The sequence below is a fragment of the Dermacentor albipictus genome, chromosome 8 (assembly GCF_038994185.2).
Source record: "Dermacentor albipictus isolate Rhodes 1998 colony chromosome 8, USDA_Dalb.pri_finalv2, whole genome shotgun sequence".
Classification (NCBI taxonomy): domain Eukaryota; kingdom Metazoa; phylum Arthropoda; class Arachnida; order Ixodida; family Ixodidae; genus Dermacentor; species Dermacentor albipictus.
The window spans coordinates 118,410,802-118,482,890 of NC_091828.1; the positions used below are offsets into that span (position 1 = coordinate 118,410,802).

The 72,089-nt window shown below is 43.9% G+C and overlaps 2 long non-coding RNA genes across 3 annotated transcripts; both read right to left on the reverse strand.

The window, feature by feature from the left end:
* Positions 1-15,539: 15,539 nt before the first annotated feature.
* LOC135910327 (uncharacterized) lies at positions 15,540-38,343 on the reverse strand. Of its 2 annotated transcripts, XR_010567013.2 has the most exons (3): positions 38,045-38,314; positions 16,343-16,561; positions 15,540-15,686 (listed from the first exon to the last, which is right to left on the reverse strand). It is a non-coding gene; the product is annotated as an uncharacterized lncRNA (long non-coding RNA). The 2 variants fall into 2 exon arrangements; XR_010567012.2 differs by lacking the exon at positions 15,540-15,686 and having other exon boundaries at positions 16,271-16,561; positions 38,045-38,343.
* LOC135910328 (uncharacterized) lies at positions 27,956-36,039 on the reverse strand. Its single transcript, XR_010567014.2, has 4 exons — positions 35,672-36,039; positions 33,641-33,709; positions 32,503-32,583; positions 27,956-30,176 (listed from the first exon to the last, which is right to left on the reverse strand). It is a non-coding gene; the product is annotated as an uncharacterized lncRNA (long non-coding RNA).
* Positions 38,344-72,089: the final 33,746 nt, after the last annotated feature.

The window sequence follows — 72,089 nt, forward strand, 5'->3', positions numbered from 1 at the left end:
CGCTGTTACACTTAGAGGCCTGTTTGCTCATTGACTAACCTGATTTCAGCTATTCTGGTGTTTGTTTTTATCTAGCTCAAGACTTTTTCTTTTCTTCTGCATTTATGAAGTGTCCTGATACGCTTATTGCTTGTTCATTCTTTTGTGTTGACTGTGTTTGATTGATCTGGCTCAGGATTTTTTATTTTATTTATTTGCTTTGATCAAGTGTCTTGATTTGTTTATCGCTTGTTTGTGATCTGGTGCTGTCTAGACGCTGCCTTATATATGGGTCTGCGGACTCGTCAAGCCGCCAAGTGGCAGCTTTTTTTCCGTAGCCCCTCCATCTGTAGCACCTGATGGAAAATAAAGATTTGATTTGATTTGATTTGAGTATCTTGAAGTCGTACCAATCCGGCGCCAAAAGTGTTAAAATCACAGTAACTCACCACAGCACAACTAACGTTGCAAGATGCCACTGGAAAGCATGACTGCCATCACATACCACAGTGAATAAGAACGCGGCACGGCGGCAGAATTCTACCGAGTTTGAGGCTACGGTCCTCTTCACCGAGAAATCAAATCTATCTGAGCATCCATCTGTTCACTAATGATTTATTGCAGCAGTGAAAAAACGAAACTCTAGACAAGCGCGATGCGTGATGGTGAATGCAGTTCGAACTTTGCCTTTTTTTATTGTTTCGCATGATGCCTGGGAAGACGCTTACAAGACAATTCCTGGAGTCCTGTATTTCGCCCAACTCATTGTCTCCAGTACAATGTTTATGACAAGTCGCTAACTTTCAGTTAATCAGTAATTACCGCAGGAGTACCAGAACGTGCAATAACTCCTCAATGAGTGATGGGGCTGTTGGAATTCGCCTTGTTTTTTCAAGAAACATATCACGATAGGCTATTTCGCCCTTCGAAAAGAACACACTTGGCAGCTTCATCGATTTATTGGCTCGGCATGATGGGGGGTACTACGCAGATGCATAGATCAGCTACGTACCCACTTATCCCAACTACTCTGCTCGACCGGCACCTCTCCGACAACCCCATATTGGTACGCATCTGTTTCTGTCATCTCTGAACAAGCCCCAGCGACAAAAGCATCGGCTTGCGCAGTCAGAAGTACACGCTCTTGGACCTCGTTGAAACAGATGGTAGCATTTCCACTCGCCGCAGGAGCTGCTTTCGCATTCCTTGCAAACTTGGCCTGCAGGGCACCCTGCGTAGGCAATACACACGTATACAATGAGAATCGTATCGAAGGGTCTACATTAAAATTTATTTGGCCGTGCAATAAACTCTGTGGATAAATTGTGGCATGTTGCTCATACACCCGTATTATGTTCTAACGGCCCATAGGCACAAAAACACACATTGTGAGGCAACACAACAGGGTTCGCAATTGTTATCATTAGCTTCTCTAAAGACTCTCACAGCAGAATAGTAGACTGGATAAATTTTATTAAAGGTCCTGCAGGACGTGTCGGTAAGATTCATCTGTAACACATATAATTGGCACGCGTCCCGAACGCAGCTCGTACTTTACGCACAGTTGGAGAGCTTGGCCTGAAGGCGTTACCAGGACCGTATGAATTTTTTTACTCGGTTTTTATGACCAGCTTGGTATTAATAACGCGCATTACGTTGGCACTGCTCACCCACGCAAAATACGTTTTTTACAACCCTAAAATGGTTGAGGAATATTCTTGTAAGACTAACATTTTTAAGAGTCGTTCTCCCCAAGAACCGCTCGACAGTGGAACGCCTTATCTACTCATACCGTACAATGCACAAATGTTTCGTTGTTCTCTCGCACGCTGTCTTGAAAGTTTCTTTCGGCATTGTTACTTGCTTTTTTTTTTAGTGTTTCCTTTTTTAGTGGAGTTTAGACCATGACATCAAGTTGCATTGTCTTTATTCTCTTGTCTTGTAATGTTTGTTTTCCCTTTTTTATCTATTCAGTTTTTTTCTTGCAAAACTTGGTAGTATGTGCTGGTTTGGCCTCATGATGATTTGATTATAGGGATATGTTTGTTGCGATCCTTTGTCGGAAATGCTGTGATGTCACGTTTGCTTTTTACGCCTACCGCTGCCTAAAGCCTGGCACTCAGGCTCGCAGTATTATTCTAAATAATAAGAGGAAACTTTATTAAAAAGAATGTCTTGCAGTTTTTTTTTTGTGGAGGCTTCAAGTTGCGGTTTGAAGTGCTTGGACTCGCGTGGCACCTTTGGTTTGCCGCATGGCCCAGAGCTGGTCTTCCAATTCCGAACTTTTGAGAGCCCCCTCCCAGTGGTGGTGACGCCGATGGAGAAGGTCCCCGGTGGCCGCCCTAGCTGGGGCTTCGAGTGGAAGATGCGAGCTCGAGGCTTCCTGTACACTGGTAATGGTCGTGGTTCTTGACGCGTCGCGAACGGAGGTGGTTTCCGTACCGCTGTTTCCGGCACATTTGCTGAGCATGTGTCGCAGCGTTGTTCTAATTCATTTGTCCGCGTGAAGAAACTTACACGACATGTATTTCCTGGTAACGTGCAGTATTCGGTCAGGATTATTAAATTTCCGATTGTGTCCGCAGGGGTCTACATATCCAGTGGTCGTCAAGTTTGGGTGTTTCGGCTTCCATTACCTCGAAGTTGAATTCGCTACTTTCATGACGCGAATCAAGTAACTCACCGAAGTAATGTCATTTATGAATGACAACACGAGACTGTTCCAGCGCCCATAATGCACTCAAGAGTGAAAAAGAATCTCTTGCGGCCTGCTTCTTAAGCTGTCGTTTTCCTTACGGCAGCGGCCGCCACCCATTGGCTGGCTCTTTGTCATCCAGAAGCGAACGTGGTCCCGCAAATTCTGATGCGGTACGCATTTTTTTACATGTCCCGCTGAACTTTGCTTGCTTCACCTCAAATTACTTTTGTTTGGCGCATTTGACGCTATAAAAGAGCCTCGCAAATTACGTCGTTTACGTGATGTACGATTCGCATGAAAGGTGGCATGGTACTTTTATGTCGCGTTCGTGTAAACACCGCTTCTGTAGTCTCGGATAAAGACCTCTCTCAGCGATCTCAAGTCTCCCTTGTTCTGTGTCAATGACAAATTCTGCGCCTATAAGATCCTTCAAATCAGCACATTTTAATAGTCATCAGCGGCCATTGAATTTGTTCTTCTTTTTGAAACCAGTGCTTGGAAGTCTAGAACAATTTCTCGATATTTATGGATGTTGGGCCTTGTTTAGGCTTAAATAGATATAATGTCCAAACTATAAAATTTCACTCTAGGATATTCAAAAATAAAAATAAATTGAAGACGTATATAAGAAACGCGAGAACTGTGGACGTGTCACCCATTTTTATTTGGATAACCGCAAATTATCTTCGAATGAGCATGACAAGTAGCGCTTTTCATCGTAGTGCCCCGTATTGAAAGTAAATGGCCAAGTAAAGAACAGTGTATGGATGCCCGGGGCTTTCAGTGAAATAGTCCTACTCCAATTTCACCGATCACCATTATATCTGTGATGTTGATAAGTGCAATCTCACTAGCATATTTATGTGCAACCTGTAAGACAAACCCATGCTGCACCACCAACAAAGCAGCACGCAGAAATCTGAGCACGAGTGCTGAGTACAACGATCCGAGTTGTGAGGCTAAAGCGCTGTCTATGCACCACTTATGCCAAAATTTACCGGGAACCACACATAGGCAGGGTAGCGCTCGACAAAGCCCAGTGCTCATCTGTTTGGGCAAGTTCGACTTTAGAAGAAAGTCAGCAGTTGACCCCGTGTCAGCATGTTTCTCAGCAAATGCGCTAGCACATGGCTTTGTTCGATCTACGTCTGTAGACAGCATACGAAAAACTAACTCATATCTTTTGCACTGGTGTCTTTAAATGAAATTCTGTTTTGACACCATTGCATTCACTCACTCCTCGTGAATTGACATGCCATTTTGACGCCATTACATTATATATAAGAGCCATGCAGCACCCGTCTTCCTTGCAGTTCGCATTAAGTTTCATGTAACCTTGGCACTTGCTTTATTTGGAAAACAAGTTTGTACAGCAACGAATTTTAAACGTGCTGAAGTTCTCTTTTAAGAATACGATGTCAAGCACAACACTGTGCTGTTTGTATAAGGACTTGTACTGCAACACAATTTCAGGCTGAGATGGGTAACTTCATTACATTAAAAACCGCGTAGAAGCAAATTTAAGCTATGAATTTTGCAGCGTTATTTGCATAACCGAAACAAAATATTATCTTTGCACAAAATAAATTGACAAGCTGAAGTACTACATTTGTACAAATTAAGGGCTATCTAGGATCTTTTTTCTTAGGACAAAACTGGCTACGGAGGTGGTCAGCACTTTCTCGAAGCCGTCGTACTGCTAAATCGTTGACGCGTTATTATTTTAAATTTTTTTGTGCATCATTTCGCTTCCTTATTCCTCTTTTTCTGCATACCTTACGTAGAGAAATTCAGCAACCCAGTGCTTTTATTCTTAAAATCATCAAACCCATTAAGCTGGCTCACATGTTTGAAAAACAGTGGGGTAAAAGCACAGAATCAACCTCGCAGGCATTAAAACTTTTCTCACAATGGGCGTCATAAAATTTCCAATGGTAACAAGTCGATCCCTACATAACTGAGTGGTTCAGTTTGGTTTTCAATACCTTTAGGGGCATAATGATATCCTGAAAATGATGCTGTTGGGCAATTTAGGCATCTCTATTGGACAAAAAAAAGCAGACCACTTGGCTCCACAGCAACAGCAACTTGTTTTTAGCTCAACCTATGGCGAGCGAATACAGTAGCGGCATATTCAATTTCAGCGCAGTGCCGGAAAGAGCGAATAGTGAGATCAAAGAACGGGAATGGTTAGATAACATATTGTATTGTCCTCTTTCATATACTCGTCTGACTATTCCCTCTTTCCGGCACTGCGCTGAAATTCAGTATGCCGCCACTGTATGCCGCTCGTCACTTACGACGATCTCACCCAGCATTATATGTTACTCAAGAGAACCATGCCGCTACCGCACAAAGCACTCAATAAAGCACAAGAAGTCACGCACAGGCGGCTTTAGACGGGCACCTACCCATGCCCGGCCTTCCTGCACAAAATCTTTCCGGACGCGCACCTCACAATGTGCGTCACTACTGTCAGGATAGCTAGCCTTGCTCACATGCTCTGGGGTTGCCCAATGGCGCCGGGGGCCAGAACGACTCGGGAAGAGTGGGACCGAGCTCTACGCAGCTCGGACCTTGAATCACATCTCTGGGCTGTCCATCGGGCCCGTGACGCGGTGGATGGGCATGGCCTCTCTGTCCCGACGTGGGAGCGGCCCACTGCGCACTAATCGTGTGCACCAACGGACCTCAAGAAAGTTCTTCATCCATCCATCCATCCCTCCATCCATTCATCCATCCATCCATCCATCCATCCATCCATCCATCCATCCATCCATCCATCCATCCATCCATCCATCCATCCATCCATCCATCCATCCATCCATCCATCCATATACTCGTATAAGGCACAGTGACGCAAACAAGTATTCTTTCTCCTACTTAAAAAAATATCGCCGCCCAAGCACTCCGTACATATGGTTAACCAGCAAAGCCGAAAGGTACGGGCCCAATGTTCATCACTGGGCTAATATCGATGTTTCAGTAATCGACGACCTGGCAGGCTGTCGTATCCTACGTACGCGGTTGCTGCTTGTGCTCGGCTGCACGAGGTTGCTCATGCACCTGAGCAGCAGCATCGGCACGCGCTCGTAGACGAACTCGTTCCCGGTTCTGCTCACGGTGTTGCTGGCCGAAAGCGGGGTACTGCGCATTTCAAAGCTAATAACTTTGGTGATTATGATCGCAATTCATTGGCACAATGGCCAAATGTGGCCAAAAAGCGCCAAGGCCACGGCAATAGGCTGCCATTGGCATACGAACTGCGAAAAGTCAGGTGTGGACGAAACACGGCTGTATAGAGGTCTGTAAAAAACAGTCGTTGATAAGTGTGCAAATATGTACACATCAAAGCCAGGCAATGGTACCCGACATGTCCTATAAGGGTGCAATGTATTATGAAGAGGTGATATCCAAAAATACATCACTGCGAGTAGCCCTGCTCCCTCACCGGGTCCCTTGAGAATAAGCTTAGTTACAAGTTGAGTCACTGAAGTGTCTTGAATAATCATAAATAATTAGAAATCATTGATTACGCCACACCAAAGCACAGTATCGTAGACTTCAGAGAGCCGCCACATGAGCGTAAGTTTGTCGAAGTCCCTGGAAACTCGGAACTGGAAAGCGGAAACCATGACCTCACTAATGACATAGATAGATTTATTTCTCTCAAAACAAAGTACAGAATGAGGGAGGATGGAATGGAGAAAGCGGCCAAATGCAGCTTGAGGACTCCCTACGCCCCACGGAGCAGCATACAAGAAAGTGGTAGGATGCCTGGCCGGCTAATTAATGGAAACCAGTCGCCTGGAATAATCTGGATATCAGCTTAGGAAAGTGGATGTGACGTCACTCCCTCCTCTCTCACTTCTCTCCCCGCGCTCACCTGCTCGCTCGCTTACTTGCAACAGCTGCACGCGCTCGTTACATGCTCTGACGTCAGCCCCGGCAAGGGCGCGTGAGGCGCTCTTGGTACGTCGCTCGCTTGAGGACTACGTCGCTAGAGGACTACGTCGCAAAGCCGCACTGCTTGTTAGAGCCGCAAGAGAGAAAACATTAGAAAAAACCTGCCTATGCAGATTACATTTATCGATTGTAGAACCTAAAAACAATAATTTTGTCCACAGTTTATAGCTTGCAATCCGCATATTCGCTTATCTTATTCGTGTTTTTGCATTACTAACAACAACTATAATTGGCCAGGCAATTATGGACAGTCGGGGTTTTGCGGTGCACACTGTTTATTATGGCGCTGCTATGGTACTGTCGCCGTTTCTGCCATTCTTTTCTCACGTTTGTGTTTTGCGATACGAGAGACATCATGCGAGCGTTTGAGAGTATAGCTAGAGTAAATCGTCACTGTTCGGCAAATCGCATAACCGGTGAAAACTAAAAGATTTTCGCAAGGTAAAAAATGTTTATAGGGCAGTGTAGTAATGTGACGGATTTCATTCTATTGACGAGTTGTGGACGCTGTATGCGATAGTATCCCTTTCTGCTCGAAAACTACACCACCGGCGATCTGCTTTCAAGCAAAGGAACATTGCCGTAAGAGATATACTCTTCCATAACGTGTCTCTGCGCTTGGACGCCTTGCAGGTAGAGGTCCCCTTATCTAAAGGATTTATAGTGCCCGTTTGTGAGAAGTGTAAAATTGGCAAGCACTCACCTTTCGCGCTAGGAAATGGCGCCGTTGCCAGAGCGCATATGTACCCTCAAAGCGAAGTGGTCGAAAACCATGGACACTAGTAGCGGTGACAACGCAATCTTCGCAAGTATGCTTCAGGTACATGTAGACGAAGGTGCGGCTATCCATTCTAGGTTTACGCAGCAGAGTAAGCGCGCGCAATGTGGAGCGAAATGTTCTTTCGCATCGTGTGCTTCCCTTATTAATTTGGAGGTTCAACAAGTTTCGTTTTTTTTTTTGGGCACCGTTTCATAATTCTTGTCGCACTGAATTTGGAAACACAAAGAAAAGACTCTTTTGATTCCGAATGACTCACAACGTAACGTCGCGCGGATCATTAAAACGGTCTTTAGATTCAAAACTGCTTCATTTGATTTTAGTTCAAACGGTAGCTCTACTTGGATGAAAAAAAGTTTACAAACGCCCTTTTCTGTAATGGCAGCACTCACTCCACCTAGGGTACTAGAAGTTACCGTATTTTCGAATGGGTGCGTGGAGCACTCCAATAGAAAATACGAGGGAGTTATGGTGTCTTTCATTGCTCACTGTTGTTATCTGTGTTGTTATCTGTGTATTGCGTTATCTGAGAGGTACGCCCAATGTGGGAAAACTCTGAGCGCCCGGACTAACTGCATTTGCCGCGAAAACGCTGGCTGCATGATCTAGACTCAAATTTCTCCTAGGGATATCATTTCGTATGGCGTAGTTTATTGCCACGTTTCACTGTACTGTCATGTACAATTTAAAGGGCTAGGTGCCATACCTCGCCCCATTTGTTGGGCACCACGTTACTGGAGTTTTCTGGCGCAAAGGGTCCAAATAAAAAAATCTGTATAAATGCGCACAGTTGCCACAAATCCAAATTACCTTTATTCAGCGAAATTTGCAGTTATATTATTTCGGATGCAGCATTCTGTATTGCAGAACATGACGTTGGCCATTTGCGTTTTGTTTTTCTCTTTTGCCCCGTTTGCTCGTCCCCTGAACTTACCGCCTGCTTTTTGTTTCCCGAGATCAATGGCTTTGGACGACAGATAGGTCATCGTATGGCACCTTCAGGTTTACTCTGCCAGCTCATTTCGGTAGGTGGTGAATTCTCCGAAGCATTTCCACCCCAGTACGCACTTGTTTCTCCTGTTTCTGAAGTAACCTTCCCGACAGAAACACCCGCTCGTGTAGGCCCACGTGCATCCAACAGGCCAGCCTTTGTACAGGTATTTCAAAAGCACTATTCGAAATTCCTCAAAGAGCGGCATTTGATAATATTTGTTATCTAGACCACCGCCTATGAAAATAACTCGTACACAGTATAATGCTAAATAGCATATGTGGTGCATACACTCCCGTTGGAAACCCGCCCCAGACCACCAAGAAGCTCTAGGAGCAGCTACCGCTGATGTGGCTTCTGCTCTTTCTTGTCCTATCGCAGGTAGAATTGAAGCACATACCATCATTGCAATCAGAAAGCTAAGGATGGACATGGTTCTCCTTTTAAATTTGCTGGTACGCCCAGCAAAGCCAGGTTTTTTATATCTAACCAAGACAACGCTAGAAAGCGGCAAGTTGTTTTAGAATATCTTCTTCATAGAAGTAATGGTAGGTCAGAATGATAGCAAGGGTTTTTCGTAATAATTTGCAAATACTTTCTATAGCAGCAATCTCCGCTGAGGCGCCAGCGGGAACCGTTTCGTGCAATATTTAATTTCAGGTGTTCTCTTCAATAGTATTGAAATTCGCGCAGTGTCGACATCAGTGCAGCGCCAAAATGCGGCAGCCAAAGATCACGTCATGAATCATAAGGCCTGTATTGTAGTTTGTATTTTGCTCTTTCTCATATGACGCATAGTGACGCCAACCAATACGAATGGTATTCTTTGTCATACAAAAAATAAAAGACTTTGAAATGAAAAAGAATAATACACAACGACCATTTGGCTGCATAGTAACACGAACTTGTTTTTAGCTCAACCTACTGCTCCAGAACACAGTAGCCTCACAATCGTATAAAACTTCTGATTCTTATTGTTTAACACCAAAGGACATTTTATCTGAGGCACTTTTATATCAGTTCTGTAGTTGTAGAAGAGCTACGAAATCACAATTGTGTCCCACAAGGCTAAACTTTAAGCTTGCTTGCAGTGGCAGGAACGACCCTTTTTGTGTTATGGTTAAAGCTTTCCACAATTTCAATGATTTAGGCATGCGGAAAGTTAAATCCAGTTTCGCCCGTAATGCAACGCAGCGTTATTCTGGCGCGATATCATACGCACAAATTTGCCTAGCACTACAGAACAACCTCGCCTAGAGAACAAAGCTCATACCGTTACGGGGGTAGCTTTCACCGTCGATTGTGAGAAGAAACACGGCCATTTCTTCGTATACTTTTGTATTCACGTTTTCACATTTTGCCTCGTGTTTCTTTGTTCGTCTTTTATCTTGGTGGTGGTTTAGAGGTAAGCTCCAGAATTATAGCGGCTAGTGGCGTGACCACGCTTTCCAGTCTTTATATTTTTCAGTGTTGCTAGTCGTGGGTTGGAACAAAGGCGCAAAAGCTTTTGTTGCGGGGTGCTTTCATTGCGGAATTTCAACTGTCACAACTATTTGAGGTGAACGTGCGCTCCATCTATACCATAACCACTAGACGCTTTACATATCAAACTGCCACGAGACGGCTCCGTTTGCTGAGGAAATGCCCAATAAAACAGCAAATGCTCCGTAAATATCCACACTGTAATGTATGTCACCAAGCGCATCATTTATTTAATGAAGCCAAGAGCTTTCTTGAATCATTTGTCTATCCCCTCAGATTGACAAACTTTGTCGACGACTTCTCTACAACCTTTTTCTTTCATTATCTATAAACTAAATAATTTTGAATTTCAGCGACCGGTGTTGGTGGACAACCGTTCTAACGAAAGTCTTAAAGAGGAAAAGGAAAGTACGACTAACAGGGAGCGTCAAGTGACAAATTTAAAGCCTAGTTAATTCTAATATAAAGAAACGGTTCATTGAGGAAATAGGCCGTCACGAGATGATGGACAAGCGGTATTTTGTGTAGTTGCTGAGAGTGCCAGTGGTATCAAGTACTTTAGGGCGAAGATTGGCTTGGGAGGTCCAGTCGTGAAGAGAGCGTCACTGAGAGAAGGAAAACAATGCATTGAAATGTGCGACCTCAACTTACAGCAGCAGCAGCACCAGCAGCAGCAGCAGCAGCCTCGCTATGCCCACTGCAGGGCAGAGGTCTCTCCCATATTTCTCCAACTACCCCGGTCATATTCTAATTGTGGCTTGTTCTCCCTGCAAATTTCTTAATCTGATCCCTTCAGCTAGCTTTCTGCCGCACCCTGCTACGCTTCCCCTCTTTTGGAATGCAGTCCATAACCCTTAATGACCACCGGTTATCTTCCCTTCTCATTTCATTCCCTTCCCATGCCCATTTCTTTTTCTTGATTCTGCATTCCATCACTCCGTCTATAGAGGTAATACTCCAGCTTCACATATTATCTGAAAGTAAACTCGAACCCTGAACCTCCTTGTTACACAACCATAAACGATGTGTCCTGCGCCGTACTTTTTAATAATCGGCCTACAACAAGGGAGCCCTTCTAGCTCCTAGTAAGGAATCTTAGTGAAGAAATGTGTGTCCCACTTGTAGAACACCATGTAATGCGCAGTAAAGTGATTTCGGTGGTGTGGTACCATCCACTTAGGTAAAGTACACTTAAGGTATTGCTAAACATGGTGGTGTGTGCCACCAGCGCCAGTAATGCAAATATACGATCAATACCATGTGCTGCATGCAATCATGTAACTTCTTATAAGAATCATTTTCTTACTGCTGAGTGATTGCTACGCCATCCTGACCGTGTTTCGTGGTATCCCAAAACTGCGAAAGGATCAATACATCGGAAAAAGGAATCGCTAAAGTGTTACATACGGATCTCGAAGCTACCACATAATTTGTATAAAACGACAACAAATGTTATTTTTGTGACGTATTTCAACGTGTGTGGCAATTAAGCTGATTGAAATAATTGCCACCAACGAAGTGCATGATGCCCCCATGATCCGCACGTGCAGTCACTGAATTTATGACTATTTATGACTTATTTACACTGAATATGACTCCACTACAACCGCGAAATAAACATGTCAAAAGGATATCGGCGCTTTACGTGAAGATGTAAATGTGTAGCTTGTGGCCGTCAATGCAACGCACTATTTCCCTTTTGCGTCGTTCAGCCAGTGTTCACTAGATGTCGACTCTGCTCGAGCTCGGGGCGAATCCACTAATGAACCATTTCTTGCAAGGGCGCTAACAAACCCATGACGCCGTCTATCAGGCGGGGCAAAACTGCGGGGCAGGCGTGTGCCGCTCGCTGTAGGGGTGCTTGCCAAAAGAACCATTCGCCCCCTGCAGAGTTGCTTGTTTTGGAAGAACTTTAAGAATAGCTTTCTGTGAGTATCGGTATATGCGGTGGTCGTTTGTCGAAACCAATATGTGTGCTCTGTCTGGCTCTGTGTCACATTTTCTGACAAGATCTATATCGGAAATCTGTCGTCTTCCTAAATATGATGCAACCACCCGCCAAGGACGATTCTTCAGCTAGCCCCCCGCCCGAGGCCTGGGGGTGTGCGATCAAGGCGGATGACCCAGAATGCTAACTCATGTTAGCAGAAGGCGCTAACCCTGTCGCGGCCACATGGCCGCCGCGTCATCTCCTCTGACATGGTATCGACTACTAACTTATGCCTCCAATATAGTTTAATCTCTCTCTTGTATGAACCTGCGATAAATGTCGCCGCAAATAATTGCCGCATGGTTGGTTGGCGCTATACGAAACATCCGGTTTGGGGCTTCATCACATTTACCGCAGTAGACATGTTCCATATGAATGTAATAGTACAACATGAGGATTATCTGGGTAATTGCTTTTTACCCTCGGTAAAGAACAAGGACATCCTGGCGCAATAATGACACAGTGGTTTGTGAGGTTTTCTTCTGTGCGCACGTCTACCCCAGCGATGTATAAGCTATTTGTTGCCAACAAGCCCAGATGACTCGGGTACTTCAAAAAATTGAATGCAGTGAAAGTGTTTACTCGAGTTGAACTCGAAAGTGCACGTCGGCTGAAGTGGATCGTGTTTAGATGATCACTCTGCCATTTGAAAGAGCCTAGAATGTCGCCATGGCTGAAGAGTGAGATGCATATAAAATAGTTCGGTTGCTGGTATTTTAGGCTTACGAAAGGTAATTTTGCAGTGCATAAGTAGGTTTCACCCTTGAGTTTCTTTAGAAGAATTCTTCACTAAATTTTCTTTTAGCTTTTCTGTTATTATGTTCAGTGAAACATGGAGCACGAACGAGAGTGACGTTTTCAGAATGAAAGGCTACAATACGTACTACATCAACCGCCCTTGTGGTCGCGGAGGTGGCACTGCAATTCTCACTTTGGAACAAATGGACTGTGAACTGCTTGATTCATTTAGCATAGTGACTCCAGACTATGAAGTGTTAACTTTAATTGCAGATAAGGAAATATATTCGGTCTGTTATCGGCCGCCAAATGGGCATATTTCAACATTTCTTGATTTTTATGAAGGCTTTCTTTCATTTGTTGTAGAAAACAAGTATAAGCTGATCGCCGCAGGTGATTATAATATTGATATGGGTGTTAACACACTTACTAGTACAAATTTTACCAACCTTCTCTTGTCATATGGATTTGACAACGTTATTAAAGAGCCAACAAGAATAACAACTGAATGTGAGTCAGTACTAGACATCTTCATAACAAACCTTTCATCGCAAGATATAATAGCTGGTGTCCTATCATGTTCCATTAGTGATCATCTTCCCGTGTTCCTTTGTTTACAAGTTGCCCGCACTGTAAACTGTTCTTCTGCTGACAGTTTTTACCAGCCAGTAACCGATACGGCTCTTGACGCGTTTAGGAACGAGCTGCTTCAAACAGACTGGCGTGAAGTACTGAATAGTCATGATGCTAACAATGCCTACAATGTTTTTTTAGATACCTTCAAAAGATTGTACAATGCGCATTTTCCTGTTAAAAAACGTAAAAAGAGCAGAAAAATTCGAAAGCCATGGGTGACACATGAACTGTATCAACAAATGAGAGCAAAAGATAAGCTCTACAGACAGTTCTTAAACACCCGTAATCCTGATGATTTGGCCGTCTTTAAACGGTATCGGAACCAACTAACGAAACAACTGCGTACTGCACGTAAAGAGTACTTCTCACGTTTTTTGGACGACAAAAATGTGCCCAGTGAGTTGCTATGGGACAAATTAAACACGCTCTTGCGTCGCGATAACCAACGTACCTGCATTTCTAAACTAACAATTGATGGCCAAGTTTTGCACGACGCGGAACTGGCTGATGCTTTCAATATTTTTTTTACAAATATTAGTACGCCAGGAAGCTCCTCAAATGCATGTCAGTATATCAGCACGCGGAATGAAAAATCAATATTTCTACAGCCAGTGAATGTACAGGAAGTAATTTCAACAATAAAAAATTTAAAGAACAGCAGCAGTAGAGATATCGACGAAATTCAAGTCAAACCAGTAAAGTATGTCGCAGATGTCATTGCACCAGTTCTAACGCATATTTTTAACAAATGTTTGACGACATCGACATTCCCAGTGCTAATGCAAACCGCAAAAGTAGTAGTGCTTTTTAAAAAGGGAAGCCGAAATGAATTGGGCAATTACCGTCCGGTGTCTATCTTACCTATATTTTCTAAGCCCCTTGAAAAAATAATACACTGTAGGCTTGCAAACTTTGTTCATCACTGCGAAATAATAACGAAACACCAGTTTGGGTTTAGGAAGAATATGTCTACAGAATTAGCTCTGCTTCACCAGAAAGAATATATTTTAACTCAGTTTGAACGCAAGGCAATAGTACTCAGCCTATTTGTCGATTTTTCCAAGGCATTCGACCTGGTGAATCATGATGTTCTGCTGCAGAAGCTGGACTTTTACGGCATACGAGGGTGTGGATTGCAGTTATTGCAATCATATTTATCTCATCGATGTCAAGTAGTCCAAATAAACAACACACGATCACGAGTGCTGCCACTGCCTTGTGGTGTTCCACAAGGAAGCATATTGGGCCCCTTGCTATTTAACCTGTATATAAATGACATTGTTAACATTAATCAGAACGCCAAATTTATTATATATGCAGATGATACCAGCATACTTTTTTCTGGTAATAACATCGATAAACTTATCTCTGATTGCAATGATACCATAGTCAAACTGCAGCAACGGTCCTTATCCAATTACATGAAGATTAACGAAAATAAAACAAAAGCAGTTGTCTTCCGGCCGAAAAATAAACATGTTCCTCCTCATGCCGATATTGTTTTAAACTCTCACCCAGTTGACATTGTTGACCAGTTTAAATGTCTAGGTGTGATATTCACTGCCAATCTGTCCTGGGAACCGCATGTGAATTTTGTATTAGCCAAACTTCCTCGAATAACCGGTGTAGTTGGTCGTCTCCGGTACGTGCTTTCTACTAAAACAAAAATATTGGTCTATAATTCTCTTTTCTATCCACACGTCAACTATTGCCACCTTGTCTGGGGCACAACTACGTTCTCTAACACACAAAAAATATTCCATATGCAAAAACGGTATCTACGCCACGTATACAATGCTCGTCATACTGCGACCACTGCAGAATTCTTTCACAGGGCACATGTTATTACAGCTCACAAGCTATACCGCTACCGTTTGAGTGCTCGGTTTAAATATGAAGTGAAAAAAAAATATTCATAGCCTCGATGCCTCGGCACATTTAGAAAGAAATGATAAATGTTAAAAGACTAGACGTGGAGAAAACTGGAAGGTTGCTGTACCACGCTTGAATTCTGGTATGGAACGTTTGTGTTTCTCTCTGCCATCTCTTTTAAACTATTATCAGTCACTGAATTTTGATTTATTTAGTTGCTCCGCTGTTACACTTAGAGGCCTGTTTGCTCATTGACTAACCTGATTTCAGCTATTCTGGTGTTTGTTTTTATCTAGCTCAAGACTTTTTCTTTTCTTCTGCATTTATGAAGTGTCCTGATACGCTTATTGCTTGTTCATTCTTTTGTGTTGACTGTGTTTGATTGATCTGGCTCAGGATTTTTTATTTTATTTATTTGCTTTGATCAAGTGTCTTGATTTGTTTATCGCTTGTTTGTGATCTGGTGCTGTCTAGACGCTGCCTTATATATGGGTCTGCGGACTCGTCAAGCCGCCAAGTGGCAGCTTTTTTTCCGTAGCCCCTCCATCTGTAGCACCTGATGGAAAATAAAGATTTGATTTGATTTGATTTGAGTATCTTGAAGTCGTACCAATCCGGCGCCAAAAGTGTTAAAATCACAGTAACTCACCACAGCACAACTAACGTTGCAAGATGCCACTGGAAAGCATGACTGCCATCACATACCACAGTGAATAAGAACGCGGCACGGCGGCAGAATTCTACCGAGTTTGAGGCTACGGTCCTCTTCACCGAGAAATCAAATCTATCTGAGCATCCATCTGTTCACTAATGATTTATTGCAGCAGTGAAAAAACGAAACTCTAGACAAGCGCGATGCGTGATGGTGAATGCAGTTCGAACTTTGCCTTTTTTTATTGTTTCGCATGATGCCTGGGAAGACGCTTACAAGACAATTCCTGGAGTCCTGTATTTCGCCCAACTCATTGTCTCCAGTACAATGTTTATGACAAGTCGCTAACTTTCAGTTAATCAGTAATTACCGCAGGAGTACCAGAACGTGCAATAACTCATCAATGAGTTATGGGGCTGTTGGAATTCGCCTTGTTTTTTCAAGAAACATATCACGATAGGCTATTTCGCCCTTCGAAAAGAACACACTTGGCAGCTTCATCGATTTATTGGCTCGGCATGATGGGGGGTACTACGCAGATGCATAGATCAGCTACGTACCCACTTATCCCAACTACTCTGCTCGACCGGCACCTCTCCGACAACCCCATATTGGTACGCATCTGTTGCTGTCATCTCTGAAAAGGCCCCAGCGACAAAAGCATCGGCTTGCGCAGTCAGAAGTACACGCTCTTGGACCTCGTTGAAACAGATGGTAGCATTTCCACTCGCCGCAGGAGCTGCTTTGGCATTCCTTGTAAACTTGGCCTGCAGGGCACCCTGCGTAGGCAATACACACATATACAATGAGAATCGTATCGAAGGGTCTACATTAAAATTTATTTGGCCGTGCAATAAACTCTGTGGATAAATTGTGGCATGTTGCTCATACACCCGTATTATGTTCTAACGGCCCATAGGCACAAAAACACACATTGTGAGGCAACACAACAGGGTTCGCAATTGTTATCATTAGCTTCTCTAAAGACTCTCACAGCAGAATAGTAGACTGGATAAATTTTATTAAAGGTCCTGCAGGACGTGTCGGTAAGATTCATCTGTAACACATATAATTGGCACGCGTCCCGAACGCAGCTCCTACTTTACGCACAGTTGGAGAGCTTGGCCTGAAGGCGTTACCAGGACCGTATGAATTTTTTTACTCGGTTTTTATGACCAGCTTGGTATTAATAACGCGCATTACGTTGGCACTGCTCACCCACGCAAAATACGTTTTTTACAACCCTAAAATGGTTGAGGAATATTCTTGTAAGACTAACATTTTTAAGAGTCGTTCTCCCCAAGAACCGCTCGACAGTGGAACGCCTTATCTACTCATACCGTACAATGCACAAATGTTTCGTTGTTCTCTCGCACGCTGTCTTGAAAGTTTCTTTCGGCATTGTTACTTGCTTTTTTTTAGTGTTTCCTTTTTTAGTGGAGTTTAGACCATGACATCAAGTTGCATTGTCTTTATTCTCTTGTCTTGTAATGTTTGTTTTCCCTTTTTTATCTATTCAGTTTTTTTCTTGCAAAACTTGGTAGTATGTGCTGGTTTGGCCTCATGATGATTTGATTATAGGGATATGTTTGTTGCGATCCTTTGTCGGAAATGCTGTGATGTCACGTTTGCTTTTTACGCCTACCGCTGCCTAAAGCCTGGCACTCAGGCTCGCAGTATTATTCTAAATAATAAGAGGAAACTTTATTAAAAAGAATGGTCTTGCAGTTTTTTTTTTGTGGAGGCTTCAAGTTGCGGCTCGAAGTGCTTGGACTCGCGTGGCACCTTTGGTTTGCCGCATGGCCCAGAGCTGGTCTTCCAATTCCGAACTTTTGAGAGCCCCCTCCCAGTGGTGGTGACGCCGATGGAGAAGGTCCCCGGTGGCCGCCCTAGCTGGGGCTTCGAGTGGAAGATGCGAGCTCGAGGCTTCCTGTACACTGGTAATGGTCGTGGTTCTTGACGCGTCGCGAACGGAGGTGGTTTCCGTACCGCTGTTTCCGGCACATTTGCTGAGCATGTGTCGCAGCGTTGTTCTAATTCATTTGTCCGCGTGAGGAAACTTACACGACATGTATTTCCTGGTAACGTGCAGTATTCGGTCAGGATTATTAAATTTCCGATTGTGTCCGCAGGGGTCTACATATCCAGTGGTCGTCAAGTTTGGGTGTTTCGGCTTCCATTACCTCGAAGTTGAATTCGCTACTTTCATGACGCGAATCAAGTAACTCACCGAAGTATTGTCATTTATGAATGACAACACGAGACTGTTCCAGCGCCCATAATGCACTCAAGAGTGAAAAAGAATCTCTTGCGGCCTGCTTCTTAAGCTGTCGTTTTCCTTACGGCAGCGGCCGCCACCCATTGGCTGGCTCTTTGTCATCCAGAAGCGAACGTGGTCCCGCAAATTCTGATGCGGTACGCATTTTTTTACATGTCCCGCTGAACTTTGCTTGCTTCACCTCAAATTACTTTTGTTTGGCGCATTTGACGCTATAAAAGAGCCTCGCAAATTACGTCGTTTACGTGATGTACGATTCGCATGAAAGCTGGCATGGTACGTTTATGTCGCGTTCGTGTAAACACCGCTTCTGTAGTCTCGGATAAAGACCTCTCTCAGCGATCTCAAGTCTCCCTTGTTTTGTGTCAATGACAAATTCTGCGCCTATAAGATCCTTCAAATCAGCACATTTTAATAGTCATCAGCGGCCATTGAATTTGTTCTTCTTTTTGAAACCAGTGCTTGGAAGTCTAGAACAATTTCTCGATATTTATGGATGTTGGGCCTTGTTTAGGCTTAAATAGATATAATGTCCAAACTATAAAATTTCACTCTAGGATATTCAAAAATAAAAATAAATTGAAGACGTATATAAGAAACGCGAGAACTGTGGACGTGTCACCCATTTTTATTTGGATAACCGCAAATTATCTTCGAATGAGCATGACAAGTAGCGCTTTTCATCGTAGTGCCCCGTATTGAAAGTAAATGGCCAAGTAAAGAACAGTGTATGGATGCCCGGGGCTTTCAGTGAAATAGTCCTACTCCAATTTCACCGATCACCATTATATCTGTGATGTTGATAAGTGCAATCTCACTAGCATATTTATGTGCAACCTGTAAGACAAACCCATGCTGCACCACCAACAAAGCAGCACGCAGAAATCTGAGCACGAGTGCTGAGTACAACGATCCGAGTTGTGAGGCTAAAGCGCTGTCTATGCACCACTTATGCCAAAATTTACCGGGAACCACACATAGGCAGGGTAGCGTTCGACAAAGCCCAGTGCTCATCTGTTTGGGCAAGTTCGACTTTAGAAGAAAGTCAGCAGTTGACCCCGTGTCAGCATGTTTCTCAGCAAATGCGCTAGCACATGGCTTTGTTCGATCTACGTCTGTAGACAGCATACGAAAAACTAACTCATATCTTTTGCACTGGTGTCTTTAAATGAAATTCTGTTTTGACACCATTGCATTCACTCACTCCTCGTGAAATGACATGCCATTTTGACGCCATTACATTATATATAAGAGCCATGCAGCACCCGTCTTCCTTGCAGTTCGCATTAAGTTTCATGTAACCTTGGCACTTGCTTTATTTGGAAAACAAGTTTGTACAGCAACGAATTTTAAACGTGCTGAAGTTCTCTTTTAAGAATACGATGTCAAGCACAACACTGTGCTGTTTGTATAAGGACTTGTACTGCAACACAATTTCAGGTTGAGATGGGTAACTTCATTACATTAAAAACCGCGTAGAAGCAAATTTAAGCTATGAATTTTGCAGCGTTATTTGCATAACCGAAACAAAATATTATCTTTGCACAAAATAAATTGACAAGCTGAAGTACTACATTTGTACAAATTAAGGGCTATCTAGGATCTTTTTTCTTAGGACAAAACTGGCTACGGAGGTGGTCAGCACTTTCTCGAAGCCGTCGTACTGCTAAATCGTTGACGCGTTATTATTTTAAATTTTTTTGTGCATCATTTCGCTTCCTTATTCCTCTTTTTCTGCATACCTTACGTAGAGAAATTCAGCAACCCAGTGCTTTTATTCTTAAAATCATCAAACCCATTAAGCTGGCTCACATGTTTGAAAAACAGTGGGGTAAAAGCACAGAATCAACCTCGCAGGCATTAAAACTTTTCTCACAATGGGCGTCATAAAATTTCCAATGGTAACAAGTCGATCCCTACATAACTGAGTGGTTCAGTTTGGTTTTCAATACCTTTAGGGGCATAATGATATCCTGAAAATGATGCTGTTGGGCAATTTAGGCATCTCTATTGGACAAACAAAAGCAGACTAGCATGGTCATTCCTTTCCAAATTTGTGATGACAGACACTGAGTTACCGGGCAGCTTTCCCATGCCTCATATATAAGGAGGTAGGTTTAGTGAAAAAGTGGATGTCTACGCATTCCTGTCAAATTTAGTGCAAGCACCTCGCGAAAGCGGTGCCAGCTTAACAGCTTAAGCATTCCTACTACCAAACACCATTTTATTAGGTGAAGGCCAGAGCAGCTCGATAGCAGCTTCCATATTTATTTGCTACCTTAGCGTAATGGCTGACCTAAATTGCGTAGTTGGTAAAAGCATCTTTATACTAATAAGGCAGATGTGCCATTTAAAAAACGATCTCACCTTTAAAATACCAGTCCAAACATTTGCAGTTTATCTTAAAGTGCCGTAACGTAAATTATTCTTCTAATAAAAGTTATTTCGCGAAACAAAATATAAAAAGTTATAATGGGCTTTCCGTTCAGACATTTCGTGCATTACTTTGAGGGTCTGAAATTAGGTGTTCCAACTTCAGAGCTTTCAGAGATTATGCAGCCTGCAGCAGTGAATTCTGACTACATCTCATCTGGATCCATGCTACAACACGTGTATTGTGCAAAAGCTACCCTAAAGCTATCCGAAAGCTATGTGCAAAAGTACTGTGCGAAAGTATAGGTCTCACTTTTGCAGAGCTGCTCTTTGAAATCTACATTTTTATAGTTTGTGGCAATTTTTGTATTAGTCAGTCTTAGGTCAACTCAGCATCAAATAACCGTTTTTTTATCTCTATAATTACGGCGTTGTCGGTTTACATTCGGAAGCCACTAGCTCCTACAAGGAGAATTAGCAGCCAGAGCCCCTCATGCATGGTCTTGTGCTCCAAACAGGAGGAGTTCTACACATTTCCAGGAGAGCAGCGTGAGGCTCAACACTGCAATGCTCGCCATTAGGAAAACGCGCGTGTTTGCTTCAAACAAAATCTTCCACTCGCTCAGTATCTAATATATAGTCACAAAAAGTCAAGAAATAAAACTACCCTGCATTATATATTTCACACATTTCATCAATTTTGGCAAGGCCCCATTGTTTCCTAAGAAAGCTCACGTTTACCGCGTTGCTTCTCTGTGGCATCACCTCTGGCACTCATTTAACGCCTCTTCTTGCATTCATGAGAGCCCCCAGAGATAGTGTATGCTCTGCTACAAAAGCACACATTTGATCTTCACTGCATGATGGTATCTGAAGAAAAGAAAGATCCCTCTATAGTGTCAGTTACCATAAGAATTTAGCAGCTGTAATTGCAACATGGCCGGTTACTTTGAGAAAATTTGTGATGCCACTAGGGTATTACAGCCGAGGCTACGCTCACAACTGAGTTGCTCACAAAGCCTCATGCGGGGCTTATCTTCAAAGGATTATACCAAAACTTTGAGCGGGAAGAGCTGATGCGAAAGCCTCAAATGGCCCACTGATGAAAAAAAAATTACCGATGATTACGTTACTTCCTAATGCGAAATTTGAGCGCAGCAAATAAGCTGTTTCACCTTTTCGATAGATTGAGGCAAAGAAATCGAGCAACACATGTATGCGCTATCACAGAATTTTTTTTTATTTTTCACACGTATTCCTTTAACAAAGATTCCACTAACAGTTCTTGGCAGTCATGAAGGAAGCTTTGTGGTCGGAGAAATAGACTGATATATGTTCGACTTGGTACACCAATGCTTGATTCTCAAAGACGAGATTTATACAAGTGCCTCGCGAGGTTGTCACAGCCGTGGGACGCGTTACGATGGCTCTCTGATTGCCACCGCACAGGGCGAACGGCAGCGGCAATTTCGGCTCGGGCGGTGCACATATACAGATCCGCCACCACCGATCTGGCTCTCTGATTGCCACCGCACAGGGGTTGCATTGGAGGAGGAGCGAAGAAAGGAATTAAGTTCGAGCCGGCGCTTTGACAACCGGAGACTCGCAGGAAGAGGGGGGAGGGGGGCGGCGTGTACACCCAGCGGCAAACGATGGGGGCAGAAGCGCGCGCAGCAAGCGGACAACACGATAAAGGGAGGAGGGAAGAGATAGCAGCGACTGACTGATGCACCTGACGCCGATAGTGAGTCAACCCCAGCTGCGGAGTTGCTTTCAGGGACAACGCCGCCGATGCCGACACAAACAATATGATACCCTCGCTTCCGCAGCGCTAAGAACCAGGTCTAGCCGTGGGAAGGTGGTCACGTATTCGTCGACGTGCCGGGGCCTACGTGAAATAACCGGCGCGTCGGCAACTGAAGAGCACCCTATCCGCCACACAAGAACAGGGGGGGGGGGGACCCTTTCCTCCTCTTTCAGCATGGCGGCGACGGTGTTCTATGCAGTCACGTTATCTTGACTCTCTAGCGGCGTCAGCGGCATCCAGCGGTATCAGTCGGTCGCTGCTAGCGCTGGGGGGATGAAAGGGGGGCGGAGCTGGTTACGAGGCCGACGGCAACGCCGACGACGACGCGAAACCCAGGAACGGACGCCAAAGAGCTGCGCTCTAAAAAGCCAGCGTCTGTCATATGTAACAGCGAAATGGCACATAAGCTTGCATCCGTATTGACTGTGACGCCACGTCAAAAGCTGCGTCCTCAAGTTGAGCAGTGCACCACCATAGCCGCTAAGCGACCACTGCATGTAAGTTTGGCAAATGCGTCTACTCTTTTCAAACAATATATTAGAAGTAGCAACAACCTGCAACTTCAAGAACTCAGGATCAGCTGTGCAGAAGGGTGTGATAAAGAGCTGCAGAAGAGAAAAAACCAATTAAAATGTTAAAGGAGATGTTTTCAAAAGTTTGTTGCTACGCGAGTTGGGGATGACCGATACATATTAGTGAGGCAAAAGAAAACCATAAAAATCAAGTCGTCCAGGGAAATAACAAGCAATGAAAAGCCCAGGTGAAGCGCAACACACTGCAAGTATTAGTTTTTCAAGAATTTTTCCAAGGAAAATAGACAACAAAGCCCGCATCACTTAAAGCGAAATGTCTTAAAATTTCATAAGTGGAGCTGGTTTTGTTGATACCTACCCATGCGCGCCACCACGTACATCTCGACAGCAATAACTAACACAAGTAAAAGGTATACGGAAAAAGTCATTATTTGAATGTAACTTGGTGAACCATAGTTACAGCAGATTTCTTGCATTGCGTGGGAATTCATAAACTTTGCGAAATGAAAGAAAGATCGAAACGGAAGTTTGAATAAACATCAGGCACCTAATATTAAGAGGCATGGCTTGTAGAGTGGCCAGGGCTATCCCTAGAAAAGCTTCTAAAGTGTGCTGGCAATGAGCTTTAGTGTTTTGAGGTTAACAGAAGTATAGGAGCACAAGCTGAACTCAGCAAATGAGCTTATTGTGTCATTTCTTCTTGAATGCACTTTATCGTAACATATGATATGTGCACAATATATCCGATATGTCTTCTCCTACTACATTAGGGAAAAGACAGTTGCCTCATTTTGGGTAGTTCGTTTGAGGTGCGTACCGCATGAAGTCGCAATCAGTGATTCGTCACTGCAATTTGCTGTTCTAGTGAAACTCGCGCAAGCCGTGTGTCGTATACATAACTGAAGATATTATGGCATAAATCTGCATTACCCTCATGAGTGCTTCAATTGAGGCAGTCCAGAGTTCCGCTAGAATTAGTCGATATTTCCGGCTTTGTAAAATAAATGGCTTTCGTATCGTTTAAATCGTTTATATCCCACGTATGATGGAAAAGGTGTAAGGAAAACATCCTCATCCACTCCGCCGTCGTGGTTGACCAAGAACCCGTGCACAATGACAGCCATGGAATACGTTCGGTGCCTCCTCAAAAGAAACTGCATGATGATATCGGCGCCTGCACTAAGTAATACCAAGGTATTAAGTCGTTCTTTCGCCACATGATGTCATCGTTTGCACCTGCTAAGCGGTGGACGTCGTTACGTCCTTCTGTCTTCCATCTGTCGACGTCATCCTCCATTACCACCTTTTCTCTCCTCTTCAGATAGCACTATTACTCCTATCACAGACCACAGTATCTAAACACCTGACATGCCAAACAGAAATGATTGTTTTAAGCGTAGCTGATGCAGTAACCTCAATAACAGAAAGTAGAAAAGAAAACTCACCTGCAAACAAGTGCAAAGCTTAACCCATCATCAATACCCTTTTGACCCCAGAAGATACCTTCGCTCTTAGCCTATGCTGCGGAAAAGTATTAAAAAGATCCTAATAAAAAAAAGCCCCACGCTAAGAGCTGACCAATAGCCAAAGAGCCATCCAGCTTTAGGTATGACCAGGTCGGTTAATTGTTCTTACTGCCGGTATACGTAATTACGCCTGATTGCGACATACACTCTAAAAACTAAGAGAGTGCCGGGCACTCCCTTTGAGGGAGTAGCGGCTTGTCCCATATTTCACTCTCTTTTCGAGAGTAGATCGACCCTCTTTGAGAGAGAGTAGGTCAACTCCTGTTGACAGAGTTTTGTTACTCTACCGCAAGGGATTGCTAGTACTCTTCTGCAGAGTGATAATACTCTTCCCACAGGGAGTGCTAGTACTCTTCTGCAGAGTGGTAATACTCTCACCGCAGGGGTAATGGCACTCCACCAGACCGAGTACTTGTACTCCCCCAAACAGAGTGCTAGTACTCTTCCCAATACCCTCTAGCGAAGTCCTGGCCACGCATGCAGGCAGGAAATCAGATCAAATTAGGGTCGCTGATACACCGTTCCCTAGGCGGCTCCTCAGACTCAGTGGCCCAATTCCAAGCGGCCTTCAGAATAGGCGTGAGCAATGTTATGCAGGATTTTAAAGTCATTTTTCCAGGCTATTTGCTGCCTACCATGAGTTGTGACTGCTCGGAATCGGCCTATGCGTCTCCCGAACGCCACGGCGGAGAAAAAAAAAAAGCTAATTCACGTTCAATCCGCAAATATCTTCGCATATTTCACAATCAGGAGACACATAATCTAATTAGAACACAGTAGTCGAGGGAATCACACACTTATCTGGAGAACCACATTGCTCTATACATCACGTGGATTCGAACCCGCGTACACTCGCATCTATACAATTCAAAGCACACATCCTAACCATTACACCACAGAGCCACCGCGCTCAGTCGTGTTGTTTTAGATCTTATATACAAAGCAAATGTATTTGAGAAATCGGCTGCGGTGGGTGGAGTTTCTCTGCAGTGTGCTGTGCTGTTGTGTACTGGAATACGTTTGCGTTTGCATCATTTCCATTCCTTGCTACGACTAACGGAGGAATACAACGTAGACGACGACGTGAGAACTATTCACGGCTTGTCGTCACCCCAGGAAAATAACAAATGTGCCGTTCAGCTCACGATCGAGTGCTTTTCCAGTTCATGCATTATATGTTCTCCGAAAATACGCGGATACGAAGTATCGTGCCAACCATACACGTATGTGAATTTAAGTCGCGCGTATACTGGTGAGCATTTCTGTTTATTTTTTCCGCCAGTTCCATTCGTACCAGGCATTTCGACGTGCCTCACGCTGCCGTGTAGGCATTCTTTTCAAGTGCATAAGTTTAGAGTTTGGTTCAGTCCGCTGTGAGCTGTTGTCCTGCATTAGCAGCGGATCGTTAGCGTTTTGAAGAGCATGCATTCCAGCATTTGGAGACTGCTTATGCCGATAGCCGCGTCACATGCATTGGCACGCATGTTTAAATGACTAATGTGTCCACTTGTTACGCGTGCACAGCTCGTATCCTGTGGCAGTGCTCGTTCTAAAAGCTTCGAAGACCACCTACATTCATACGTGTGTTCAATATATATGCACAGGATAGACTTGCCGGCTAGTTGGTTGAGCATTTTAGAAGAAACAGCGCAACACAAGGACGACGCAAAAACATGGACAACACCACGAAGCGCTGGTGTGGTTGATGCTTTTTTTCGTCCTGGTGTTTGCGCTGTTTCTTCTTCCACGATACACGCACACCACAGGTAGGCGAAAGTTTAGGAGTATAGGGCGTTAACTTTGTTTTCCCCGTTTCCTCTCAGTGTCAATGGCACAATGCGCTGCCCGGAATTGCGCACGCTTACCCCCATATTTAGAAATGCATCATAACTTGAAGCCCATGCTTGACTTGATCTAAATGACGCAAGGCGTGAACGCACCAAAAGAAAGGCAGTGAGCGTCTGGGGGAAAAAATTAAATTATGGGGTTTTGCGTGCCAAAACCACTTTCTGATTATGAGGCACGCCGTAGTGGAGGACTCCGGAAATTTCGACCACCTGGGGTTCTTTAACGTGCACCTAAATCTAAGTACACGGGTGTTTTCGCATTTCGCCGCCGTCGAAATGCGGCCGCCGTGGCCAGGATTCGATCCCGCGGCCTCGATTCGATCCCGCGGCCTCGTGCTCAGCAGCCTAACACCATAGCCACTGAGCAACCACGGCGGGTGGTCTGGGGGACATTCGCACCAGGCGTCGTTTATATAAAGTCAAGCATGAGCTTTGTATTAATATACATTTCTGAATACGGGGGTTAGTCATCTACTTCTCACAGAAAATGTCGAAGAAACGCCCACCAAAACCAGGCACGCTCGTAAACCTAACTAGGCAATACGAAGCTCCATAGAAAAAGAGTGGTATTAAAAGCTTTCAGTATTTTTCTTTACTCCAAAATGGTTGCGCTCTCGTGGCTTCAATGTACAGAGATAGTGCAGCGTTAGCTAAAAAGCATGAATTTCCGAACTCCATGCCAAAATAAGCTTGTCAAATTATTGAGGTGCTAGAAACCAGCGTTTGTAGCGATCCTTGAAAAACCCTTTATTTCTAAAATGCCATTTTCAAGGCATTGAAAACCCTGGAATTTTTAGAAGTACTGGAAAGTCCTTAAATTTGTACACTTGGCTAGACATAGCAGACATTGCCAAGTGGTATTTTTCCCCTTCTGTGACACTCTTCGCATGTCACAGTGAATTGTCTGTGGAGGTAATAGAAGGAAAGCGACATCCTTAAAGTTGAAATTACAAAGGAGCTGCAGATACCAGTTTTAGGCACATGGAACCGGCGACAAATGTACTTGGAGGAGCAGAAGCAGGAAGCTCAACAGTTGAGGCATTCAAAGCCGTGATGAGTAAATTGAGAGCTACAGACACAATAAAAGGAAATTACAAATGACTATTGCTTATTTGGTGGTGAAAAGCTGAGGCAACAGATGACATCCCATACACTGTCAAACCAAACAGTATTCAAAAACTGCAAATGTTGCAGGTCCAAGTAGTTAATTGTGCTATTGCAGAAAAACTGAGCGCTTTCTTGAAATGCTTCCTTGTGTGCATGAAAGGCAAATTAGCAGTCTTTCAAATTTTTGAAATCAGTGAATTGCGATTTGTTTTGTATTCTTTTGTTTGCATTAAAATTAACAATGTTGTTGAACAAGTTATCGCCTGTCCAAACTACTAAAAAAATCGCACGAGATCCTTGAAGTTACTGTCGGGGCCTCGAAAGTTCTTGAAAACCATTGCTTTTTTTTCTTCAATATTGCTACGAACCCAGTAGAACAACTGTCATGGAGTAAAAACCTTGGCTGAACAGGGGCTTATACGAAGAGCACAGGAAGACTAGAAATGCAGTATTAGGCATGGAGGGCCCTGAAAAAAATGTGCCACATCTGCTCGTCTGCCTTATGTTTCTGCATTGACTGTCACATTTTTAACAGAAGCTCACTTACTGTTCTACTTTAATAAAGGCAACATTACCAACTCCAGTGTGGGGCAGTCCTTCAGCCAGTGCAGAACTCTTTCTGTACATCCCTGTCAGCTCTGTCATTTTTTCAGCATTGTAGTACAAGATTTGTTAAACTGGTTTCGCAGAATATGAGCAGTATACTCTTAAATTAGCTGTTTATTTGTATGCACAAGTTCAGGTCCTCAGTTTGGTTGCATGACAAATTGCCATACCTCAATAGATACAAGAAAAAATGTTATTAGAGTTTAATAAAATCCAAGCAGTAATAATCACAACAATATAATGACATACATTTCTTTTGGTACGTATACAGCCCATGTCTTGGCACTGTATAAATTCAACTATACATCGCAAGTACTGTATCCTGACCACTATTATTCACAAGTGTAAAACCATCACAGCAATTCTTCAACAAATATCACAGTGATTAGTGACATACACTTTGTAACTGCTTTACATGAGCATAATGTATACAAATGGTCCCTGTGTACCTACACATGACTAGTGCCACCCGAGCACTATTACTCACAGGTGTAAAACCAACAAAGCAGTTCTTTAAAAATATCACAGCGCTTAGTTACGTACACGCTGTAACTCCCTTGTAAAAGCTTAATACGAACACGTGAGCACACAGAAAGCTAGCAGTGAGCCTACATGGAAATACCACCGCCTCAATACTAATTCACAAGTGTAAAACCAACCAAGCAGTTCTTTAAAGAATATCACAATGTTTAGTGACATACATTTAGTAACTAGCTTATATAAGCTTTATACAAACATGAGAACATACAAAAAGCTATCGGTGCACCTGCATAGAAGTGCGGCCATCTGAACACTATTATTTGCAAGTGTAAGCTCAACAGAACAGTTCGTTATAGTGACGACCATTTTGTACCTGCCTTATACAAGCTTAGTGCAAGCACAAGAATGCGGAAAAAAATAAATTAAGAACTTGCTCTATGAATACACAAACAGATCAACACAAATGGTAAACACCACTTTGAAGATACATGACCGTGACAAAGCGCAGTGCTGTGCCGGTTGAAACTGTCATCCACAAAAGTATTGAGCAATGCTTAAACCACACGCAATAAAGTGCTGAAAGACTGCGTCTCTAACGTACCTATATTAATTCAAATTTCTTGAATATAGGGCTCCCTTGCAGATAAGGCATCTGATCCAACTGACCTGATAAATGCATACAATGCACTCAGATATAACCGGTAATAATAATTATAAAAGGCATTTAAAAACCTGATAGTATGATGAAGATGCATGACTAGAAAAGTTCTGTTCCCCTCGTACGTGTTAAAAAGGTGCAAGTACGACACACGTTCTTTTTTTCCGCAATTTTTGCATTAATGGACACCCGGGAACCTCGAACCCACAAAAAAAGAAGATACTGCTGTGTTAATAGTGTTATGAATAATTTTTTGTGAAAGCTTTTTACAGACAATTCGCAGTCTCGTTTCTGGAGGTTGAGCTGTATCATGCAAAATAACATGGAAAATGGTCACATGGGAGCATGACACTATGCCATAATGTTCGTTTCAGTTGACTCTCTTGCCCTACAAGTCACTGCGCACTGTGACCAGTGATGGAACAGAAGTGTCTATGTGATTTTCATCACACTTCTGTCCTATGCCATCCTTACCAGAGTTGGCGGCACACAGATACCCAGATTTCGATAGTGTTGCTTTTTCAGGTGCTTGTTCTTGATTTACTCAATATCAGTTGGCACTTCAGCTGCATCAAACTTCTTTTTTACCTCTTCAACAACAACATAAACAACAATCTTATGACACCTGTGTTGTCCTTCTAGTTGCCTACAAAGACCAGTTAATCTAACAACAACACTGGCAGTCTCTACTATCTTCTAATGGGGAAGAGGTGTGTCCCACCATGTGTTCCACATTGTTGTCGCTATGTGGGCTGGCTGGGGAGGCAACAACTGTAATATGTTTTCATATCTTAAAGTGATGCTTGTACTGTGTTATAACACTTAACTTAGTCTTGCACTTGCTGCACAAGAACACTGGCTCACAGTCGTGGTGAAAAGCTTTCGTATGTTGAGCAAATGAGTTGTATGCACTACAAAAAAAGTCACAGTGATAGCACACATGTTGCTCTACCAGGCCTGGTGCGGTTCCTTCTGACACTGCTCCTGATGCTGACACACTGCTGCTTGCCTCGTACACTGTTGCAGCTGCAGTAGACATGGCCGTCTCTGTATCTATTGCTGCCGTGCCACCTGTCATGGTAACTTCAGGTGGTATCGGGCTCACTTCTGCAACAGAGATGTCGTTTGCCCCTTGAGGGCTCTCGTCATCAGGGCCAATAATTTCGTAGGCATTGTCTCCTGCATCGAAGAACCAATAACAGCGTGAATTAATAAACATAGCTCTAAAAAGTACGGACATCAAAACTTAACCACAAGCTTTGCACATCAGTGACCAGGCTTAATGAATAATACTTGCAGGAGGAGTTATACAATTGTGTGTGTACATTACAGTTAAGCCTCAGAAGAGATACTCAAGAGGCACGGGAAACATGTCTCTCAATACCAAAAATTTTAAAACACTGAGGAGCCAGACTAGATCACTTTATTATGCATCATCACTAAAGTATGTTTAGATATATCTGAAGGAATAATTGCTCAGGGTGGCTTAAAGGGCCCCTAAACCACTTCTCGACATTTTTTGAACATTTCAAGTAAACACGCGCATCAAAATCAGAATGCCGTCACAATTGACGATGCCAAACGCCACAGTGCGTAGCACTGTGGGAGCACCACAATATGAAGAAAACGACTCCGTGCGCCTCTCTGGACCTATCCTGCACCCCCCAGTTTGTCCTGACATCGCCAGGCTGTCTCTGATGATTCACCAGTTTCCGGTACTGTCGATTGGTCGAACGAAAGTGTACGACTGCCGGCAAGGCCTGCAAGCAAATACACACTCCTTCTTCCTCGTCGCGTTGCTCGCGATGCCATTGTGGGCAGCCAATGGGGGCAAAGAACAGAAACGCCAACAGAAGGGTCTCCTTATGAGGCTCTTCAACTAGAGTGACCATACAGTTCCATTGTATTGCATTAGCGCCACCCCTCGCAGGACGACGGGCCTGCGCGGCAGCAACAGAGCTCGTTGGTGATGGCCTGTCCCGTAACATTTGGAGGTGTACTAGGCGAGGAAAAGACGATACTATCCAGATGGCGTGTACCAGATGAAAGAGTAAAATGAGCGGGGACTACTTTTTAAAACTCAAACACGTAGCTCCACTATTACTGCACCGTTTCGAAAATCTCTCATGGCTACGTGTTCCGTGCCTTAACATGTACAACTGCAACACCGCAAATAAATTTCAACCTCGGTGGCTTAGGGGCCCTTTAAAGAAGACATTCACAGCTTTTTAGTGACTGTAGATTGTGCTAGCTTCCTTCCTAACTTCTGGAAGTTAAACACTTCACTTTGCAAGCCTTGTTGCTCGCAGTGCCTTTGAGGTGCTCTTAGACGCTCGTCAGCTTCAACTGTCGACACTTTCTGCCCTGCACTGTCCTCGTTGCCTTCCTTTTCTAGTCCATGCTAAAGAGACATGCGCAATTGACTTGTTTGAGGATTGCGTGATCTTTACGCCCTTCAGAGCACACAAGGTGCATGAAGTGAATGTGTCTGGCTTGTGTCCCTTCGAAGTAGTGAATACTTCAAAAGTCGTTAGTAACAAAGGTGTCTCTTGCGTACAGTGTTGTTAACGTTGCAAACATCGAAAAACCAACCAAACCATTTTCATATGTCTCTTACAACCAAGTGTATCTTGTAATGAGATTCTACTGTACTGAATATTTTTCATCTATGGATCATCTGCATGTACATATAGTCACAAAGACATGTTGTGTGGAATGGTGAATCAGGAAAGACCTCGTACTCTTACTTTTTGTCCCTAACATAAGCAGCTGATAACAATATGATAAAAAGCAGGTAATGAGGCTAGCATGGAACATAATCCTTCAGCTCTAAACAGTTTTTTGGGCCCACATCATTCCCTCATGACATAAGGAAACAACTTGATTGCAGTAATGGCTGCATGTGATCTGAGTTGATTGAAACAAACAATACGTAAGGTTGCCCTGTATGTAATTTTATCGGAGTGCTTTTCAGATGTCCTGCTGGCGATCCTGGCTACACGATGTTTCTCATGCTTTTTGGCACGATTCCTTTCTTTTCCACTCCACTTTTTTCTGGTTTTGTCCCCTTTCCCTTCCCCCTGGCATAAAATAGCACACCTGAAGTATCAAATCTGTTGAATTATTGTGTGTATCAAACCTATTAACATGTGGGCTTCTCTGTGGTGGTCAGTGTTGTATTTTTGCGCTGTACAAGTCAATTCAATATGAAAGATGGAATATATATATATATATATATATATATATATATATATATATATATATATATATATATATATATATGTCTCTCTCATGTTTTGAAATATATGTACATTCAGGAGTGCCTGCATGCTCTTCTCCCCTGCTCCAGTGACGAAAAGGACAGCCTTTTTATTTACCATAGGAAAACATTCACAGGTTTTCACTGTGCCCATTACATCACTTATCATATGGATCTGTCACAATACAGAGTAGCAGTAGTCCATAATACTAACCCATCCCAACATAACTATAAATTAGCATATACCGACATGCTGTGAAACAGCTGTTGCAAAGCCGCTGGTGCTGGCAATTTCCACAGCACTGCAGTGGTACAGCCGAGTGCCACCTGTATAGTGACAAATGCATATGCATGTTAGTAACTCACTAGTTGCTGATGGTTTCATAAGCTTTACACTACACAATAAAGTAATCTAGACAACTTTGTTGGAACAAATACACATAATTAGGACACCATTTAAAGACTAACACGATTAATTGCCCCCAATCTCTCACTCACTAAGGGATTCACTACTGAAACATCGGTGGAGAGCTCGGATTAACACAGCCCATAAAGGACAAGCTTTCTTTGAGGAAAATAGCTATAACAGCGGTTAGTTTTTTTGATCATTTTATGTGCTAGCTTTGATTTAAATTTCATGCAGTACTATAAAATATGAAGTGCCGCATTTCTAGCAGCAGAAGGCGTCGTCAGCCTCATGGTACAACTGATTTTTGCACTGTTTGTATCAGTGAGCCAACACATACAAAGAAAACCGACTTCACACATACATATACAGTGCCAAGTGCACTCCTCCTGAAAACACAGCCGCCAGTTCCAATGGTGCTGAAAGGAAAGGTTATATAGAGTGCGAGACTGCATGGAACTACCACTAATGACTGTAAGTGTATGATCTGCTGATTGGAGAGGTAGTCACATGCTATTTCTAGTCTCTTTTAGAAGCATTACTAAAGGATGAATTAAAATCTATTCATCAGTCACGAATTTCGCGCATCCAGTTTGGTTAAATACCTTGTGAGAAAAAGACATGTTTACCTGGAATAGCAACCTTTTTTCCCGCTGCAAAATTTTCCTTCGAATTAACGAAATAACTTTACAGTGTCATAATATATTGTGTTTCTCGCAACTACTTGCCGGCAGTGGCGAGTTACAGTGCTTATATCTGACTCATTGGGCGACAATACTGCCAAACACAAATGCTTCACGAACACGAGAACACGTCCCTCGCAGAGAATAGCAACCATATATGCCTCTGTGAGACATGATCGCACCTTTGTGGTCAAAATGTACATTAGAACGACACCACCATCTCATTAAAAAAAAAGCCTCAGTACAAAGCAGCAGCCAACTTCATAATGTGAAATTGCAATTGATGTCCACTTACTGGTGGCCTGTGTTCGAGTCACTTCTGGCAGTTGACTGGGTGCTGAGAAATGCACGTCCTGGGTTGTCCCTACAAAACATACAGGGTTATGTCAAATGTTGAAAATATATATACACCGGCATTTCATAAGTTGCAAAACAAATGAGTAAACTAATAAACAACTGTAATGTAAACAGAGTACACATGATAAGATAGGCTGTCAACAGGTAATGCATTACGCGAAAAACCTAATGCATAGGAATGACTTTATGTATACACACGAAGCTGACACACAATTTAAGTCGCTCTAGGTTTTTCCGTGCAGTATATTAAAATCATTATGTCTTGTGGTTAGAGCAAAATTAGTGTAAATGACGCACTAAATTATGTACCCTGGAAAACTTTTCTTCAATATGCACCTGTGCACGCTTCAAATGAGTAGCGTTGTAAAATTTACGTACATGGCATTTAACATAGTTGCTGAACACGGATTTCCTTTGCCCTGTGTCGTGTACAGTGAGCTACATATATCTGAGCCCCCCCCCCTTTTTTTGTACTAGCCATACTGCGTGCCATTGCACCTATACGCACGTAAATAAACCTCACGACACAGGAATAAAAAAAAAGTGCCAATCACCCATGCCTGCATGTTGTAGTGGGCCTAACCTAACCAAGCACGGGCTGTTGTTTTTTATAGTAAACACAGGCACCGTGCTCATTGCAAGTATGTATCATGTCACTAAGCAAATATGCAATTTCATTGTACCACTATTTTTTTATCACATGGATGTATCTGTTGAGAGGCAAGACAAAAAGCAGTCACTTCTCAGAACTAATCAGCTTTTTTAAAACACATTTCTAACCTTTCAATGACACTTGCTGCTATGTGTTTGTCTCCAGAGAGCATACTTGATTTAACTTTCCAATCGGAGACATTACATAAATATACCATGTTAAGATGACTGCCTTCGAGCGGTGACGAGATGACGGCTTCGAGCGACAAAACGGGCCGTCGCTTGAACAGATGGCTCGGTTCTGGAAATCTAGAAACCGTCGCTCGTCGCCCGAAAGTGCTATGAGCGACTAGCCAATAGCGCGAAGCCGGAACTGGATGTATGTACATCGCTCAAATACTACCGATTGTCGCGCGGAACGAGCGAATAATTCAATTTTTATACGTGCAAGGATAAGAACCTACGGCAAGACCTCCGCAAATATTTTATGCTACTTTTTATAGTAAAATACATCAACGTAAATTACTAAAGCACGCGTCACGCGTGATTGCAGCCCTCATGCCGGCAACACCGGGGAGGCGTCGCTCAATATCGTCGCTTGCACGGAGTACGACTTGTAGGCGACGAGCGAACGCGAGAGCCATCTCCATCGCGTCGCTTGTAGCTGCCGCGCGCAAGATCGCTTATATATGGGGTTTATACTTTTTTCAGCATAAAACATGGATTGCTCATGCGTTTTTAGAAAGTTCAAGATAACGCGCCTAACTGACCTCTTGCAGCATGCAGCTGAATGCCTGCGGCAAAGTTTCTAACTAGCACTGGTGCTGCACGTAACTTCAGTGGTCGCAGATTTCCCCTGCGCGAAACACCGTCAAGCGCGCGGTTTATTTATAAAAAAGCACGCTGCCAGCAAAACGACGCCTTCTGTTATGTGATTCCTTAGTTCAACAGCGTTCCGTACACACTAGACTGCCAAACTGAATAAATTCAAACACACAAAACGCACGCTAATCACGCTCCGCATAGGCTCGGCATCACGGGCTGGTGAACGAACCATTTTAAACGTCCTCTCGCCTGGCGTCTTATTGAACATACCATAGTTCTGGCAGCGTTTGCGATCTTTAAAGCTCTTACGGACAACGGCAAAGTGATAAAATCACATGCAGTTATCGCCACGACTGGCTTTTTCGATTGACATCGAGAGACACAGCGCGTATGCCTAGTCCTTTGTCAATCGCGTCGGCTAAGCGCAGCGACGACTTCCTGGCGATAGCATGACATATACGGAGAATGTGCACCTAAGTTAGAATTCACTTACCGTGGAGGATTTGTTGCTATATCCAAGGCATGACGAACGACTGTCGTGTTTTCGTGGCAACGCGAGATGGCTGATACACGATCTCCCCTGGCTGCAGGCCTGCGTCGACTCGCTGCTCGCTGTCCGGTGCTGTGTTGTTCCGCGATCTTGAGCGCGCGCGCGCGCGGTGGAGAACTCCGAGTGAAAAAGTAGAGCGCTCGCTACGCATTCCTTTGAACTGCGGCGGCCTGTTCTCTTAGAAGTAAAACGATGTGTTCTTTGCTCAGCGAGCGTGCATGAATGATACATTGCCATGTTCGGGGCCAGCCACCTACAGTTGAAGCAGAAGATTACGCTAAGTTTTGTTCTCTATTGCCGCAAGAGTAGAACTACTCTCTCTCTCTGAAGGGGAGAGTGAAAAGCACATTTCACTCTCTCCTTGGTGAGAGAGTGAACAATGCATTTCACTCTCCTCGACATTTTGCGAGAGTAAAACGACGCTTTGAAGAGTGAACCGGCCGCTTCACTCCTGCGATACCCTTCCTAGTTTTTAGAGTGTACAAGGCCTTTAATTTCTCAAACTGCATTTGTATAACGACTTCAGGAAATAGCCACCGCAATAATTCAGCAGCGGACATAACCGTGAAAGTTTTTTTGTTGTATAGGCCAAGCGTCTGAAAATCCCCACAGAGCCACGAATTCCGCTCAGAACGGGTGTCATGCTGAACGGTCAAGATAAAAAGTGTCATTCTGCTATTACAAGAAAAACATTGAAATTTGAACAGTACGTAAAGTTTGTAATTTTTAGCATCTGTCGTAAATTGTGACCCTTTTCTTATGGCTAATATATTTCTTGTTTTACCACGCATGAAAGGTTGAATTTGTCGTTATCGATTTCAAGGAAACTCTGAGGTATTCTCAGTGCATCTATATCTTCTTTCCAGAAAAAACAAGTTTCTATCTGCCTTGAATCTTTAGAAGTGCCTCAAATATCCTGCAACATATACTACATGAATTGATGTACACGAGATTTCTGGTATACCTGTGGCACCAGAATGCGGCCACTGCGAGAGAGAGTCGAACCGGTGACGTCGTGGTCTGAAGCCGAACGCCAAAGCTATGAACTTATACCGCGACACGTGAAACAAACTTACTCGCAGTGGAAATCATTTTAACGAATGGCCGTTTTCGGCGTCTGTGTCCTTCATGGGAGTCATGAGAAATATATTTGACTCTCAGGCAGGGTGCTAAAGAGAGTGCATTGCAATTATAGGAAATATGCAAGCAAACCACCGACCGCCCCTTTTATAACGTATCATGAATCATTAGGCCGGAGAGCGAACGTCCCACGAAACTCAAATTACAAATGCGACCAGTTGAGCTCTCAGAACTTGTCTTTCTGTCCCTGAAAAAGACGTATCTAAGTCATTTCACAGAAAATACCTTGAACTACAAATTCTATTGATGTGTATAATCTGTCGTAAAAGGTTAAAAATGCGTTTGAATATTTGAACCTATATGAGAACTCATGTATTTTTTATGTACGGACCCATAGTAGCAGACTGTCAAGAACCCTAGTGCGTGTCATTTATTTATCTCATCAGTTTTGCAATTACCATGGCTACTAAAATTAAAATGAAAAATGAAATATTTTACCGAGCTTGATCTCCGCACTGATAGTAATGGGGGGGGGGGTGATCGTATGTGCGTCATACATCTGTATTGATGTGATCAGTCGTGCCATCATTCTCTTCCCACATACAGATATCCATTGAGAACAACACGTACAAAACATATATTTTTGAATCACAGAGAAGCACTACAAACAACAATCGACGCTTCAACGCAATATCTTTCAGCCATTGTTCTGGATTTCAGAAATCGAATAACATGCAGAATTGGTAAAAGATGAAAGTACTGAGGTGAACTGGACCGAGGCGAGCACATACGCAAGCACGTTCCTAATTCAGCAATCACGAACGTAAAATGTTCGCCTCATTGATAAGGCCTATTGAGGAAAGTTCAAGCAATACACAGGACAGCGGTCATGGGAAGCTTGCTTGGATGGTGTTTTCACTTGCACTTGAACAACATTCAGCTAATCAGCAGGACTCTAGTGATAAAATAGACTACTGCAGTCCAAGAAAACGCCACAGCGTATTACAATGTTTTGCATTTAGAACGCTCCAGGCTGGGGTGCTAATAATATTATATCTTCCAAAAAAGTTAAGTCAGGCTTGTAGGATACGACCTGAAACTGCCCTCGCAAAGTTTTTTGGAAGCACTCTTCCCATTCTACAAAGAGCGGCATTTTATAATATTGGTTATCTAGACCACTGACTATGAAAATAACTCCTACGCAGCATGTAGTGAAACAATAAATGTGGTACATACGCTTCGGTCCGAAACCACCCCAGGGCCACCAAAGAGCTCTATCTGCTCTTCCTTGTCCTTTCGCAGGTAGAATTGAAGAACATGCCATCAATGCAAGCAGAAAGCAGAGGATATACATAGTTCTCATTCTAAATTTGCTGGTGCTCCCTGCAAAGCAACGCATCTATATCTAACCAAGACAATGCTTGGAAACGGCAAGCTGTTTTCAGATATCTTGTTCCTAGAAGTAAGGACAAGTCAAATTCATAGGAACGGCTTTTTACATTTATGGGCAAGTATTTTCTATAGCGGCAACCTGCGCTGAGGGGCCAGCGGTAACCGCTTTGCGCCATTTTTATTTTCAGGCGTTATCTTCAATTGTATTCACCTTGGACAATACACGGCCGACATCAGCACAGCGTCATGAAGTAGTAGGCAGTGGTGACGGCATGAAGCATTAGGTTTGGATAGCATCCTATATTTTACTCTTTCATGTATGACACATAGTGGCGCCAAACAATGTGAATGGTATTCTTTCGCGTTCAAAACAAAATACAACACTTCGAAATGAAAAAGAATAACACACTACGACCCCTTGGCTGCATAGTAACACGAACTTCTTTCTAGCTCAACCTACTGCTCCATAACACAATAGCGCCATACTCGAATAAAACTTGTGATTCCTATTGGTTAACCGAGAGAAAACGTTTACCTGGAGCATTTTAAATCAGTTCTGTAGTTTTTGAAGTGCTCCGAAAGCACAACTGTGTCACACATGGGTAAAATTCAAGATTACTTGCAGCCTCAGGATCAATCATTGTTTAGCTACGGTTAAAGGTTACCCCATAATTTAAATGCTTTAGGCATGCAAAAAGTACATTGCAGTTTCACCCATAATGCAATGCAGCGTTACCACGGCACCATATCACACGCAGGAAGTGTAGTCCCGTTACCGGGGTATCCTTCACCATCAATTTGGTGGAGAGACACGGGAATTTGTTCCTCTACTTTCGTATCCACGTTTTCGCAATTTGCCTTTTGATTCTGTCGGGTTCTTTTACCTTGGTGGTGGTTTAGAGGTCAGCTTCAAAATTATAGCGACTAGCGGCGCGACCATGCTTTCCAGGCCTTATATTGTTCTCTGTATAAGCATCAGTGTGATTCTTGAGAGCACGTACGGTAACAAAAAATATGAGCAGTGGCTGAGAACTGAAACTTCCGATTGCTATTCTCTAGGAGTGTAGTTTGAATTCATTCGGAGTAATGCGCATATTAAATCGTATAGTTTTCTTTGGTCCTGTCGTTTGTTGGCGGTCGGTGTCGGCTAGTCGCAGGTTGGAACAAAAACGTCGACTCAAAAGGAACACAGGCTTGTGTTGCGGGGTGCATTCATTGCGGAATTCCAACTGTCATAGCTATTTGAGATTGACGTGCGCTCCACCTATACCGCTACTACTATAGACTCTTCACATATGAACTACCACTTGACGGCTCTGTTGACTACAGAAATGTGCGATCAAACAGCAAATGCTCCCTAAATATCTTCACCGTAATGTAAGTCACCAAGCGCATCAGTGCTTTAATAAAGCTTTCTTGAAGCATTTAGCTATCCGCTAAGATTCACATTATTGTCGATGGTTCCTCTGCAACCTTTTTTTTTTGTCGTTCTGTAAACTGACAAACAAATTTGGAATTCCTGTCACCGGTGTTCGCGGACTACCGCGCTAACGAAGGAGATAAAAAGATAAGGAGAGTAGACTAACAGGGGCTAGACTAACAGGGGCCGCCAAGTGACAAATTTAAAACCTAGTCAATTATTATATAAAAAGGGCTCACTGAGCAAATAATTGAGCCGTCATCTGGTGATGGGCAAGTTTTTCAAACAGACGTTTGGGTGAGTTGGTAAGACATAATTGAAGCAGCACAGCGCGGTTTTGACGGTGACAAGCAGAGAGAAACGACACGGACGAGTGCTGTCCGTGTCGTGTCTCCCTGCTTGTCACCGTGACAACCGCGCTGTGCTGTTTCAAGTATTTCTTTGTAGTTGGTAAGAGTGCGAGTGGTATCAAGTAGAGTAGAGCGAAGATTGGCTTGCGAGAGGTCCAGTCGTGAAGAGATCGTCAGAAAGAGAAGGAAAACAATGCTTTGAAAGATACGTCCTCAACTTGGCAGGACCATTTTCCCAACACTGCACGCTCCGATTGACCACGAACAAATTATGTGGTGGAATAAGAGAAAGTAACCTTGTCCTGGCAAGCTCAGCGATGTTAAGCTGTTCGGTTAACTTTCTCCCTTAACAATTCATTTACGTCATAGCTACAAAAACATTAATTCCGTTGTCCTGATGTCATAAATGAAGGGTAACATCATTTGTTTATATTTAGGAAACGTGAGCAAAATCTTCATCCACCAATGAGAGTCATTATTTTGCTGGAAAGCATTGCATCAGAAAAGCTCCACGTTTCACAACAAATATTATGCAATACAATCTTTCTTAAAGAGAACCTGAAGGGAATGGACAGATATGTTCCGATAAATAGGAGTTCCGTTTAATGAGAAAGATGTCCTGGTGTGCCGTACGATCTGTCATACAGCATCCTAATAACGTTCTTCGTTAAGAAAATAATGTAGCAGGTAACAAAAAAACGAGGTTGTTAGCGCTTCAAGCAATTCTGAGACTATTACAGCAAATAAAACCCAGTGAGTTTCTTTTTCTAAGTACCTTTCATTGACACAGTTACGCTCGAAGGACTAATTGTTGTAGCCTATAGGTTGAAATAGGCAACAAGGCTTCGTTTAGATGTTTGGTGGGGCTTTTTACCCTCCATTTCTTTCCTGTTCTTGCTCTTTTGTTTTTACATTTGTTCCATTTTAGTATTTCCTTTAAATTTTTTTTCACGAGCAGCGTTTTCTGGCGCTCCTTTTATTATCTCTTTAGGAGACACGATGTCCCACGACCACCAGCGGAGCAGGTAATGGAGGGATGCTGCGCACGCCGCCTTTGGCACGCCGGATGACACACGGCCGTGTCACCGCCCTTGTGCACAGCTCTCCTTTATTCTCAATTCCACACTCTCGCCGCTAACACACCTTCAGCCATTGCCGCATGCACCCGCCTTTCCCCTCTCCTCTTTAGAAGAACTCTACCTATATGCACTATGCTGAGGAAAGCATATCTCATCTTGAAAACGACAAGTCCCCTTGTCGAAACGTTGGCTCCCACATTCACCTTGTTCTAGTTCTTCTCCTTGTCTTGAATTTCCATCTCCCGCCTTTCCCGTGTTTCCTCTAGTGACTGTAATATCATACATGACGTCCTTGTCATCTTCTATTTCCTCTTTTCTTGTCCATCAGAAACGAAGAGTACCCAAGCCGCCAAATCTACTTGCGCAGTAAAATCACTTTGGCGTTGTGGTACCACCCACTTAAGTAAAGTACATTTCAGGTACTGCTAAACATGGTAGTTTAATCACTGAGCGCCAGTAATATAAATATACGACCAAGATAATGAGCTGCATGCGAAATCATGTAACTTGTTATAAGTGTATTTTTTCATGCTGCTGAGTGATGGCCACGCCATCATGTCCGTGTTCTGTGGTATCCCAAGCTGCGAAAGGATCAACACATCGCACAAAGGAATCGTAAAAGTGCTACATTCCGATCTCGAAGCGACCACATCTTCTGCAATAAAACGATGACAAATGTGGTTTCTTTTGTGACATGTTTCAACGCAAGTGTGGCAATTAAGTTGATTGCAATAATTGCCACGAACGAAGGAAACGATGACCGCATGATCCGCACGTGCTGTCACTGAATTTATTTTAGGGTGAATAATGCAGCGCAACACCAAATGCTTTTCTGTGTCACTCAATATTGCAAATCAGCATATAATGCTGGACTACAACCAAGGAATAAACAATCTCAAAAGGATATCCGTGCTTTATGTGAAGATATAAACGTGTAGTATGTAGCTGCCATTGCGACACACTATTTGCGTTTTGCGTATTCAGCAAGTGTTCACAATGTGGCGGCTCTGCTCGATCTCGTGGCCAATCCACTAATAAACGATTTGTAGCAAGCGCGTTGACAGGCCCACTGCTGCCAACGATCATCATCGTCATGTTTATGTCCACTGCAGGACGACGAAGGCCTCTCCCTACGATATTCAATTACCCCTGTCCTGCGCCAACAAATTCCAACTACCACCAGAAAATTTCCTAATTTCGTCGCACCACCTTGTCTTCTGCCATACTCTACTGCCCTTCCCTTCTCTTGGTACCAATTCTGTCACCCTAATTGTCCAACGGTTATCTAATCTGTGTATCACATGACCTGCCCAGCGGCATGCTTTTCTCTTAAACTCTATTATAATATCTTTTATACCCGTTTGCTCTCTGATCCAAACCGCTCTCTTTCTCTGTCCTAATGTTATGGCTACCATTCTTAGTTCCATCGCTCTTTGCGCGGTCCTTACCTTGTTCTCGAGCTTCTTCGTCAGTTTCCAAGTCTCTGCGCCATATGTCAGCACCGGTGAAATGCACTGATGGTATAATTTACTTTTCAACGATAACGGTAAGCTCCCAGTAAAGAGCTAACGATGTCTGGCGTATGCGATCCAACCCATTTTTATTCTGTGAATTTCCTTGTCGTGATCAGAGTTCCTGTGATTGGCTGACCTAGCTAAACGTACTCCCTAACAGATTCTAGAGGCTGACTTGCGATCTTGAACTCTTCATCCCTTGCCCGGTTATTTGTCATTATCTTCGTCTTTTGCATAAATAATCTTCACCCCCACTCTTACACATTCCCTGTTAAGGTCTTCAATCATTTGTTGTAACTTGTCCGCAGTGTTGCTGAATACAACAATGTCATCGGCAAACCGAACGTTGCTGAGGTATTCGCCGTCGATTTTTACTTCTAAACCTTCCAGGTTTAATAGCTTGAATGTTTCTTCCAAGCATGCAGTGAATAGCATTGGAGAGATGGTGTCACCTTGTCTGACCCCTTTCTTTATAGGTATCTTCCTATTTTTCTTGTGTAGAGTTAAGGTGACTGTGGAATCTTTGTAGATTTCTACCCCCACAGCGCGGCAAAAACTAATCGAGTTTGGAAAAGCTAGCGATGAACAATTTTCAGTGCGATACGAGAAATTCATAATCAAAAAGATGGCTTATATGTACCACCCATCTACTAACAGCATGAGATCGAATCCGAAATCGAGGCTGATGAATCATCCTTGCATCCTTCCCAAGCCGCCGTTCCATCTGCGCATGACACACCTCCCGCATAGCTAAACTCTGACACACAAGCCTTGCGCCTGATAATAATCTGCTCTTTTCTAACATTCGTAGTGTTGTAAAGAAACATGATGACATATCTGCCATGATCGATGCATGCAATGCTGATATTGTTACTTTAGCAGAGACCTGGCTATTGCCAAAAAATCCCGCGAAGAAGTATTTGAATGCCTACAACGTTATTGTATTTATCGGTGTCATCCTGGTAATAGATTAGGTGGCAGCATGCTCATTGCAGTGGTTGACAGGCTAAATTTGTTTTACATTCCTCTTTCTTCCAGTTTAGAAGCAGTATCCGCAGGAATTAGAACCAACCATGGTAATGTTATTTTTTGAGATTGTTGAAGGCCACCGAGAGCTCCCTCTGCGTTTTGCACTAAACTTCATGACCTGCTTAATGCCATCGTAACAAGGTTTCCACACTGAGCAATTTTCTTATTGGGGGATTTCAATTACCCCAACATAAATTGGTCCTCTCCTGTGCCTACTGTATGCGACTCATCTAGTGATAGCAAGGCATCTCTCGATTTGTGTTTTGATTTCCATTTTACTGAGCTGATTACTCAACTAACTCAAACTACAGCAACCAGTGCTGACATCTACGAAATATTTTTTACTACCACTCTCGATCTTGTTAATTCGTTAAGTATCTTGCCAGGGCTTAGCGATCATTGTTTTATTCATTTTCAGCTTGAAGAAAACGTCTGCCATACCAATAGCAAACAAAGATACATTCGAGACTACAGTATAGCGGACTATATGCATAAATGATCACACAGCTTGGAACTTTTGTAGAAGAATATGTGCCCGACTTTCACGCTCCTTGAGTTGAACAGAAGTGGTCACTTTTTAAAACTAAACTTAATGATTTAGTACAAAAATACATACCCCTCCGAGTTGTACGATGTGACCATCCATCAGCGTGGTTTAATGCATCTCTAAAACGTATCTTCAACAGGAAGAATCGGCTGTTTCACCAAGATAAAAAACCGAATACAAGCGATAGCTGGCCTGCGTATCAGTAGTATGCTTCACTGTTTCAAAATGGAATAAAAGAATTTAACGCGATTTTTTACAATACACTTCCATCTCTGCTGACTGAATATACTCAAAAATTTAGGAATATTGTCAGGGGTTCTGAATGTCACACAATATCATAACTTATGTAGATGGTGCTGTTGTTCCGCACAAAGAATGTTGTTCTGCACTCTATGAAGTGTTTTCTAAATCATTCTTGAATAATGTGTTGCCCTCTACTTCTCCACCTGAAGTTGTTAAGATTAATTTTTCTCAGCCCTTGTCATTTCATTACGATGGTGTCGTGAACTTCATTCGTAAATTAAGAATTTCGTCGTAGTCAGGAATAGACAACAGATAACAAGTTTTGAAAAATACCGAAGTTTACTGTTCTATAATATTGTGCTGCACCATTTCGCAGTCTATTCTATCGTGCTCATGAGCAAAGGATTTGAAAGTTGGCAAGGTGGTTCCATTATATAAGTCTGGTGACCTGCATTCACCTTTATATTACAGACCGATTTCCCAAACAAGTGTGCAATACTAAATTCTAGAGCATATAACATACTCTAGTATCATTACCTTCCTAGAAACAAATTCATTTTTTCGTCTTGTCAGCATGGGTTCCGTAAATTGTTTCCCTGTGATACTCAACTTATATCATAAACACATGACATATGTGCCGCTTTTGATAATAGATTTCACATTGACGCCATTTTCTTAGACTTTCTAAAGCATTTTATCTCGTCTCTCAACAAGTATTTTGTCTAAAATTAAATACACTCAACATTGACCGTAATATTATCTCCTGAATTGAAAACTTCTTATTCAATAGAACACAATTTGTGGCTGCTAACAATTTTGACTCTTCGCTTTGTCCAGTCAGTTCCGGGATTACGCAAGGTTCTGTTCTCGGACCCTCACTTTTTCTCATTTATATTATTGATTTGCCTAACACGGTAGCATCCTCCATTAGGGGATTCGCAGACAATTGTGCCGTTTACTGAGTAATATTATCAAATTCTGACATTCTAAAATTACAATCTGATCTAGACAAGGTATCTAACTGGTGGGACACTTGGAAAATGCAACCGCCAAAAGTGCAAACTATTGAGAACTTCCCGCAATACTGCATCGTCTACCCCTTCCAAATATCACTTGATGAACTCTGGGCTCGAAGAAGTCACTTCTTATTAGTACTTAGGCGTCCATATAATATCTCATTTTCCCGGGAAACACGCATAAACCACATCACTAGCAGTGCTAACCGCATGCTTGGTTACCTCCATCGCAATTTGTTTGTGGCCTGAGCTAACTTAAAGCTACTTCTGTACAAAACCCTAGTAGGTCTTTCCTGTCTGGGACCCTGGCCTAGATTAGTTAACAAATGCAATAAAATCTATACGAAATAGTAGCGCACGTCTCATTTTTACTAACTATTGCTGGGCATCAAGCGTAACATCTATGAAGGCTACTTTAAACCTCCCTCTTCTCTTATCCCGTAGGTAGTTAGCACGCTTATCACTGCGGTACAAAATTTATTACTACAAGCCGAAGTTAAAAAGTGAGCTTTTCTCTGAACCTGCATATATATAATTTCGTACTGACTATCACCCTAAATTGAGCGTTCCACATATTCGCGAGAAACTATTTTTTATTAATTTATTCCTAAAGCAACCAATGAATGGAATCATCTGCCGATCTCAATTTTTAACATAATCAACACATCTCCTTTTGGAACTACCATTGAAAAATACTTTTGTCAATGTGCAATATTTAATTATCCTGTTATTAGAACTTGTCACCCGTGCATCTTCTATGTTTCATTCCACTCCCTTCTGTAACGCTTTCGGGCCTTGAAGGCACAATACATAATTAAGTGAAATACAGATAGGTTTTAAAAAATTGGAGGACGCTTAAGCTTCGCCTTCAAGAGTGGGACGCGACAGCGTTCCCGTCGGCCCGCCAAAGGGTCGACAATGCGCTACGGCACAGCGATCACTTACGATGCGCCCCGCATCGGACTTAGCGCCCACCTATCACGCGGTGAGCGTCGAGCAACGCAGCGTTCGGCGCGGCAACGAAACGTGCGCCTGAGCGAACGGAACGAACCAAAGAACTCGGTGTCTCGGAGGGGAAACGATCAACAATCCAAACGTCGTGATCGGCACGGGCAGAGAGATAGATAGTGATCTAAACCGGGAGCACGGCGAAGCGTCGTCAGGGGAGAGGGAGTCCCGCGACGCGCCTGGCAGCGGTCCCAATGCGCGCGCGGCGCGCCTCCTGTCGGGGCAGCGCCGTACATTGAGAGGAGGGGGTCTTCTGTGTTTGCCGCAAGATGGCTCTGCGTGTGCGGAAAGCGCAGAAGAAATGCAGCGGAAACGCACTTCGCAACTCGTGTAATTGTGACTTCTGTACGTTACATGTTCCTAATTACCGATATACACCGCAGTATAACTTTCCACGGCTCATTTCGAAGGCAACACCGCATTCACTAGAGGCGCGTTTGCACCGCTTGGAAGCATCAAACTCGTGGCTGAGTGGTAGCGTCTCCGTCTCACACTCCGGAGACCCTGGTTCGATTCCCACCGGGCCAATCTTGGAAGTTGCTTTTTATTTATGAAGCGCCTGCCGTGATTTATCGCTCACGGTCAACGCCGCAAACGCCGACGCCGACACCGACGCCGACGACACCGGCTTTTCTGCGACACGAGCTCCTTAACGCTATCGCGTTAATACGGTAGCCTTGCAGCCTACGCGAGGCAAGCCCATCTTGGGCTAAAGAAAGTATCCAAATCGGCGAAGAAAAATGGGTTTAAGATCAGCCCACAGTAAATCTCCTAAGTCGTTTTTTCAAGAAAGAAGGGGCAGCACCCTGACCCCACTTTCGGACTGCAAGGACATCACATTCCTGTGAACAAAGAACGTAAATTCCTAGGTGAAATACTCGATTTAAAACGAAGTATCCTCCCCTACATCAGATACCTCAAAGCCAAATGCCTGAAAACAATGAACATATTGTTGAAACGCCGTCTTTTTCGCTTATTGCTGCTGAAAACTAGCGCTTCGAAGTCCACTGGATCTGATGAGATTAACCGAAATAGGGGTGTAAAAGACATCCTCGTCACAAATTACACTAAGAAGGTGGCCTAGTATGCTGGCTTGTGGCACGGCAGATATACGTGGTTTTTAAGTTGATGAAAAAAAATTTCGTTAAGGTACAAAGAGTTTGCTGACACGTGATGTCTGAGTACTGGGCATGATTCGTGCACCGGGCACAGCGGCTGCTCTGTAGATGCCTCGAGAGTTTTGTTTCGTATTCTTCTACTGCCTACAGATTGGCGGCATGAAGGAAAAGGGTTCGGATGAGCGCTTGCAGACGCAATAATCACTCATCATTCAAATGCGTAACATTTTTTTAGATGGTTATCTTCACTTTCTTTACCTTTTACGCACTTATCGAAGACCATACCAGGCGCCTTTTATATTTTATGACACGACAGGAAAATGCGATAATCAATATTGCATTCGTGAGCTGGGGCCCACCGCATGCAGCATAGAAGCTTTTGTTTCGTACTTCTAACCACCTGCCCACTTTTACAAAATTCAATACGATGCATTCTTCTTGTGCTCAACTGCACTGCATGGAAGTATTGCGTCATCGTAGGTACCACTTCAGTGTGGCCCCGCGCGCACTTGAGCGCAAGATTTTGTTTTGTATTGAAGTATTTCTCATAGAGAATGGAAAAGCAATGTGCTTTTTTATATATAAAGAAACCAAACTTATAAAGAAATAAGAGTAGAAGCCATCCACCAAATCGAATGTCAGCACATTCGATTCTTTTTTACCGTATGCTTCTTACTGCTTTCTACTGGTGCTCCTCTCCTGATTCAATGGGCATTGTTGCGCTATGACGTGGTTACACATGTGCGGTTTCTGTAACTTGTTTCGCAATGTTTGAAAGTGTTTTCGTTTCGACCTTTCAAGGTGAATTCGGACACTTGAAAAGTGTTCTGAAAACGATAAAAATTGTTCGGGGTTAAAATTCACAAGTCGACGTTTTCTTTCTAAGTGCTGTTTACCACTCTACCATTTGTTGGTTTTGATGATTACATCTAGGAAGGAGAGGGACTCCGAAGGAGCTGCATGCGAAGAAATTCAGTCACACAAAGTGGACCCACCATGTAATCGCGCCTCTGTTCGTTCTGACGTCTCCAATCAGCAGACTCCACTCAGCATGACAACAGAAATATGACGCCCACGTGCGGGCTGTGACACTACCACGTAGGAACTAAAATATAAGCGTTCAAAGGCAAAGAACTGCCCACGTTGTTTAAATACATTCAGAAAATATGGACGCGGAGCTCCTGGAAGAGCGTCCGAACAAGTACGTGTCTACTGAAACCTACTGTGAACGAAGCCTACCGGGATGAATACACCGAGAAAAACCGAGGCTCAGAGAAAACTTTTAGGCCGACTTTTAGAGGCACTGGAGAAAGCTAATGCGAACGAAACGACTTCACGGAAAGCTGGCTTGTGAATGCTGCACGTGACGTCACACACCCTTCCAGTTTCTTTGCTTCCACGTAGCCCCACATACAGAAAGGCTGCCGCTTACCTTCGCAAACAATTCTAGCTTCAGGTACTTTTATTACGATAACTATTGTATGGTCACCAAGGAGTGTTCGCATCGGTGCCGTTATCGCGGTGCCGTCGTGCTGTGATAAACTTGAAGGCTCAGGTGAGCATGCACGCGGCAGCTTGTTACACAGATAGGATAAATGGCCGGTTCGTTTGGCCTTTGATATTTCTGCAAAATTATAAGAGGAAAGTTTGGCGCTAGGGCATGTGGAAGCAGCTGGCATGTTGGTTTAGCCAGCAGACTAATTATGGTTAGCGCAAAAGTTTGTCTCAACGTGTTCCTCCTGGCTTCAAACAGCTTTGTGGCTTTGCAAACTGAGTCTTCATAGAAAAGTGTTCTGCTAATATTGAAACAATTGACATTGTATATGTATCTCCACAGATCTTCACTGCCTTCTATGTATATAAAAACTGAATTCGTGCAATGTTTAGGCCAATACAGTCAAATACGCATTGCAGATAAAGCCACTAGAATGTCTAAAACCACAACACAGAAAATCAGAATAAAATATGCTTTAACCATTGTTGCGTGGTGGCTGAACGGCTCCAGCACCCAAGTTTACTTTAGAAACTTCAATGAGTCCACGAGTCGGTCGGTCATTGTGCGCTCCGCGTCTGTGTGTCTGTTGAAAGCCTCTCGCTGAGCAACTTCGTCGATTATGCTGTTACACAGCTGTTGCACTTCTGCAAGATGAATGTGTGAACTGCTGAAGCGAGCTTTGACAGCCAGAATCCTCGGCACGCGGTTGTCGTAAATTTCGACGAACTTCTTGTCTAGGATTACGACCTCGCGCCTAAACGGGTGGAAGAGCAGCACGTGCTCGCGCACGTGCTGCTCTTCAGCACGTCGGAAATTCAGCACGTCGGAAATTGTATAGGCGTGGTAGCGAAGAACCGCAGGCTGCGCTCTTGGTCGGCCGTTGTCGTTCAATGACGTGAGGTGTTCGGCGTACGTGAGCACAGATTCATCGTCCGTACGGTCTTCATACTTTTGTATGGTCGTCTTGCACCACGCGACCATGCTGCTCTCTTGCAACCCGCCATGATCCACGAACTTGCTACCCTTTCGGATGCGAACTCGTTGCTCCGGCCACGAGGTGTTGGCTCTGACCATTGCGCGACTTGTGTAGGACATGCCTAGGCCGAGCACATACCACGCCGCCTCCTGCGCCGACATATCGACTGCTTTCAGCATCTTAACGCTCAGTTGTCGGAGAGCTGGCGTGTAGGTTACCCTGGCCATGCAAAATCTATTTGTTGACAACTAGCTCAGACAACTCATGAACTTCAAAAAAGTGAATGCAGTGGAACAGTTTACGCGAGCTGAACTGGAAGCTGCACGTTGTCGGAACTGGATCGTGTATAGATCATGTCGCTGGCAATTGAAACAGCCTAAACAGAGATTATGGCTCAAGAATGAGACGCATTTCAAATAGTTTGGCTGCTAGTAGTTCCAGCGTATGGAAGGTAATTTTGCAATCCATTCGTAGGCTTTGCCCTTAGTCACTTCAAATGATTACAATCCCGCACGAAACGTGTTAGAATTGCAGTAACTCGCCATGGCACCACAAACGCTGCAAGATGCTACTGGAAACCATGGCTGCCATCATATACCACAGCGAATAGGAACGCGGCACGGCGGCAGAATTCTTCCGAGTTTGAGGCTACGTTCCTCCTCACCGGGAAATGAAATCTATCTGAACATCCATCTCTTCACTAATCAATTACTGCAGAAGTGAAACAACGAAACGCTAGACAAGCGCGACGCGTGATGACGAAAGCAGTTTGAACTTTTCCTTTTTTTATTGTTTCACATGATGCCTGTGAACAACGCCCACAAGACAAGTCTTGGAATCCAGCATTTCGCACAACTCATTGTCTCCAGTACAATGGTCATTACAAGTAGCTAACTTTCAGTGAGTAATTATCGCAGGAGTCCCAGAATGTGCAATAACTCCTCAATGAGTGATGGGGCGGTTGTAATTCGCCTTATGTCTTCAAGAAACAAATCAACAAATCACGATACGCTATTTCGCTCTACAAAAAGAACACATGGGGCTGCTTAATCGATTTATTGGCTCAGTATGATGTGGTGTAATAAGCAGATGCATAGATCAGCTGCGTACTCACTTATCGCAACTACTCTGCTCGATTCGCATGCCTCGGGCAAAGCCATATTGGTACGCATTTCTTATTGTCATCTCTGAACAAGCCCCAGCGACAAAAGCATCCGCTTGCACAGTCTCGAGTGCATGCTCTTGCACCTCGTTGAAATAGTTGGTAGCATTTCCACTCGCCGCAGGAGGTGCTTTGGCATTCCTTGTAGACTTGGCCTGGAGGGCACCCTGCATAGGCAATACACACATATAAAGTGATAATTGAACGGAAGAGTCTACATTAGAATTTATTTGGCCATGCAATAAAGTCTGTGGATAAATTGTCGCATGTTCCTCATACATCCTCTGTATTATGCTGCAACGGCCCATAGGCACGAAAACACATTGAGTGGCAACACAAGGTTCGCATTTATTATCATTAGCTTCTCTAAAGTGTCTCTGGGCAGAATAGTGGACTGGATAAATGTTATTAGAGGTTCTGCAGGGCGTGTCGATAAGATTAATCTATAACACATATAATTGGCACGCGTCCCCAACGCAGCTCATACTTGACGCCGCACAGTTGGAAAGCCTGGTCTCAAGTCGTTACCAGGACCGAATGAAATTTTTTTACTCGCGTTTTCATGACCAGTTTGGTGTTAATAAAGCACATTACATGGGCGCTGCTAACCCACACAAAACACGTTCTTTTCACCCTAAAATGGTTAAGGAATATTCCTGCAAGGCTAACATTTTTCACGCTAATGGTCAGTCTTGGTTCAACTCTATATCAAATAAATGTTTTCCTTAAATATCTACAGTTACGGCGTTGTCGCTATAGTTTGCGAAGCCACGAGCCCCTATCACGAGAATTACCGCCAGGGCCGCTGGGGCATCTTCGTGTGCTCCAAGCTACACGAGTTGTACAGATAGGCTAAGCACTGTAATTATCGCCATTAAGAGAACATCCGTATGTGCTTGACACAAAATCGTCCATTCTCTCAGTATCTAATACATATAGTCATAAAAGGTCAAGAAATAGAAATACCCTGCATCAATTATTTTGCACATTTCATTGATTTTTGTGAGGTCCCATTGATACCTAAGAAAGCCCCCATTTCCCGCGTTGATTCTGGCAAATCATTATCGGTGGCGCTCATTTAAACGCCTCTTTTTGACTTCATGAGAGCCCTCAACGATAGTGTATGTGCTGCTACAAAAGCACACATTTGATCTTAACTGCATGATGGTATATGAAGAAAAGAAAGATCCCTTTATAGTGTCAGCTACCATAAGGATTTAACAGCTGTAATGGCAACATGGCCGGCTATTCTGCGAAAAATTGTAACACCACTGGCGTATTGTAGCTGAGGCTAGGCTCACAACTGAGTTGCTTACAAAGCCCTACGCGATGTTTATCATTGATGGATTGTACCTAAGCTTCGATCGGGAAGAGCTGATGCGAAAGCCTCAAATGGCCCACTGATGAAAGAAGCCAGCCTCTGTCACATGTAACAGCGAAATGAGACATAAGCTCGCATCCCTATTAGCTGTTACGCCAGGTCACAAGCTACAACCTCGTGCTGAGCAGCGCAACATCATAATCGCTAAGCGACCACGACGGGAAAGTTTGGCAAATGCATCTACTGTTCTCAAACAGTTTAATGGAAGCAGCAACAACCTGCAACTGCAAGAACTCACTATCAGTTCTGCAGAAGGGTGTCATAAAGAGCTTCAGAAGGGAAAAAAGCAATTAAGAAGCTAAAGGAGAGCTTCTAACTAATCTTGGTTTCTATGCGAGTTGGGGATGACCGATACATACTAGCACGGCAAAAAAAAAACTAGGAAAAAACAAGTTGTGCAGCGAAATAACAGGCAATGAAAAACACTCGCGAACACAACACAGCGCAAGTATAACTTCTTGCAAAAATTTTGCCAAGGAGCAATTTCTTATAATAAAAAGTCCGTCATCACTTAAAGCGGAGTTTCTTAAAATTTCATGAGCGGAGCTAGTTTCGTCGATACCTGCCTATGTACGTCTTCACGTACATCTCGCCAGCAATAACTACGACAAATAAAAATTACGAGGAAAAAGTGATTAATGCAAAGTAGCGAGGTGAAGCATAGTAACAGCAGATTTCTTACATCGTGTGGGAATTCAAAGCTTTGTGAAACGAAAGGAAGAGCAAAACGGAAGTTTGATTGAATAAACATCAGGCACCTAGTATCAACAGGCATGGTCTGTATAATAGCCGAGGCCATCACTAGACAAGCTCCTAAGTGTGCTGGCAATTGACTTCAATGTTCTGAGGTCAACTTAGCTGTACGAGCACAACCTGAACTCAGGTAATTAAGCTTATTGTTTCATTTCTTCTTGAATCCATCTTATCGTAAGATATGACGTGTGCCGAGTATATCCAATATGTCTTCTGCTACTTCATTAGGGGAACAACAGTTGCCTCATTTTGGGTCGTTCGTTTGAGGTGTGTACCACACGAAGTCGCAATAAGTGATTGGTCACTACAGTTTGCTGTTCTAGGGCCACTCCCACAAGCCGTGTGACTTAGACATAACTGAAGATATCATCGCCTAGGTCGTCATTAAACTCATGAGTGCTCCAAATGAGGCGGTCCAAACTTCCGCAAGGAGGTGCCAATATTTCGTGCTTTGCAAAAGTAATGGCTTTCGTATTGTCTAAATCGGGCATAATGCACAAACGTGAAAAAAGTGCGCGGGAAGCTTTCGTGTGATCAGTTGTGGCATTATTCTCTTCCCACATACAGATATTCATTCAGAACAACACTTACACGTGCAATCTGAGCAACTGATATTCTTGAATTAAATAGAAGTACAACAGACAGGCAAACGACATTTAAACCTAATCTGTTCTTGCCGTGTCATGGATTTCCAAAACCGAATAACATGCAGCATTGGTACAATATAAAAGTATTGACGTGAACTGGACCGAGACAAAGGAACAGTTGGCGAACACATACGCACGCACCTTCCATATTCACAAACCACGAAAGTGATTTTTTGAGTTCTTGATAGGCATACTGAGCAAAGTTCAAGCACTACACAGGAAAGATACCATAGGAACCTTGCTTCCAACGACTTTTCCCTTCCGCTTGAACAGCATTCACCCATCATCCAGATGCGAACGATAAAATTCACCGCTAGAAACCAAGAAAACGCCTTAGCGTCTTACAATCTTTTTCATTTAGGACGTGCAATATCCTCTAGTATAACTTTATATATGCCAAAAAAAGGTCCGTTAACTATATGGGTGTGTGTTGAAGTTACCCACAGAAAAGCTGATGAATCTTTAAAAACCGGTCGCACGAGTGGAATTTAACATATTTGTTACCTAGACCACCGAGTATGCAAGTAACTCCTGTCCAATATAATTTGAAGCAATATATGTGGTACATACGCTGCCTTCCAAAACCGTTCCCGAACCATCAAGGACCTCGAGCAGGAGCCCTGGCTGATGCGGCTTCTGCTCTATCTTGTCCTTTCACAGGTAAAATTGAAGCACAAACCATCAGTGCAAGCAGAAAGCGAAGGATAGGCATCGTTCCCATTTTACATTTGCTGGTACGTCCGTAAAAGCCAGGTATTTTATTTCTAACCAAGACAATGCTAGAAAAGCGGCAAGGTATTTTCGAATGTCTTGTTCATTGAAGTAAGGAGAGGTCAAATTGTTAGGAAGGGTTTTTCATATTCATATGCTACTGTGTTCTCTAGCGTCAACCTACGCTAAGGCACCAGCGGTAACCGCTTGGTGCCATTTCTTTTTCAGGTGTTATTTTCAATTGTATTCACCTTCGTACAATACACGGTCGACATCTGCACAGCGCCAGAAGGTAGTAGGCAGTAAGGACATCATGAAGCATTAGGTCTGGTATAGTATCCTGTATTTTGCTCTTTTCATATATGAAGCATAATGGCGCCAACCAATATGAATGGTATTCTCTGTCGTACAAAACAAAATACAACGCTTCGAAATGAAAAATAATAATACACTACGACCGCTTGACCGCATAGTAACAGGAACTTCTTTCTAGCTCAACCTACTGCTCCAGAACACAATAGAGTCATACTCGAATAAAACTTGTGATTCTTATTGGTTAACACGGAGGAGAAATTTACCTCCTTCATTTTAATATAACTTCTGCATTTTTTCAAGTGCGACGCAAGCCCAACCGTGTCACACAAGAGTAAAATTCAAGATTACTTGAAGCCTCAGACTCCATCCTTGTTTTGTTATGGTTTAAACTTATCCCACAATTGAAATGCTTCAGGAATGCAAGACCTGTATTGCAATGCAGCGTTACCACAGCGCGATTTCACACGCAGGAATACTAGTCCTGTTACGGGGGTAGCCTTCGCGATCTATGGGGTGGGAGACACGGGAACTTGTTCCTCCACTTTTGTATCCACGTTAACGCAATTTTCCTTTTGATTCTGTCAGATTATTTTACCTCAGCCGAAGTTTAGATGTAAGCTGCAAAATTATAGCGGCTAGCGATGTAACCACGCTTTCCAGACGTTGTATTGTTCACCGTTTTAGCATCACTGTGACGGTTGAGAGGACGTACGGTAACGAAGAATACGTACAGTGGCTGAGAAGTGAATTTACCGATTCCTATTCTCTAGGTCTGTAGTTTCATTCCGTTGGAGGTAATGCGCATTTTAAAACGTATAACTTTCTTTGGTCCTATTGTTCGCTGATGGTCGGTGGCTGCTAGACCCAGGTTGGAACACAGGTGGGGACTCAAAAAGTGCCCAGGCTTGTATTACGGGGTGCTTTCGGAATTCGAACTGTCATAGCTATTTGAGATTCACGTGCGCTCCACCTATACAACTATTACTAGACTCTTCACGTACATAGAATTACTACTAGACGGCTTTGTTGGCTACAGAAATGCGCAGTCAAACAGCAAAAGCTCCTTAAATATCTTCACCCTGATGTATGTCACCAAGCACATCATTCCTTTAATAAAGCTTTCTTGAAGCATTTAGCTATCCGGTAAGATTGGCAATCATTGTCGACGGTTTGTCTACAACCATTTTTCATCATGTTTCTGTAAACTCTCAAACAAACTTGGAATTCCTGTCACTGGTGGTAGCGGACAAACATCCTGACGAAGGACATAAAGAGGAATAGAAGAGTGGTTCCATGGCCACTTATATACACTCAAGACTAACAGGGAGTTTCAAGTGACAAATTTAAAATCTAATCAATTGAAATGTAAAGAAAGGGCCCATTTGGTAAATAATTGAGTCGTCCCCAAGTGATGGACAAGCGGTATTTTTTGTATTCACCAAGAGTGCGAATGGTACCAAGTAGAGTAGGGCGAAGATTGGCTGGCGATGTCCTGTCATGAAGAAGGCGTTACTAAGAGAAGGAAAATGATGCCTTGGAAGGTACGACCTCAACTTGATAGGAGCTTTTTCTCCACACAGCATGCTCCCATAGGCCATGAACAAATAAAGGGGTGGAATCAGAAAAATATCCTTGACCTGGCAAGCTCAGCGAGGTGAAGCTGTTCTGTTATCTTTCTCCTTTCGCCATTAATTTACGTTTGTCATATGTAAGCGCCGCGAGGCGCCGCTAGAAGATCGCGGCACTACATCACTACATCACTACGGCACTAGATCAATACAGACCGAAATTAAAAAGAGAACTTTTCTCTGAACCTGCATATATATCATCGCGTACTGACTATCACCCTAAATTGAGCGTTTCACATTGTCGCACGAAGCTATTTTTTAGTCATTTATTCCTAAAATACCCAATAAATGGAATCATCTGCCGACCTCAATCGTCAACAAAAGCGATACATCTGCTTTTAGAACTACCACTGAAGAATACTTTTGTCAATGTGGAATTGTTAATTATCCTGGTATTACAACCTGTCGTCCGTGCATCTTCTGTTTCATTCGTTGCCCTTCTGTAACAATTTCGGGCCTTGAAGGCACAATACATAACTAAATGAAATACGGATAGGTTTTAAATGCAGTAGCCTTGCAACCTACGAGAGGCAAGACCAGCTTGGGCTAAAGAAAGTAGCCGAATGGGCGGACGAAAACGGCTTTAAGATCAACCTACAATAAATCTCCAGTGTAGTTTTTTCAAGAAAGGAGGGGCACCACCCCGGCCCCACTTTCGAACCGCAAGGACATCACATTTCTGTGAAGAAAGACCACAAATTCCTGAGTGAACTACTCGATTTAAGACTGTTTCATCACTCAAATCACATACATCAAAGCCAAATACCCGAAAACAATGAACATATTGGTGAAACGCCGTCTTTTTCGCGTATTGCTGCTGAAAACTAGCGCTGCTAAGTCAACTGGATCTGATGAGATTAACCGAAATAGGGGTGTAAAAGACATCCTCGTCATACATTATACTAAGAAGGTGGCCTAGTATGCTGGCTTGTGGCACAGCAGTTAGACGTGGTTTTTAAGTTGATGAAAAAAATTTTCGTTAAAGTACAGAGAGTTTGCTGACTCGTGATGTCTGAGTACTGGGCATGATCCGTGCACCGGACACAGCGGCTGCACTGTAGATGCCTCCAGAGTTTTTTTTTTCGTATTTATTCTATTGCCTACAGATTGGCCGCATAAAAAAACGGGTTCAGATGAGCGTTTGGAGACGCAATAATCACTCATTGTTCAAATGCGGCACATTTTTTTAGATGGTTATCTACACTTTAACTTCTACGCACTTACCGAAGGTCATACGAGGCGCCTTTCATTTTCTATGACGTCGCATGACAATACAATAATCAATATTGCATTCGCGCGCTGTGGCCCACCGTATGCAGCATAGAAGCTTTTCTTTCGTACTTCCAACCACCTGCCCACTTTTACAAAATTCAATACGATGCATTCTTCTTGTGCTCAACTGCACTGCATGGAAGTATTGCGTCATCGTAGGTACCACTTCAGTGTGGCCCCGCGCGCACTTGAGCGCAAGATTTTGTTTCGTATTGAAGTATTTCTCATAGAGAATGGAAAAGCAATGTGCTTTTTTATATATAAAGAAACCAAACTTATAAAGAAATAACAGTAGAAGCCATCCACCAAATCGAACGTCAGCACATTCGATTCTTTTTTACCGTATGCTTCTTACTGCTTTCTACCGGTGCTCCTCTCCTGATTCAATGGGCATTGTTGCGCTATGACGTGGTTACACATGTGCGGTTTCTGTAACTTGTTTCGCAGTGTTTGAAAGTGTTTTCGTTCCGACCTTTCAAGGTGCATTCAGACACTTGAAAAGTGTTCTGAAAACGATAAAAATTGTTCGGGGTTAAAATTCACTAGTCGACGTTTCCTTTCTAAGTGCTGTTTACCACTCTACCCGTGGTTGGTTCTGATGATTACATGTAGGAAGGAGAGGGACTCCGAAGGCGCTGCACGCGATCAAAATACAGTCACACAAAGTGGACCCACCATGTAATCGCGCCTCTGTTCGTTCTGACGTCTCCAATCAGCAGGCTCAGAAAGATCTCTTATGTGACAACGGATATGACGCCCATGTGCGGGCTGCAGCACTACCACGCAGGAACCAAAATATAAGCGCTCAAGGGCAAAGAACTGCCCACGTTGTTTAAATATATTCAGAAAATAGGGGGGCGGAGCTCCTGGAAGAGCGTCCGAACAAGTGTGTGTCTACTGAAACCTCCTGTGAACCAAACTTACCGGGATGAATACACCGAGAAAAACCGAGGCTCAGGGAAAACTTTCTGGCCGACTTTTAGAGGCAGTGGAGAAAGCAAATGCGAACGAAAGGACTTCACGGAAAGCTGGCTTGCGAATGTTGCACGTGACGTCACACAGCCTTCCTGTTTCTTTGCTTCCACGTAGCACCATATACAGAAAGGGTGCCACATACACTTGCGAAAAATTCTAGTTTCCGAGAATTTTATTACGATAACTACTGTATGGTCCCCAAGGAGTGTTCGCATCGCTGCCGTTATCGCGGTGCCGTCGTGCTGTAATGAACTTGAAGGCTCAGGTGAGCACGCACGCGGCAGGTTGTTACACAGATATGATAAATGGCCGGCATGTTTGGCCTTAGATATTTCTGCAAAAAAACAAGAGGAAATTTACGGCGCCGTGGAAATAGCTGGCATGTTGGTTTAGCCAAAAGACTAATGATGGTTAGTGGATAAGTTTGCCTCAACATGTTCCTCCTGGCTTCAAACAGCTTTGTGGCTTTGCAAACTGAGTCTTCATAGAAACGTGTTGTGCTAAGATTGAAACAATTGATATTATGTATGTATCTGCACAGATCTTTACTGCCTTCTGTGTATATAAAAACTGAATTGCTCCAAAATTTAGGCCAATAAAGTCAAATACAGCATGGCAGACAAAGCCACTAGAACGTCTAAAGCCACAACAGAGAAAATCAGAAGAAAATATGCTTTAACCATTGTTGCATGGTGCTTGATGGCTCCAGCCCCCAAGTTTATTTTAGAAATTTCAATGAGTCCATGAGTCGGTGAGTCATTGTGCGCTCCGCGTCTGTATGTCTGTCCAAAGCCTCTCGCTGAGCAAAGTCCGTCGATTATGCTGTTACACAGCTGTTACACTTTTGCAAAATGAATGTGTGGACTGCTGAAGCGAGCTTTGACAGCCAGAAACCCCGCCACGTGGTTGTCGTAAATTTCCATGAACTCCTTGTTGTGTAGGATTTCCACCTCGCGCCTAAACGGGTGGAAGAGCAGCATGTGCTCGCGCTTAAAGTTGAGCACGTCGGACACTGGATAGGCATGGTAGTGAAGAACCGAAGGCTGCGCTCTCAGTCGGCCGCTGTCGTTCAGTGACATCGGGTGTTCGGCGTACGTCAGCACAGCTTCATCTTCCGGACGCTCTTCATACTTCTGTGTGGTCGTCTTGCACCACACGACCATGCTGCCCTCATGCACCCCGTCATGAGCCACCAACGCGCGACCCTTTGGACGTGAAATCGTTGCTCCGGCCACGAGGTGTTGGTTGTGACCATGACGCGACTCGTGTGCGACATGCCGATGCTGACCACATACTATGCCACCTCCTTCGCCGACATCTCGACTGCTTTCAGCGTTTTGACGCTCAGTTGTCGGAGAACTTGCGTGTAGGTTACGCTCGAGTCGGCAGATTTGTCCACGACCGCTCGCAGGTCCTTGTGCAGGCTTTACATGTGTCGTTTTGCCTTGTTAACATACTTGACTACGTATGCCGCACACGCGAACACATATGGGTCGATCTGCAGGCACATGTACAAGTTGAGCACCGAGGCTATCCAAGGGTTGAAGTTGAAGTTCACCTGATCACAACCCCGTTTAGACACCACAGTGGGGCGAGAAACGCCAGCACGTACGACTTCAATGTACTCTTGGGCATCCGCGATGTTGTTGTGAAGGCGCATACACTCTTAGGCAAAGTTACACCCTCTGGAGTGCCCCTTCTGACACACAACAATATTCGTCATCTGCTTTGATGCGTTTCCTTTCTTGAAAACGCCGCGCCCGCTACTTTCCTGTTGGGAATGTTATCATGCTGATAACGCGCATGCCGTTCGTTACTGGAAAGTACCGGGCTCACAGCGTTAAAGAAAGGAAACGCATCAAGGCAGATGACGATTATCGTTGTGTGGCAGAAGGGGCACTCCAAAAGGTGTAACTTTGCCCAAGAGTGTATCCTTGATCTAATCATACAGGGTTGTTTCAAGAGCGTCGTGAATCTTTTCATACATCTACTTTAACTTCTTTTGAGACTTCTTTTCTTCTTTAGTGTGGTCAGGCGGGAGTGGGATGATGACCCGAGTTGCTTCCACAGGCCATCGACATTTACTTCTGCCTTTCTTATAGCACGTTAGTGTATGCTGGTGCGCCTGGCAGTGAGGTCTTCGAAGTCTTTCTGTTTCCAGAGAGATCAAATATTCGCCCATGGGGACTGTTTCGGCCATTCCTGGACCAATGTCCTGATTGGGCACATTCTCGAGCCACAGCAGCAAATGAGCATCAGCACTGCCCCGGTGCTGAGACTCGATGCGTTTGGAGTACTCCTTGACCACATAGGAGGCGAACGGGGAAACTGTCTTGTGTTCCAGAATCCGCATTATCACCCTCACTATGTGATCGAATTACACTGATCGCACCACCGGGTCAACGCTGATGAGCATCGACTTCTCATAAAGGCGCAGCTGTTCGAATGGCACTTGCGGATGGCTCAGATCTATGTGGACACGTTGCAAAAGCCTCATCAATGCATCCCAGTGTATTTTAGAGGCACACAGTGAGTAATGAAGTTCGCTTAAGGAGCTGGTGGACCATGGCGAACACATCCTGCTTGCATTGATGCGAGTACTCCAGTGTGTTTGGGACGCCATTCATGAACGTCATGTCATGATCCACCGCGTTCTCAACAAACTCTTGGTCCTCCAACTGCGCCTTGGTTACAACGCCCTTGTGAGACGTGTTCCTAAAGAAGACGTTCACCGACAACGCAACTCGTGTACGCATTACTTTGGCACCAATATACAGCACGTGGTATGCTACCGCACGCCTTCGCTCAGTTCTCCGGCATTCGTTCGAAGCCATGACGTAAACAATAGGGTTCCTGGCCGGGTTGATGTCTCGAGGCGAACCAAGGTAGATTCGTGGGAACGACAACTCCTTCGCTTGTTCATTGTACACAGTGCTCACGGATGTCATTCCTTCCCCTGGCCTCATAACGAAAACGTGCTGTCATCGATTACTAGTGTCTGTTGACCGAGTGACATGGCCCACGCGGCCTCCATTCGATTGTGCTTGCCTTCAGGATAGTGTACACGTTCGGCATTGTAGTCGCTCGGCTCCGGCAAGTTGTCGCAAACTTTTCCGCTTTCGCTCGACTAATTCGGATGCCGTATTAACAATACAACGTAGCATTTTCCAGAAAGGTAAGCCAGGATAGTAACTCGGCCTTCTTGACCATACCACGAATGTACACACTCTTCTATACCAACCTGCGCTTGATGTGAACACACAAAGCTTGAACTTCGACAAAACGAGGCAGCGTTTGGGCGCTTGTGTCGACGTTGATGGGCACGTTCACAATCGGTACTCTGATGGCGAACTGGCCGCTGTCACTGTACAGCAGCCTCCGGATCTGCATAAAGGGGGTGCGCGGTGACATAGGCCGCTGGCTCCCAAGATCAAGGTTTGGCAAATGCACCAGTTTTAGTGGGTACACATGCCCATTCGTGCTGGAGAAGTTAGGGATGCGCTCTCGCCGGATGATCTGCATGCAAGTGCGACGCACCTTGAACACAAAAACATCGGTCTGAAATGCATCGGCAACCACTTAGGCATGCGCCTCAGAGGCTTCAGATTGTTATTGAGCCAAAGCCGATCGCATACAGAGCAACAGTAGCCAAACGGGTTGTTAGTGAAGCGTTTTTTAAACATACTTGTCGCACTCACATGGTGGTTTAACCTTTCCCGCACTCGTTGTTCTGCCTCGGATCGTTGCCCCAGTCGCTTAGTTTCGGCTTCCCTAGCTCGAATTTTTGGACCGTCTTGCAGCTGTTGTCGCTTGCCCTCGGTTTCATGCGCTCTGGACTCAGAGTCCTATTGGCGATGCTGGCGCTTGACCTCAGTTTCAGGTGTTCTGAAATCAGGATATTCTTGCCGTTGTTTTCGCTTGGCCTCGGCTTCACGTTCTCCGAGCTAGGGGTCTTCTGGCCGTTGCTGGCGCTTGACCTCGGCTTCGCGCGCCCTTAAATCAGGACCTCCTTGGTGCTATTGTTCGACCCCGAATTTCGGGTCCACAGTTCCCCGTTTCTCTTTAAACTCGGTTTGTTGTGCCTGCAGGTAAACGTTCTCGCGGCGTTCTTCTCGCGTGACCTCAGCTTACCGAGCTTTGGTCCCCGCCTTCTCTGCCTCCGTCTTGCGTCGCCTCTCTTGTGGTCGGGCACCAGTTGACGTAGATGGCCGATCAATACTTGCCGATGAGAACACTCTGTAGTGAACCCGGTCCTGGTAGACGGCACTGAATCCATCAAACCTGTCTCAATAGAGAGCGCGAGCACCGGCTCTTTATTCCCTAGCGCTAACGTCATCGGTCCTTCTAGTGGCCTTCGCGAGCAGCGGAAGCTTTCCGCTCCGGAGGACGCTTAAGCTTCACCTTTAAGAGTGGAACGCGATAACATTCAAAAATCCCTAACTGCTTCTCTTGCTTTCCGGCAACTGGAGCGTATGTATCCGTAATGTTCACCCGGAAACGCTTGCCGCGAAGGCTATAGACGAAGGTGAGCTCTGTGGTGGATCCATAGCCTCTTGCGTGGGCCACGATGCGGCGGAGGGGAGTGCCAAATCAAGTTCCGTAGTCCCCAGACACCGATCGCGCCGGCGCGCGCGATATGGTGGAAGCCGGGGCCGGTCTGTGAACGCCGCAACACGTTTCTATGTGTGAAGGGGTTGCTTTGAGTTTTCGCGTAACAGAATTATGTTCTCTCATATAGTCAAATTAAAATCTGAGAGATACCATGTCTCTAGGTTGTGTAAAAGTCATAGTTTACGATTTTTCTACGCATTTTAAGCTGATAAATTCAATTAGTTCAGTGAATCACTTGCATCATATGGGAGACCTGAATATAAGTGGTTCTAAAATATTTTTTGTCATTCGATGTCCGACGCCGCACGCGGGACGCCGGATTTCCTGCAACATGGGCTCCTTAACGCTATCGCGTTAATTACTCGGAATATTTAGACTGTTCATCGAACCCGGTATTTGTGATGAGATGACAGGTTAACTGTCTCAAGAGCAAGCTCTCTTGACATACATCATACAGCCTTCGATACAAGCGAACGAGTCAGTCTACACTAGCTAACCTACCTGTTTCTTTTCCTTTACCTATGATACAGTCGTCGTCATGCGGTCGCCCTGATGCCGTTACAATCCTAATCGGCTTGATACGCCAAAAACGAAGTAAGAGCAGAAGACCAGTGGCAAAGCTCCAATGAAGTTCTTGTTCCAAAAGGCCTTAATGTCATGGATATTGACGCTCCCCGCTGGGCCTTAGTTATTGTTTCATTGTTAAAGGGAACTATATTTCGTTAAACAGGAGTCAAACATTGCACTCAAGAAGCTTTGGAAGCTGTTACATGGGTCGCAACGGTACAAATGTGACAATACAGTCAGACAGCGCGAACCCTGACATAGTAGCACTAGAGCTGGAGCGCAAAATTTCAAAAGTTAAATTTTGACCTTCATATGCTGTTTTATTACCACTTTCTCACTGCAAAGTTAACGTAAATTGGGTTTTCAAAAAGTTTTCTATTAGCGTAAAGGGATTTAGTTTCTTTATTTATCGTTCTTTCCGGAAGTCAAAACGGAGTTTCTTCGACCCGTCCGTCTCTACATCTCAGTGCGCAGTGATTGTCAAGCCGTTCTTATTCTCGAATAGTCATCGGTAGGAGAATCAAGGGGAACCAGCTACGCATTCATAGCTTCACCCTAGCCATATGAGAAAGATAAATTAAAATTTTTCGACCACCAACACATTGCAGAATTTTCTCCGCCATGCAGAGTTTGATAGTCGTCATGTCACTGGCCACAGCAGTGACACTGTAGTAAATGAAAATAACCTTGGGCGAATGACAACTTTCTGCTGAATAAGATGGCAAAGTGTTGCGAGAACCCGCTGAGGCCGCACTAAATGAGCTCGGTGCCAAAGGAGCCTGCTCAAGCCTGATGGTTTCCGTTTCTTTTTACTCAACTTTTGTGACATGACTGTGCTGGAACCCGGGAAACCTTGAATGTTTCGAACAACTTTGACACTAGTCGGTTCTGAGAAGAAGTCTGAACTTAACGCTTTTCTATCATTAGCAACCAGATAAGTGCGTCAATCCGTGATCCGATGTACCAGGTGCAGAACATTAAGCATCTAGCTTGTGAAAGAGTAAAAAAAACTACACGTAGTTCTTGAGAACTAGGAATCGTTTTGCGCGAGGGGTGGTGTATAAAATACCTTCGCAATTATGTGGGTCACACAGGCACATGTCTGAACAGCCGCCTACGAGAACTCGCGAATAATGTCCGCAGTGGCAAAGAGGGCTCTCTTGCGCAGCATATTGCAGCTAATGCAAATGTACCCCAGTTTTCCAAGACACGCGAATATTGTATAAACACTGGGACGACTGCACTTGCATCATCAATGAAGCTGCTCAGATTACACGCGAGCACCGCTTATTAGCGAGCAAGCCGTATGTGTCTCTTTCTGGTAAAGAAATCAGCTTTTTTGGACATGCCGACGAGCGCACCCATATATACTCCGTTTCAGACATCAGGTTCAACGCTGTGTAGCTTAGAGAGACTTCTTGCACTGGCTTCAGCCACCCTTTGAAATAGTTCGATGTTCTTTAATGCAGTTGGCCGAAACTCTTCTTCATACCGGCTCAGTATTGAATGAAGAAAGTGTTGTATGCGGCTATCTAACGTGTTATTAAAACTCAATTTGTCTTGGTTTCGTTTCTTTTCGGGGTTTCTTATTGGCAGCCCCTCGCACCAGCCTCATGTGCACGCTCGTGTGAGCGAACATCTTGTTGGCGCGCAGCGAAGCATGGATGGCACGCGCGGAGTGCTATATTTTTGTCACCGAACTTCTTGCGTAGCTTTCACAGCGTTGCACCTGATGTCTGAAACGGAGTATAGCGATAGTGCCCCTTTAGCTGTTTTTTTTCTTAGCTCCACCTCTTGTGAAACATTTCTTTGTCGTTCGCCTATTTACTTGCGTGTTCTGATTCACTAAAGCTCAATCGGAAGTTAGTCCTTGTGGACGTCTGTCACGCTGGGTACTTGTCCTGTGCTCATCGCTATAGCTCTCGCTGATTAAGACATATAAACTAGCCCATATGGGCACACTTCGCAGGGAAAACGTATATGCAATGAGACATTCTCGAAGGTATTCTCGAGAATGTCGAAGGTATTCTCGAAGACATTCTCGAAGAAACACAGTGTGCTTGTTATCTACTAATGCGCATATTTTTTTTTCAGTATGAGGTCAGCTGTCAGGTAAACTGTTTAGTAATGGATGGTTCATCACAAAGTGATGCCCAGCTTGTGTCGTTGGACAACTTGGTGACCTACTTTTATGTCAGATTTGAAGTTTATAAATAGCAATGCTTATTTCGCCAATTAGATTGAAATTTGAGCTGATCACCTGGACCATAATAAAACGACATGGTTTCATTAGCCGTTAGCCTCTGATATCGCACCAACATTACCAAAGAGAAAACACGGAAGCAACAAATATGTTTCCACTGCATTTCAGCACTAAAGTGTTGTCGTCTTTAGGTAGTGCATAATTTTGATTCTAGAAACTTTCTAGTAAAAAAGCATTAGGGGCAGTCCTCACACTCACAGCGCAGCAGAAACACATTGATGGTCGTGCATTGTGCGCGCTTAGTTTTCAGCTAAGAGTGGTTTGCCTATGAGTCTTCTTAGGGCATCGTGTAGCTGCTTCTTGAACGAACACCGGCGTTACATTTGATAGAGAAGCTGTGGGTTTCACTTTAACATCGCTTTGCTTCGAAGCCATACACCACCACATTCCTCCATGGTCACCGATGGCGCTGAGGCCTCGCAAGCGGCTCCTGTTCCCACGTCTCTCGTCTGCTCCAGTGTGCTGTGTCAGCGTGACTGTGCTCCATTCAGTGGAATGATGTGCATCGTGTTCTGGAGGACAGGCTCATTGCGTGTAAACGTGTCAGCGGGTAGAACAAACAGGTATACTGCTTCAAGGTTATGAATGTAATTTTTATCAGACAGATGTTGCCAATCTGTAGCTCTAAAACCATGAAGCCTACTTTAGTATATCATCGGCCTTCACCAAGACCCTTATGGTATCATTCGGTCATCCGTCCTTGCGCAAGCATCATGCAGAACATTGTCCGCATGGCCGAGTTCAAAAAGAAACGGCTGAGACCTTTACCTGCTACATCGAAGATGTCTTCGACAACTGTAAGTGGGCTAACAACTCTGCGAATAAAGCTGAGAAAATCAAACTTATCATGAAATTCATCGAATACAACGTTCGACAGCTATAACTACGTGACGTATATCCACTTGATTCAACTCTGTCGAAATCACGATGAGCTTCAGAGACAACGATTGTACGGCGTCGTAGCAGGTTCCAAACTTACCTGCTTCTGAACGCAGCAGCGTTAGCAGGGACCATTCAACCGTGATGCCGCAGATGCAGCACTTTATTCGCGAGGAAGTGACTCACCAGTTCTCTCTCTCTCTCTCTCTCTCTCTCTCTCTGTCTCTCTCGCTGCATCCTGTGACACCCTTGTCACAATATTTATTGTTCCCGTATCTTAAGACACACTCTTCGCACCTCGGCTATTCGTAAAACGATATTACCCTTACTCTCCACGGCTTGTAGTGCCTGTAACGTATAGTTTCCGGTTGAACAGACATCGAAGTGCACCAACGCAGACACCTTTGGCGTCCCTGAAGAAACCACGGCGGCAAAAGCATGCGCTCTTGCACCCAAGTTGGCACTGTGCAGGCCACCGCGTAAACAGATACTCGCATCTCGCCTCGCCGCAATCGGGGCTCTGACACCACTTCCACCTTTCATTCCACTTGCAAACTGCAAAGAAGAAATGCACTATAGTGAAAAACGAGTACGCCGGCCACTGCGTAGCTGTCAGTTGCCTTTAAATTCCTACTCATCCATAAAGTTCCTGGGCCATAAACTTTTATACTGAGGCCCGGCAGATGCAAACATGCCACACTTGGTTACACTTCTTACCTTTACACGCACCTACTTGCTGCGTGCCACTCTGTTTGTTATTCAAACTTCTAAATGTGCGCATGAGAATACTGGTATATTCAATAAGTTGTGAACCTAATTGTTCATGGAGCTCGAAACAAATTTAATGAACTACGGTCGCCTGAAAACTATTAAAAGCGGCGTGTCCACCAAGATTCTCATGTTTATGGGCGCAGTAGCCATTGTGCAACCTTCTGAATTATTTACCTTCTCTATTTAGCTGCGGGCATTTATGAAATTGTGGTGCGATTACAATGCATACAGTGCTATCCGATACCGCGAAAAGAAGCGTTGAGTGATCATTGTACAATTTTCAAGTCATTCATAATGCCTTAACACCGACTAGACATAAACATGCTGTTGCTCTGGTAACATGCAATATTATCGAGAGAATATTCAGCCCCTATCATTTATTATTACAATTATTCCTGGAGATTTCAACGCAGCGCCAGGAAGGCATGATGCGGCAACATATCAGAAAATGAATGTGCAATGCATTTGTGAAATCTAAATCGCATACTTACTTTGCCACCGACAAATTACGGCAGGAATCTGTTTGGAACGCTTTTCTTTCATTTCTATTGTCTAGGACATACTGTTTTTATCGTCACGAGGACGAGCGATGGTGGCACAGCTGGTAGTGTTCTGTATAATAATTCAGCTGGTAGGGCGACAAGACGCTTGGGCGTGTCTCTTACGACCACTAGCTTGGCTGGGATTCATTTTGGAAGTATAGATTCTTCTTGATATGTCAAGTTCAAATGAAGGATATGGTCACATTCCCAGCACGACTGAAACAAGGATGCAGAGAGAAACACATATCGTGCAACAAGCGCTGACTGCCAACTGAATTTTGGTTAGAATAACACCAGCCTTTATATATCGAGCCCAGAATTGGCACGCGAACACATATACATGACACAATCATAGTCTATGATGTATCTCATGATTCTGTTTGGCTTTCACCGTTGAAGTATACCGAAGTGCTGTAGGGAAGAATAAGAAGTGGTGTGAGCGCTTAGGGCTTTGAACCCCGTGTGCTGAGCAGTCGCGATGTGTGGGCGTCAGCAGGACCGTGTGGACGACGCAATGGTCCCCCACTTCTGTCAGCACCCTGCGAGAGGTTCCCGTCGAGAGCACGTACAACTTGCCTACTTGCATGTCTTGGAATACAAAATCAACAAGCTGCAAATCAAATCAAATACCTGTGCTCATCGCAATGGCATGAGTGAGTGGTCGACGACTTCGCGAGCTTTGCACATTGCGTCCGGACGCCCCGTGCCTCATAAAGACACTTCGGATAACGGGTCTCTTTAGGGTTATGCTGAGACCAACATAATCGCTTTGATAGATGAATGTGTTACTTAAGTAATTTGCCTTTGTAATTTGTAGGTATGCGTATATACGCCTGCACCTGTCCCCTGTCATAGAGTAGTTTTCTATGTTTATTACCTTCTCCGCTGCATGCCTGAGATTCGGGATCTACGCTTCTACGACAAGGGCTATTGCTTTTTTCTGAGGAGGCAACGGGGATGCTTATTAAGTGCGAATGCACGCCCTGCCATGTTCGAGATGACGAAGTTTCCAGGGAAAGAAAATACTAAGAAGCAGTGAGAACCCACGGAAGCAATTTATGTTAGAAACCTTGTATATAGCTGTGTAAGCGGTCTCTCTATGCCGTTAGCAGGAAAAGAATTAGCACCTTTGCCCGATAGGCTATGCATGATTGCGTTATGTATGTGTATATGCGTACGCATGGAAATTCTGGGGTGCATATGTAAAGGCTGGAGCTCTGCCAGTAAAAAGTCAGTTGGCAGTGAGCGCTTGTTCTGTTGTATTTCTCTGTGTGTCCCGGTTTCAGTCGTTGTCTTCAAGCATAGTTCTAGACTGTTTGCTTACGACATTTCTTTTGGGAAAGAGATGGCAGATATAGACTAGATCTAAGCAGCTACAATGCGAGCATTCCTTTCGCTCGGTACTAATCTTTTCTTACCATGTATGCATCATGGCTGCCCGGTCTCAACATAACGTGAACAAAGATCAGCTTGGGCTACTCACAGGGCGCGAAAATAAAACCATTGAAATAGGATCCCTACATCAACCCAGTTCATTGTGTGCGGGAAAAGTCCAGTGTAAGGAACTATTTATAAAGAATTATGTAAATTTTACACTACTTGAACATGACCAGGAGTTCTCGACATCTGTGCCTCGGGTATCTCAGAAAATGTGTCTCTATGTGGTCATAATTGCCGAGAAATTCGCGCTATAGTACGGCATTCAAGTGTGCAAAAGGAGGTTGCTTAAATCGTTGGGTTATATTATTATTGAGTGCGCCACCTAAGAGGCTTTCTTTTTTACGTTTGAGCTAAAACAATCGTACACTATTTTGCATTAATATCAGTGCTGGCAATACCAATAGGAGCGCCATAATAAGATATGCTATCTGGGCATTAACTGGTGTCGTGTCACCTCATTTTGTATAAAGAAAGTTTCATGTAACGTCCCGCCATGATAACGTCAATGTGTCTTAGCTTTTTTTAATAACAATTTTAACTCCAACCAATTACTGGTATTTTAATCCACTATCCAGTGGTAACAATTGTGCTTAGGTATGACAGGCTCCCCTCTCATTTGCAAAAGTGCATTTCGTTCTATTTCCTTCCCAAAACCCCGGTAAACAAATGATAGCCTTACACAAAAAACATAAAAAAACAAATACGTTGAGACACTGTCGCATCGCCGCCTCTCGCAAACAGCGAAGATTAAGCAATTTGTGTGCAATAATTTTAGCACTCAACAGCGAAACTATCACGAATCCTATGTTTTACAGCGCTCTTCTTTTCACGCTTACGCTATCTGCGGGTCTCCCGTACAATTTATGTCTAACAGGCAGTAGTTTAATGAGGAGGTATCCAAATTGCATTGCCTTTACGTACACCTTCTTTGCAGGGCGGGTCCAATAAAAGCTCGTCGTTCTGGATCATTTGATGGCAGCGCCTCTGGTAGAGCCTCTTGACCCATTACGGGCAGAAGGAGTTCGCAGATGGCTGGGACTAGCAGAAGTATCAAGCTTGCCATTTCTCGCTGGTTCGCACAACAGGCTGGTCTCGGCTGTCTACGTTTGCCTCGTGCGGTTGTATATATCATACGTACGGAGCTAATACAATAAGTAAAACCAAGCTGCTCTCCCATCAGCTCTTCCATTTCCCCTCTGAACATTTTTTTTTCTGTTCATTATTTCTGTCGTGAGCTTTACCTGTTTCTTATTTCTCGCTTCCTAGGAATATGTTAATGCCACGCCTCCTATCCAGTACCTTTCTTCTTCTTTTTTATCAATTCTGCCTGGAAGTTTTGTAACAGCTGCGGCAATGTTCTTCTGGAAACAAATGACTCGATTCTTTGCGCAAGTAAGTTACTTGAAAGTCCTGCTATCTGCTACTAGCCAATAGGTTCCATGTTTTTCTGCACATGTCTCTGCTCAGCATGCAGTGCATGCGATCCTTGGCGCGACTATGTATATAAGCAGCAAGAAGTATTGCACGCGCTCCACAGTGACGTTAAAAAACACCTGGCATTTGTGGCAACACCGGAACGCCGCCCTTGTCAATTTGCGCTTATTGTATAATTTTTTTTTTTATTCTGAAACGCTCAAATGTCTATCTATGCAGTCTGTGCTATGGTCAAACGGGGCTGCGTTTAACTGAACTGACGCAGATGGAGCCATTAAATTCTTCAGTGGCATAGGTGCTTCCTTTGTCTCCATGTTGAAAGGAGCTAGGTGTATCTTTCTAATTTATTCTGAGGAAAAGAGTCAATATCTGCATCAATGCGTGGAATTAATGCAAAAATGCATCAGGAACTGCTAATGTTGTGTGCGTTTCGAGTCTCGGCTCACCAGCTCCATTGCCTAAAAAGCAATTGGTGATTTGGTTTTTTTCTTGTATACGGAACAGTTTGTGTGGAGCTGAAGCAACATTTTACGACATCCAGGAGAGCCCACATGGGTCTTCGTAAAGTAGGCAGTTTCCTACATCGAGGAAGCAAATGAAAAGGTGTAACTTAAACAAAAGCTCCCATATTTAATGTAGGTATTAGGTTTAATATAATAATTATTTAGGCTGGGTTTAAATATCTTACATTAGGTATTTTTCTGAAAAGTTAAGAAAATTCATTCGTGAACCCATTGACTCAA